The 60,948-nt window shown below is 41.2% G+C and overlaps 1 protein-coding gene across 1 annotated transcript; it reads left to right on the top strand.

Moving 5' to 3' along the window:
- The first annotated feature begins 538 nt into the window (after positions 1 to 538).
- Dipk2b (divergent protein kinase domain 2B) lies at positions 539 to 51,522 on the top strand. Its single transcript, XM_057760051.1, has 5 exons — positions 539 to 880; positions 19,850 to 20,114; positions 45,935 to 46,108; positions 49,156 to 49,444; positions 50,571 to 51,522. Exons 1-5 carry the CDS (start codon positions 645 to 647, stop codon positions 50,909 to 50,911), a joined length of 1,305 nt encoding a protein of 434 aa, XP_057616034.1. The 5' UTR covers positions 539 to 644; the 3' UTR covers positions 50,912 to 51,522.
- Positions 51,523 to 60,948: the final 9,426 nt, after the last annotated feature.

Raw genomic sequence — 60,948 nt, 5'->3', positions numbered from 1 at the left:
TGTGAGGTATTAAATGTGTGTGTGTGGAGTGCATATCTATGTGGTGTGAGGTATGTGTGTATTATGTGTGATGGAGTAGGATGGGATGAAGCAGATGTGTATATGCATATGTTGGTGGAGGTATGCAATGTGTGTAGTGTGTGTGTGTGTGTGTGTGTGTGTGTGTGTGTGTGTGTTTTCCACAGGGACAGATGTACCTAGAATAAAAACAGTGGAGGGTGGAGGCCTTCAGGATTCTTTGAAACTCCCAGGTGGAACCTAGGTCCTACACACATCCTGCATGGACTTTTCCTGCCCAGCTGGGATATCCTGTGTTTGTCAAAAGGACTACACAGGGAAGCCATAACCATTGTCCTTCCTGAAATCTGCCAGTGTGCCCCTCCCCAGACTGAGGCAGCCGCCCCATGCAGAGGAAGAATGACTTTGGAAATGCGTTATCAGCATCCTCCATGGATTTCCTCATCTCCTGCCCAACCCCATTAGCTGCTAGCTCCTTAGCATCCTCAGACAGAAACCTCAGAGGCTGGGATAGGGTCAGCATCCTGAGGCCAGTTGCTTTTGACAGTTTCCTTTCTGGTCAAGTCTGCTCTCTGTGCTGCTCTGAGTGTTCCGCTCACCACCGCAGCTGCAGCGCAGAAAGCGGGATGGAGCCCCTAGCTGAAGCTGACACTGCCGCCTTCCACCAGCGCTGGCCAGCCCGGCTGCTGCTGTGGGTCTCAACCCTGAGCTGTTCTTTCTCCTCACCAGCTTCTCTCCCTCCGTCCCTGGTACCCCAAGTCAGAAGCAGCTACACTCTGGGAAGGACGTTCCTCGGTCTTGATAAATGCAATGCCTGCATCGGGACATCCATTTGTAAGAAGTTCTTTAAAGAAGAAATAAGGTCAGAATCTCCATGAAATAACTCTGAGGAGCAAATTAAGCTTTTCTTAATGTGAAGAGATCTAATTTACAGGTGGGAGCTAGAGGAAGGCATTTAACAGTGGTAACAACTGTTTGACATAGAAGGGCAAGGGTGGAAGCCAAATTCTAGCCCTAAATGCTAAAATCTAAGGTTCCACTTGAAACTGAAGGCTGAAATTTCTTTTCTATGACTGGGGTGGCCTGAGACTGTTGAGTTTTCCTACTCATTCCTCATAATGGGAAGAATAAAATATATAGGAAGCTACTATGTGGCCGACATTTTAAACCATTCCAATCTCAGGTGTTGACAGTTTGCACCCATTATTCAGACATTAAGCAGACATGGCAGGATTAAGGGACTTGTACGAGGGAGACCTGGGATACAAAGACAGTTTGCTCCAACATTTCAGAGCCTGTCTTCTGCTGTGTGATAATGATCTGAGGAAAATCAGAGTTTAGTTCATTGTGAGATGTGTGTCTCTCATCAGAAAAAGGCATTCATGCTGATCAGTACACAGTCACAGGAAATTTAACAAGGCTAGAAACCAGCTGGGACTACGGGGGAGCAGCCACCATCACTTTGTTCCTTGTGTTCTAGGTGGGCAGGAGAAAGGACAATATTACAAATAATATTGACGTTTGGTCTGATGCAGGCCAGAGTACAGGAGTGCCAGACAGGGGACACTGATTACAGAGAGAGATTTTCTGGGGAGAGGACTTCTGAGCAAGGTCTTTCAGGGTGATTTTGCAAGGGGAAGGCAGAAGAATGATCATAAACATGAATGGAAGTGTGTGGGGAGAGATGAGAGGTGCTGGTGGCTGAAGCCCTGGGTATAGGTGGATACGGGCAGAGGAGAAGCCTGGAATGACACGTGAGGTACAGTCCCTTTAATGTTTAAAAATTTAATGTTAAAAATTTAATGTTTAAAAATTTCCAAGAAATGGAAAACTTAGCTTCCAGTTTTTTTCAGAATCAAAGACCTTTTGACCGACACCCTTTCTCCTCCTCTCACCTCACTGAAACCTAGCCTTCTGCCTGTAAGATGCTGTGACAAAACAAAAGGCATAAGGAATAATATACAACCTCTCCATTAGCCAGATATCTATGATTGTTACACTAAGTTACTAAAAAGAAACAATAGAAAAGTTCAATCAAAAATGTTAAATTTCTTCTTCTATTTTGCTTTTTTATTACTACATATTCATTCTACAAAATAATGGGCTTCCTTATGTCATTGCCATGCATGTGTATTATGTGCCTTTGTGGTGTTTACCCCATTACTTTTTCTTGAGCTCCTTTTCCTAATAACCTTCCTCTTCTCAAATCGTTCCTCTTTATTTTCATTTCATATAATTTTTTTAAAAAAATTAGGTCCATATGTGAGAAAAACGTGGTATTTGTTTTTCTGAATCTACCTTATTTCATTTACTATGATGATCTTCAATTTCATCCATTTTCCTAAAAATGACATAATTATGTTATTCTTTATGGTTGCATAAAACTCCATGTGTCTGTGTATGTGTGTATGTGTGTGTGAGAGAGAGAGAGACAGAGACAGTGACAGAGACAGAGACAGAGAGGCAGAGAGAGGAAGACAGAGCGAGAACATTAAACTTAAATTTTATTTTATTTCATGCTTGTGTGTGTTTTGCCTGCATGTGTATCTGTGCATCAAATGTATGGCTGGTATTTGAGGACGCCAAAACATGGGAATAGATCCCCTGGGATTGGAGTTACAGACAGTTGGCTGCTGGGACTCCAATCTGGTTCTGCTCCAAAAGTGCTTTCTTAACACCGAGCTATATCCCTAGATCTATTAAACTTCCTCTTATAATTTTAGATGTTTTAGAGAGTTTATGTGGACATTTGCTATTAAGAATTTTCGGTTTCTGTTTTCTTCTTCCTGGTGATGAAATGAAAACTCAGGGCCTTTCGAATGCAGCCAAGTGCTATCCAGCTGACTGAAGGCTTTGTGAAGGTTGCAAAGTTGAACGATCCCTAATAAGGACTGATCTGCTGCAGACAATGGGAAAGATGCTAAGCTGGGAGATAAAAATCCATGTTTCAGGGGGATCTTCAAGAAAGTCATAGGCAGGGTGGCCTGGGGTTGCTCTTAGGGACTGAAGAACCAGAAGAGAGATCACTTCAGAAAAAGAGGGCAGAAAAAAGCCATCTGGATTCAGCTCTCTGTTCATTTTGTTGACTGATGAATTGTGAAAGAAAATACAGAGATGTTGAATTTGAACTCAGAAATTCCCACCTAGGAAGTGGGGTGCAGAGAACCAAGAACATAGTGAAGTGTGCTGATTACTCTGAGAGAGCAGCAAATGAAGATAAAGATCCAGTTTAAACTGGGAGAGAAAGGGACTGCAGGATTCCAAAGAACAGCTCTAGGCTCCTACCCTCCTTCATCAAATTCTAGATGCTTTTTCATGTAACACTCTTTCTTTAGAATTTAAGACATTCCATATGTACCTAAAGAGGAAGTATGCAGATGGATACAGGAAAACATCAAACATGGCAGACTGGTGGAATTACAGCACTCTATGCTGAAAATGCTTAACCTCAACATAAAGAGACAAAGAATATATGGACTTGCTCATCCCCTGCTTCACTACCTTATAAATAATTTTCTTTTATTATAAGCACTGTAGTTACTTATTTTAGAAATGTTAAGAAAAATTCAAAATAAAAATCGTATAGAATTCATTCTCAAATGGGCTATAGAAATGGATCCATGGGTAAAGTGCTTGCTGTGAACTTGGATCCCCAGCATACACACAAATACTGGACATGGCTATATGGCCTTGTAACTCCGGAACTGGTAAGCGGTAACAGATAAATCCCCAGATACCCTGTTAAAAAATAAATAAAATTATGTCTCTCTTAGGGTCTTCTTTGTTGTTTGGATTCTCTGGAATTGTGAGTCGTAGCTGTTTTTTCTTTACTTTATGTCTAAAAGCCACTTAGTAGTGAGTATATATTTTAGATTCATTTGTTGAGAGTTCTCTGTTTAGGTTTGTACCTCATTTTTATTGGATTTTTTGTTCTTTTGATGACCAATTTCTTGAGTGTTTTGCATATTTTGGAGATCAGACCTCTGTGTGATGTGGGGTTGGTGAAGATCTTTTCCCATTCTGTAGGCTGCTGTTTTTGTCTTATTGACCGTGTCCTTTGCTTTACAGAAGCTTCTTAGTTTCAGGAAGTCCCATTTATTTATTGATGCTCTTATTGTCTGTGCTACTGGGGTTATATTTAGGAAGTGGTCTCCTGTGTCAATGTGTTCAAGTGTACTTCCCACTTTCTCTTCTAGAAGATTCAGTGTGGCTGGCTTTATGTTGAGGTCTTTGATCTATTTGGACTTGAGGTTTGTGCATGGCAATAGATATGGATCTATTTTTATTCTTCTACATGTTGATATCCAGTTATTCCAGCACCATTTGTAGAATATGCTTTCTTTTTTTCCATTTTACATTTTTAGCTTCTTTGTCAAAAATAAGCTGTTCATAGGTGTGTAGATTAATATTTGGGTCTTTGATTTTGTTCCTTTCATCCTCCTGTCTGTTTTTATGCCAATACCAGGCTGTTTTCAATACTGTAGCTCTGTAGTAGAGTTTGAAGTCAACGATTGTGATGCCTCTAGAAGTTCCCTTATTGTACAGGACTGTTTTAGCTATCCTTGGTTTTTTGTTTTTCCATATGAAGTTGAGTATTGTTCTTTCAAGGTCTGTAAAGAATTTTGCTGGGATTTTGATGGGAATTGCATTGAATCTGTAAATTGCTTTTGGTAAGATTGCCATTTTTACTATGTTAATTCTAAATTCTACCTACCCTAGACAAAAACGAAGATCCTAATAGAGACATGCTTGGATCTAATCTACATGGGAAGTAGAAAAAGACAAGATCTTCTGAGTAAATTTGGAGCATAGGGATTATGGGAAAGGTTAGAAGGGAAGGGGAGAGGAAGGGAGAGGAACAGAGAAAAATATATAGCTCAATAAAAACAATTAAAAAATAAATTCTATATTAAATATTTCCACTAAACTATAATGCCCTATATCAGAAAGCAGAAATATCCTATTATTAGTCAAAGTACATTTTCTATGTTTTTTTGTAGAATTTATAATTAAATCAAACAATTTGTCTTCACTAAAATAGAAAGGCAGCTTTCACAGTGTTAATGAAAGATTTGCCTCCAGAGATGATAACCCTGTTGCCATGGCTTCCAATATGGCAGGATGGATGCTGACTAATTCATTACCATCATCTCCTTATTGTTTGTTTTTTAAAACTTTAAGAATGTTTCAAATTAAAACAATAAAATTTTATTGATTTAAAAAATAAATAATTTTTTATTTATTAAAAATTTCCACCTCCTCCCATTTCCCTCCTACTCCCCCCACTCCCACTCCCCCTCCCTCTCCAGTCCTAAGAGCAGTCAGGGTTTCCTGCCCTGTGGGAAGTCCCAGATCCCCCACCCTCAATCCAGGTCTAGGAAGGTCAGCATCCAAACAGACTAGGCTCCCACAAGGCCAGCCCATGCAATAGAATCAAAACCCAGTGCCATTGTCCTTGGCTTCTCAGTCAGCCCTCATTGTCAGCCACAGTCACAGAGTCCAGTTTGATCACATGCTCCATTAGTCCCTCTCCAGCTGGCCTTGGTGAGCTCCCATTATATCAGTCCCACTGTCTCAGTGGGTGGACACACCCCTCACAGTCCTGACTTCCTTGCTCATGTTCTCCCTCCTTCTACTCTTCATTTGGACCTTGGGAGCTCAGTCCAGTGCTCCAATGTGGGTCTCTGTCTCTATCTCCATCCATCGCCAGATGAAGGTTCTATGGTGATATGCAAGATACTCATCAGTGTGGCTATAGGATAGGGTCAGTTCAGGCACCCTCTCCTCTGCTGCCCATGAAACTAGTTGGGGAAATCCCCTTGGACACCTGCGAACCCCTCTAGAGCCAAGACTCTAGCCAACCCTAAAATGGCTCGCTTCGTTAGGATAACTTCTTCCCTGTTCCCATATCCACCCTTCCTCCATCTCAATTATCCCATTACCCCAAGCTCTCCTCAATCCTCCCCTTCTCCCTTCTCTCTCCCCATCTCCCCTTCTCCCCTTACCCCCAATCCACCCCACCCCCCTACTCCCAACTTATGCCCGGCGATCTTGTCAACTTCCAATATCCAGGAGGATAACTATTGTTTTTCATTGGGTTCACCTTCTTTTTTTTTAATTTTTGTTTATTTATTTATTTATTAAAGATTTCTGCCTTCTCCCCGCCACCACCTCCCATTTCCCTCCCCCTCCCCCATCAAGTCCCCCTCCCTCATCATCCCTAAGAGTAATCCGTGTTCCCTGCCCTGTGGGAAGTCCAAGGACCACCCAGCTCCATCCAGGTCTAGTAAGGTGAGCATCACCTTCTTTTTTATTTTTATTTTTTTTATTTATTGATTGATTGATTTCTTAAAGATTTCTGCCTCTTCCCCACCACGGCCTCCCATTTCCCTCCCCCTTCCCCGATCAAGTCTCCCTCCCTCATCAGCCCAAAGAGCAATCAGGGTTCCCTGTCCTGTGGGAAGTCCAAGGACCACTCACCTCCATCCAGGTCTAGTAAGGTGAGCATCCAAACTGCCTAGGCTCCCACAAAGCCAGTACGTGCAGTGGGATCAAAAACCCATTGCCATTGTTCTTGAGTTCTCAGTAGTCCTCATTGTTCACTATGTTCAGTGAGTCTGGTTTTATCCCATGCTTTTTCAGACCCAGGCCACCTGGCCTTGGTGAGTTCCCAATAGAACATCCCCATTGTCTCAGTAATAAAAAACACCAATGATAGCCTCTGCTGGAGAGGTTGTGGAGAAAGGGGTACACTCATCCATTGCTGGTGGGAATGCAAACTTGTGCAACCACTTTGGAAAGCAGTATGGTGGTTTCTCAGAAAATTCGGGATCAACCTACCCCTGGACCCAGCAATACCACTCTTGGGAATATATCCAAGAGATGCCCTATCATACAACAAAAGTATATGCTCAACTATGTTCATAGCAGCATTGTTTGTAATAGCCAGAACCTGGAAACAACCTAGATGCCCTTCAATGGAAGAATGGATGAAGAAAGTATGGAATATATACATATTAGAGTTCTACTCAGCAGTAAAAAACAATGACTTCTTGAATTTTGCATACAAATGGATGGGTTCACCTTCTTATTTACCTTCTCTAGGATCTTGAACTATAGGTTCAATGTCTTTGTTTATGGCTAGAATCCGCTTATGAATGAGTACTTGCCATATTCCTCTTTTTGGGTCTGGGTTATCTCACTCAGTAAAGTGTTTTCTATTTCCATCCATTTGCATGAAAATTTCAAGATATCATTATTTTTTACCACTGAGTAGAATTCTAAAGTATATATGTGCCACACATTCTTTATCCATTCTTCTATTGAGGGGAACCTAGGTTGTTTCCAGGTTCTGGCTAATTACAAATAGTGCTGCTATGACCATTGTTGAACAAATGCTTTTGTAGTATGATTGGGCATCTCTTGGGTATATTCCCAAGAGTGGTATTGCTGAGTCCTGGGGTAGGTTGACTCCCTATTTCCTGAGAAACCACCACACTGATTTCAAAAGTGGTTGCACAAGTTTGCATTTCCACCAACAATGGAAGAGTGTACCCCTTACTCCACAACCTCTCCAGCATAGGTTATCATTGGTGTTTTTGATTTTATCCATTCTGACAGGTGTAAGATGGTATCTCAAAGTTGTTTTGATTTACATTTCCCTGATTGTTAAGGAGGTTGAGCATGACCTTAAGTGTCTTTTGGCTATTTGAACTTCTTCTGTTGAGAATTCTCTGTTCAGTTCAGTGCCCCATTTTTAATTGGGTTAATTAGAGTTTTAATGTCTAGTTTTTTGAGTTCTTTATATATTTTGGAGATCAGAACTTTGTCTGATGTGGGGTTGGTGAAGATCTTCTCCCATTCAGTAGGTCGCCTTTTTGTCTTAATGACAGTGTCCTTTGCATTACAGAAGCTTCTCAGTTTCAGGAGGTCCCATTTATTCATTTTTGCTCTTATTGTCTGTGCTGCTGGGTTTATACGTAGAAAGTAGTATCCTGTGCCCATGTGTTGCAGACTACTTTTCACTTTCTCTTCTATCAGGTTCAGCGTGGTCAGATTTATATTGAGGTCTTTAATCCATTTGGACTTGAGTTTAGTGCATGGTGACAGATATGGATCTATTTTCATTCTTCTACATTTTGAAATCCAGTTATGCCAGCACCATTTGTTAAAGATACTTTCTTTCTTCCATTGTATAATTTTAGCCCTTTTGTCGAAAATCGGTTGTTCATAGGTTTGTGGGTTAATATCCAGGTCTTTGATGCAATTCCATTGGTCAACATCTCTGTTTTTATGCCAATACCAAGCTGTTTTCATTACTGTGGCTCTGTAATAGAATTTGACAAAAGGGATGGTAATGCCTCCGGAAGTACTTTTATTGTATAGGATTGTTTTGGCTATCCTGGTATTTTTGTTTTTCCATATAAAGTTGATTATTGTTCTCTCAAGGTCTTTGAAGAATTTTGTTGGGATTTTGATGGGGATTGCATTGAATCTATAGATTGCTTTTGGTAGAATAGCCATTTTTACTATGTTGATCCTCCCAATCCACGAGCAAGTGAAATCCTTCCATTTTCTGGTATTCTCTTCAATTTCTTTCTTTAAAGATTTAAAGTTCTTGTCAAATAGATCTTTCACATGCTTGGTTAGAGTTACCCCAAATAATTTATGCTATTTGTGGCTATTGTGAAAGGTGATTCTTCTCTGATTTCCCTCTCTGCTTCTTTGTTCTTTGTGTATAGGAGGGCAACTGATTTTTTTGGAGTTGATCTTGTATCCTGCCATATTACTAAAGGTGTTTATCAGCTGTAGGAGTTCGTTGGTAGAGTTTTTGTGGTTGCTTATGTACACTATCATATCATCTGCAAATAATGAAAGTTTAACTTCTTCCTTTCCAATTCGAATCCACTTGATCTCCTTATGTTGTCTTATTGCTATTGCTAGAACTTCAAGCACTATATTGAAGAGATATGGAGAGAGTGGACAGCCTTGGCGTGTTCCTGATTTTAGTGGGATGGCTTTGAGTTTCTCTCCATTTAATTTGAGATTAGCTGTCGGCTTGCTGTATATAGCTTTTATTATTTTTAGGTATGAACCTTGTATACCTAATCTCTCCAAGACCTTTAACATAAAGTGGTGTTGAATTTTGTCAAATTCTTTTTCAACATCTAATAAAATGATCATGTGTTTTTTTTTCTTTCAGTTTATTTATATGATGGATTACATTGATAGATTTGCATATGTTGAACCAGCCCTGCATCTCTGGGATGAAGACTACTTGATCATAATGGATAATTTTTTAATTTGTTCTTGGATTCAGTTTGCCAGTATTTATTGAAAATTTTTGTGTCGATGTTCATGAGTGAGATAGGCCTGTAATTCTCTTTCTTGGTTGGGTCTTTGTGTGGCTTTGGTATCAGGGTAACTGTAGCTTCATAAAAGGAGTTTGGTAATGACTCTTCTGCTTCTATTTTTGAAATACATTAAGGAGTATAGGTATTAGCTCTTCTTGAAAGTTCTGGTAGAATTCTGCATTGAAACCATCTGGTCCTGGGCTTTTTTTGGTGGGGAGGTTTTTGATAACAGCTTCTAATTCTTCGCAACTTACAGGTCTATTAAAATTGTTCACCTGGTCTTGATTTAACTTTGGTATATGGTACTTATCTAAAAAAAATGTCCATTTCTTTTACATTTTCCAATTTTGTGGCATACAGGCTTTTGTAGTAAGATCTAATGATTCTCTGAATTTCCTCTGTGTCTGTGGTTATGTCCCCCTTTTCATTTCTGATCTTATTAAGTTGCATGTTCTCTTTCTGCTGTTTGATTAGTTTGGATAGGGTTTTGTCAATCTTGTTGATTTTCTCCAAGAACCAGCTTTTTGCTTCATTGATTCTTTGGATTGTTTTCCGTGTTTCTATTTTGATGATTCCAGCCCTCAGTTTGATTATTTCCAATATTCTACTCCTCCTGGGTGAGTCTGCTTCTTTTTTTCTATAGCTTTCCGATATGCTGTTAAGTCTCTAATGTGTGCTTTCTCCATTTTCTTTAAGTGGGCTATGAACATTCCTCTTAGCATTGCTTTCATAGTGTCCCATAGGTTTGAGTATGTTGTGTCTTTATTTTCATTAAATTCAAGAAAGACTTTAATTTCTTTCTTTATTTTCCTTGACCCAGGGGTGGTTCAGTAGTTGACTGTTCAGTTTCTATGAGTTTGTAGGCTTTCTGGGGGTAGAATTGTTGTTGAATTTTAACTTTATTCCATGGTGATCCAATAGTACACAGCAGGTTACTACAATTTCTTTGTATCTATGGATGTTTGCTTTGTTACCAACTATGTGATCAATTTTTGAGAAGGTTCCATGGGATGCTGAGAAGAAGGTATATTCTTTTGTGTTTGGGTGGAATGTTCTATAGATGTCTGTTAAGTCCATTTGGTTCATACATCTCTTAGTTCTCTTATTTCTCTGTTAAGTTTCTGTCTGATTGACCTGTCCATTGGTGAGAGAGGAGTGTTGAAGTCTCCTACTATTTGAGTGTGGGGTTTGATGTATGTTTTGAATTCTATTAATATTTCTTTTACATATGTGGGTGCTTTTATATTAGGGACATAGATATTCAGGATTGAGACTTCCTCCTGATGAATTTTTCCTGTTATGAGAATAAAGTGTCCATCTCCATCTCTTCTGATTGATTTTAGTTTAAAGTCAATTTTGTTAGATATTAGTATAGCCACACCCACTTGTTTCTTTGGACCATTTGATTGGAAAACCTTTTCCCAACCCTTTACTCTGAGGTAGTGTCTGTCTTTGTGGTTGAGGTGTATTTCTTGTAAACAGCAGAATGTTGGATCCTGACTTTGTATCCATTCTTTTAACCTGTGCCTTTTTATAAGTGAATTGAGTCCATTGATATTAAGTGATATTAATAACCAGTGGTTGCCAACTTCAGTTATTTTTCCTGGTGGTAGTGTTTGTGTGTTTCCCTTCTTTGAGTTGTGCTGGTGGAGGGTTGTTAGATACTTGGGTTATTATGGGTGTTGTTGGCTTCCTTGCTTTGTGGTTTTCTTTCTATTACTTTCTGTAAGGCTGGATTTGTGGCTACGTATTGTTTAAATTTGTTTTTATCCTGGAAAATTTTGTTTTCTCCATTTATAGTGAACGAAAGCTTGGCTGGGTTTAGTAGTCTGGGCTTGCATCCATGGTCTCTTAGTGTCTGCAGTACATTTATCCAAGACCTTCTGGCTTCATGGTTTCCATTGAGAAGTCAGGTGTAATTCTGATAGGTTTCCCTTTATATATTACATGACATTTTTCCCTTGCAGCTCTTAATATTCGCTCTTTATTCCATATGTTTTGTGTTTTGATTATTATATGGCGAGGGGATGCTTTTTTTGATCTGGTCTATTTGGTGTTCTGTATGCTTCTTGTACCTTCATAGGAATATCCTTCTTTAGGCTGGGAAAGTTTTCTTCTATAATTTTGTTAAATATATTTTCTGGGCCTTTGAGCTGTAATTCTTCTCCTTCTTCTATCCATATTATTCTTAGGTTTGGTCTTTTCATGGTGTCCCAGATTTTCTGGATGTTTTGTGTTAAATATTTGTTGAATTTGTTATTTTCTTTAATCAATGAGTTTATTTCCTCTATAGTATCTTCGGTGTCTGAGATTCTTTCTTCTATCTCTCATATTCTGTTGGTTATGCTTGTTTCTGATTGATTACTCAGATTTTCCATATCCAGCCTTCTCTCAGTTTGTGTTTTTTTCATTACCTCCATTTCATTTTTCAAGTCTTGAACGGTTTCCATTACCTTTTTGATTGCTTTATCATGGTTTTCTTGGGTATCTTTGAGACATTTATTAATTTCTTCTACCTTTTTGTTTGTCTTCTCCACTTCTTTACAGTAGTTTTTCACATCCTGTTTAAGGTCCTCTATCATTTTCATAATGTTACAATTAAGTCGATTTCTTCTACTTCTTCTGGAATAGGGTGTTCAAATCTTCTTGTTGTGTGATCCCTGGAATCTGGTGTTGTCATGTTGCCTTTCAGGTTGTTGGAGGAAATCTTGCATTATCACCTGCCCATCTCTACCTTCAAAAGCAGCCAGGTGAATCTTGGTGTCTTGGTCCAATCTATGCTTTGACTGACTCTGGGTGAATCTCCTCAGTGCAGGAGTAGAAACTGTTCCCCTTTTGGTGGATAGCCTCAGTGCAGGAGTAGGCCAAGGACTCACAGTCAATAGGGCAGGCTTCGGGGGGTGGGCAGGGATGTGTGGAACAAAAAAGCCCCTGCAGCAGGAGATGAAAGGGCCCAGTGCTCCTTTCCCGGACATTCTGCCCCGCCCCCGGATGGCACCCACTCACCGGTTTGAAAGGTTGTCCTCAGCACAGGGACAGGACTCTTGGAGGTTGAAGGACCCTGTAGACAAAAGGGCAAACTTTGGGGGGAGGGTAGAGTTGTGCAGAGCCAAGAAGCCCCTGCAGCAGGAGCTGAAGATACCATGCACTCCCCTCCAACCGGGTGGGTGCACACTCACCCCTCTGGGTGGGTAGCCTCAGTGCAGGAGCAGGAACTGTTCCTTGACCTAGGTCCTCGCAGACAATAGCTAAAAAAAAAATTTTTAAACATAATCTTAGTATTGGGAAGGCAGAGACAGACAAGATCCTCAAGCTCATTAACCAACCAGCCTAACTGAAACAGAGAGTTCTATGTTCTGTGAGAGAGGCTGTCTAAAAAAACAAAATGGGGAATGGTTAAGAAAGACACCTGACATCAACCTCTGACCTTCACACATACATACAAACAGTAGCATCTACATCCAAATACACATGTGCACACACACACACACACACACACACTTATGCATGCATGCACATGTCCACCCATATAAAGATCCAATACTCTCTAGGGAGTTTAATAGTATGTGAAGAATATTTATTTACATTATTCAATATTCTCCTCCATAATTTGATTTTAATGGCTTCATGATATTGGTACAGCAACCAACTATAATATATTTAACTAACCCACAAGCATGAGACAATAGAATTTTTTCACTTTTTCAATATTATAAACAATGATGTGTCAAGAATTACTGCAGCAAGAGTTTGTGCCTCTCATTAATTCCCTGTGACAAACTCTGAAAAATTGTATATATGAATAAAAAAACTAATTTTTAGGATTGTATGTATGTATACATAGTTGGACGCTGCTCGTTCATTTCCCAGCTACCCAAAATAATCACTCAAAAACTATATTAATTACAGCACTGCATGGCCTCCTAGCTTATGCATATTTCTAGCTCATGCTTACACATTAAGCAGCCACATGGCGTCTCACTGACTCCACTTCTTTCTTCCAGCATTAAGTTTGATTTTCCCATCTAGCTCTATTCTGCCCAATCATAGGCCAAAACAGCTTCTTTATTAACCAGTGGCATTCACAGCATAAAGAGGGGAACCCCACATCACCTCCCTTTTTTGTCTAAATAAAAAGGAAGGTTCTAACTTTAACACAGTAAAATTACTTATAACAAAACCAGTATCAAGCAAGAATTATAGTTACAATATTTATATCTACTTTATTTTTATCATAATTATGGAAAACTATAATTATAACTCTATTCTTTAACTCCATCAAAGACTCCAGAAAAATATAATATTACCTAAGTAAACATAAAGGGCATTGTAAGCAACTTCTAAAACTCTAGAATTGACAGAGACATCTCACTGCCTTGACAGTCATCTAAAGTTCTTTTGTAACAATGGCGCACCCATATTCAGCCTATAGGCCCATAGTGTCTGGCAGACTTTTCCAGGAAGCAGGAAATGTCAAAGATAGTTCCACCTATATTGGCAGTTTGTCAATCACTTTCTTCTGTTGTCCTGTAGAATGTCTGGCAGACTCGTTCATGAAACAGGAACCCCAAAGGACTGCTCACCTTCTTTAGGTAGCTTCAGCAGTCATTTGTCTGTGGGTCCTGCAAGTCCAGTCAAGCAGTTCAGGCAAGAGCAGTTTCTTGCCCAAATGGCTAACAAGCTCCATGAGAAGCCTCTTTGATGCCCATCATCCTCTTGAAGTAATTGGTACTGCCAGGACCAGATGTGTCTCATTGTCATGAAAAGTCCTAACTTTTTAAAACATTTTAAATACCATATTCTGAAGGTCTCTGAAAGATTTGAAGAATACCTAACTAAAATATATCTCTATATATTTAGAAAACCTAACTAGCATGGCTATAAGCTTGACTATTAACCTATATTTCTTAATTATACATTGTATTTTTAAATGAGCTGCACAAACATAATGCCTTAATCAAGACTAGAAATATATATAACAAAATTGATCTTAAATTTTTATCAATAAACCAAGATTCATACCAATGCAAAGTATTGATCTCTATAGCATATTCTCCTTTAAATGTAAAGAAACATTTATAAACAATATTTGGAAATCCTACACATATATACATGCATACATCTTTGAAAGAGTACTCCTATCTATAAGGCTCATTTCTTGCACATTCACAAATATTTGATTTGATATTAATACTAATAAATAATGTTATTACATATATTAATATTACAAATGTTAATTATTTTCTTAAACAAACTTCTCCACCAATCAGACCAAATCAAACTGAATTAAAATATACCCAGGTTTAATTGAGTGCCTTCACTCTTGGGTGGTCCTGGAAAAACACAAAGGGGAGGGAGAAAAGCTGAAATGACCACCAGAGATGAAAAGGGAAGACCACATGTTTATTTTCTAGAGGGTAGTTTAAATAGCCTGTGAGAGTGGTCTTGACCTTCCCTGAGGAGGGGTCACCATTTGGTGGGCTTCCTTGACCCTCCCTAGGGAGGGGTAGCCTTTTGGTGGACTTTTTCGGAGCTGGAGTTTGGACTGAGGCAACTCCCATGGGAGGGAACTTGGAACAGAGATTTGTGTCCAAGATTCCAAAAGTGGATGCCAGGGGGCTGGGGTGAAGCCCCCGACTAAATTTTCCAGACTATGTATAAAGGGGTGTCAGGGAACTGAGGTGATACTTCCAACCACTAGATCTATTAATATTTGTCCATACTGTGCATGCAAGGGTACTTAGTGGCAGTGTTTTAGAAATATTGACAGAGACCTAAAAGATGTGGTTTATTCAAGAGTCAACAGGGACTTCATAAGATCAAAGCAAGTTTATAAGGGGAACAGTAGATGGTGGGCCTAGAAAGGTCATAGTGAATTGTGCTAAGTAACATGACTATACCCTAAGTGCTTTGGAAAGATCCGGAATGTTTCAAGGGCTCAGTGTGATGCAGAGGCACACAAAAGAGAGAAGAGAAGAAAGAAATATTCTGGGAGGCATGTATGACCAGGATCCCTCCTAGGGAATCTTGGGCCTGCACCAGGGCTGATTCATTATCTCATCCTCCTGACTACATGTAATTGGGCTAACATCTCTAATTCTTACTCTCAAAACCTTAAAGAATGTTCATACACCTCTTACTGACTAGTGAAGGGCTTGCCAGGAAAAAAAGTTGGGTTTTGTTTGTTTTGCTTTTTGCCGACCCTTTCCTTTTTTTGTCCCCTGCAAGAAAGAGTTGGTAGTTACTTTTCTTTTCTCTGTAACCAAATACATGATTAAAAAAAAAAAACAGTATATTAATGGAGGGATGGTTTAATTGTGCCTTGTAGTTTGAGAGTAATCCAATTCATCATAGCAGGGAAGGTGTGTCAGGGAACACTTGGCAGCTCTGTAGCCACAGGAGGCATCAGCAGCTGACTGCATAGTATTGGCAGATGAGAAACAGAAATAGGTGTTTGCTGATGCTCAGTCAGCATCCTCCTTTTTACCCTTTGACTCTGTCGGGAGCCCTGGTACACGGGATGGTGCTACTACATTCAGAGTGCATCCTCCTACCTCAGTCCAACCTCTCTAGACACGCCCTCCAAGGCATACCCAGAGGTATGTCTCAGGTAATTTGAAATCCACTCAAGATGGTAGTAAAGATTGGCTCTTAACAAAGAGAACAGTAATTATTGCCTTAATTTATTTTCTGACCCCAATTCAGAAGTCTTGTCAGCTCTGGGACCTATACGATCCATTCATCCATTCATCCATGTGCCCATTTATTCACTGTCCAACTGGCTATTCATCCAGGAAGTCCTCCATACATTCTTCTCTACACCACCATCATTTTGTGCATTCTATGATTGTGTCCTTTGATCATCTCTCTCCTCTCATCCAAATAGCCACCATGGTCCATCTATACATCCAAACATTCATTCATCCAACTACAAGATATTGAGTAACAACTTGGTAGGAAGCATTCTATTAAACTCTTGAGTTATAAAGTTGAAATCTTTTTCTATGAGAATCTTGTTATTGAGAAAACAGACAAACAAAGTAATATTTAAAGCACAATATATAAAATGTCCAATGCAGAATGTCATGGGAAAATATAGAAAGAGAGCCATCTCAAATAGAAACAAAACAAATAAAGATCAGGAGTGGTACCTGTCAAGGATTTAAAAGGTTGAATAGGTGCCATCCAGAGAAGAAACAGGAGGAAAGTGTTTCAGACAAAGGGAAGGGCATGTCAGGAACCTGAAATGATGTAGTTAATGTGTAAGGAGAATGAAAACACAGCAGGTGATGAGCCTTGAAAGATCACTGTGGACTGTGCTAAAGATCATGACTGTATCCCAAGAGTTTTAGAAAGAAGATGGGTTTTTGGGGGTTCAGCATAAATCTGGGGCATGAAAAGAGGAGACAAGAAATATTTTAAAAGGTATGTGCAAATATAATAAAAGAGAATACTTCATTCCAATTCTAGTTCCGTCTTCCCTAGCACCACCACCACTAGTAACCACATGTCTGCCCTACTCACCTTGATTCTCTCCAGTTCTGAGGAAGTATGGCTCTGCTGATCTGCCCTTTTTGCAGCCAGCCTTACCTCAATCATGCCTTTGATCTCCATTCAAAAGAAAGAGTACAAAGGTGCCTGGATTTTATGCTGTTGTTTTGTTTTGTTTTCCAAACTCCAGAATAGTGGCATTTTGATGAATGAAGAGCAGGGCACGTTTTCACCAACACTCTTCTAGTCTGTGAAGTAGGCAGTTGATACTGTGAGATACATGCTTCCCCTTTGCAGCACTAAATGTCACACCATTTTGAATGGGAGAAAACCTGTCTGTTTTTCTTCAAATTCATTATGAAATCCCTTCAGCCATCACTGAACTTGCAGATCACCTACAAAGACACGTTGTCATCTCATCAAGCCTCCTCAGAAAATGAAAACAGAGAAAAAGAACAATAACCATGGCCCCATAGAGTAGGAAGTCTCTCTCCCCTCAACTCTACCAATTGGCTGAAGGAATCCCTAGGAGCTGCCTCCCTTTATGAGTAATTGTCTGTGATTCTTCAGAGAAGCCACATATATCTGTCTTCAGTTTTTCATCCTCAAAACAAGATGGAAATAGGGGGTAAGAATAGAATAAGCTTTCAGGACTCACTGGTTCTGGCTTTTAATAATATTATTGACCTGCTCCCATGAGCTAACTCATAAAATGGACTATATAGGAATAAACAATTACAACACAGTGAGGGCTGCAAACTTTGCAGGCTTGATGTTACTTCTTCCAAGTCCTGGTCAAATATCTTTGGAAACATTATATAGTCATCCCATGCCTCTGGGTCCTCGTCTGAACAATTTGTAATGATAACAACATCATAGGTATATTGAAAGGATTATGGTGATGTGGAATTTCCCTCTGTATGCTGTGAATGCCATCAGTTAAAAAAGAAACTGCTTGAGTCTGTGATCGGATAGAATAGAGTTAAGCAGGTAAAACCAAGCTGAATGCTGGGGGAAAAAAGATGGAGTCAGGGAGAAGCCATGGAGTTGCCAGAAGAGAAAGACACAAGCTGCCAGCAGGAACCTTGTCGGTAGGCCATGAGCCTCGTGGTAAAATATAAAATAATAAAAATGGGTTAATTTAATATGTAAGATCTAGCTAGAAATACTCTAGAGTCATTGGCCAAGCACTGTTTCGAATAATATAGTTTCTGTGTGGTTATTTTGGGAGTCTAGGTGACTGGGAAATGAACAAGCAGCCTCCTACAACAGATTATGTGTTAGGGATGTGGTTTAGTGGTAGAGCCTAGTATGTCTGATACCCTGGGTGTAATACCAAAAGATTAAATGAATTAATACACATAGTTTAGGAAAGAAGATGACATATTTAAAGGCTTCATAAATTTAAGTTGCTGTTTCTCATTGGAAATTCTAAGTTCCAGGACCTTTGTGGGGTTGGAACTTCATGAGCAGGAGAAACCAATGAAAGCAGGACTGTCTTCTGGGCCCTGAGCCCTTTCTAATCCTCCTTAGAGGGGAAAGTGGTTCTCCACAGTTGTCTTCAAACTTCCATTGTGATGACACTTTTCAAGTTCTTCTTCTTCAATATCCCTGTGGCAAGATTCTTAAACAGAACCTCTTGGGCCTGCATCCATTGCTGTTTGCATTGTTATACTGCAGAAGCAGATTGCTGGCAGCTCTTTCCCAACTATAAGAGACTGGCGCTCTAATACAGAAGGGACTCAGAAACCTGGGATCTCCGACTATTCTTTCTTGACCTTGACCTTTTGTCCTTAAACTTTTTCTGTGGTTTGCCTTCCTATCAAAATACTAGGAATGAACTGATAGTGTGGTTCAGTTGTAGCACATTTTGGTAGCAAACGCAAGGTCCTGAGATTCCTCCCCAGCATGGCAATTAACAAGCAATCAGTGGAAAACTTGTAATCTCTTTGAACAACAATGAATTATATGAGTAAGAAAATAAAACAATATACAGTTTTGGATTCATTGAAATGGTAATTCATTGAAAATATACTAGCTAAAACTCATTACCAATGACTGCCCGATAGTGCTCAATAACAAGAATGGAAAATGCCCTTTTAAGTTCAGTATTTGATATAGTCTGACTTTCACTTGCAATATGATCTTCAGTTAATAATAATGAATGCAAACTTTTTCTGAGTAATTTTTTCAGACATAAATCAAAAGCAGATTCAACATTCTTCCCTAATGGAAATGTCAGCGCACAGCTGGAGAGATGACTCTGCTAGAAAGTGTAACCATGGAGCCTAGAAAACCAGCAGATGACAGGAGTCCAGTGCCTCTCCCCTGAAAAGGGTTCAAAGCTGACTGCGCCACAGAGCACTGTCACACACCTGCTGGAGCCAGATGGCTTCAGACTTAATGGACATGAAGCTGCCATGGATGCCTGAAATTTGCTTGGTGCTGATGGCTTAAATCAATGTCGATGGGGTTCCTTGGTGTTGGATATGGGGGTGGAGTGGTCTCTCAAGTTCAGGCCCAAGAGCCTCTTGTAGAACTGTATTTCCAGAACCCAGGCATTGGTCAAAGAATGGGTGGTTTGGACAAGCAGAGTAGGTAAAGGATAGATTTGGTGCTTTATACCTCTGACTGTCAACATTTTATTCCATTTTGAGCAAGATACTTAGACTCTAACAGCCTCAATTTCTACATGTGTAAGGTGAGAGTGGGGCATTAAAAGAAACAGAAGTGTAAAGCTATTGTCTTTAAATGGGGTTGAAGTTCAAAGAGCCATAGTTGTCCCATCTGTACACTGGGGGAAGAGGGTAGTTTTTGTGTGACCTCTTTTGACATCACATGCCAACTTCTAAGCTTGGCCAAAACCAGATAATCCTCTTGGAAAAGGAGTTTGGAACACATCAAAGGGAAAGAAATGTTCCAACAGGTTGCTGCCCCGTCTCCCTGGCTCACCTCTGCCTCACAGGCTTATCCTATTCTTTCCACAGCTTTGACAACTTGATGACTTCCCACCTGAGACTGCCTCCTCAGGACTTGCCTTCTTATGCTGCAAATTACTCGGATGATTCGAAAACCTGGCGCCCTGTAGAGGTCTCTCGATTGGTCAGCAAGTACCAAAGCGAGATCTCTGACAGGAGAATATGTGCCTCTGCATCGGCTCCGAAAACCTGCAGCATTGAGCGCATCCTGCGAAAAACAAGGAGGTTCCAGAAATGGCTGCAGGCCAAGCGACTCACACCTGACCTAGTGCAGGTGAGTGTGGGCCTTGGTAGAATGAGGGGTGGCAGGAGATATTCATTCATAGCTCACAGCTCAGTAGTTCTCAACCTGTGGGCCGTGACCCCTTTGGGAATTGAATGGCCCTTTCACAGGAATCACCTAAGGCAATCAGAAAATCCAGATATTTATATTATAATTCATACAGTAGCAAAATTACAGTTATGAAGTAGCAATGAAAATAAAAATAATGTTATAGTTGGGGAATCACCACACATGGGAGTGTGTGCCCATAATCCCAGTACTCAGCCAGCAAAGGCAGGAGGACCATGACACAAGGTGGAGTCCAGTCCACGAGCAGCGTGGGCCTGGTCCTGCTGCCTGGCTAGCTTATGCCCAAAATAACTACACAGACACTGTATTCATTAAAATACTGCCTGACCCATTATCTATAGCCTCTTATTGACTAACTCTCACATCTTGCTTTAACCCATATCTAATAATCTGTGTAGAACCATGAGGCCATAGCTTGCCAGGGAAGATTCAGCATGTCTGACTCTGGCGACTTCATGACAGCTCTCTCTGACTCTGCCTTCTTCCTCCCAGAATTCTGTTCTGTCTACTCCACCCACCCAAGGGCTGCCCTATCAAAAAGGCCAAGGCAGCTTCTTTATTCAACCAATAAAATCAACACAAATACAGAAGGACCTCCTACACCATTCTTGTGTGTGCATGCGCACACACACACAACATGCTCTGCCCCTTTAGCAAATCTGACTGGTACATGTAGAGACTGTTTTGAAAGCAGGCATCAGGAAGAGTGCAGGGTTGGTCTCAAAGCCACCATCTGACACTGGACAAAGCTGAACTTCCCAAGGTTGTCCTTCTGCCCTACCTTCTTGTTTACAAGTCCATCCCGAGGTACACAGTCCCTCGAGGCAAGAACATTTCCATCTGGAAACTGGGAAACAGCAAAAGAAGGAAGTTTCTAGTGTTCAAGATAAATTCTAAAGTCTGTGGGGATCTCTACTACCACTACATCCACAGGCGAGCAATTCTGTTGTGGGGAAGCAAAGCAGTAGTTTGGTTCAGCATGACTAAGTAGCCAGTGTTGGTTCAAACTTTGGTAATATGAACACAAATAGTTTTTTCGGGCATTTGAGGGTTTTTTTTTTTTTTGAGTTTTTAAACACAGCAAAATTTGGTAAATAACTTCCTGTTGATAAATAACTCAATCCCGTGTGCACAAGAAAACTTAAGACATGACTACATTGATAATACTCCTTGTAAAGTATATGTGACATCTCCCAGAAAGACAGATCTGATTCATTGACGAGCTCATATCTTGACCACACAGATAGTACAAAATCATCAGTCATCTCTGCTCCCACTCTTATGGGTGAAAACGGGTTCTGTGTAACCCTGTAACATTCCTGGTTCCCCTAGGGCTTATCTGTGTGCACAACAACCACCACACCTCCCACAAAAGACATTATAATGTGGCTAGATGAGTCTTAGGCTCTAGACAAGTGTGGTTCTCAGACTCCCTGATGCCGAGACCCTTTAATACAGTTCCTCATATTGTGGTGGCCTCCAACTATAAAAGTATTTGATTGGTATTTCATAACTGTAATTTTGCTACTGTTATGAATAATAATGTACATAACCGATATGTGACCCCAGTGGGGTCACAACCCACAGGTTGAGAACCACTGCTCTAGACTCAGGTAAAGTCTTTTCCCTTTGAGTTCTAGACCCTTCCATATTAACAATAGATGTGAGTTATCCCTTGGGTCTTGACAAGTTCAAAGCACCCTTCTGATACATCTAGGGTCACCTGTGTTCATGTATGTAGACAACAAGGTATAGGCCAGAGCTCCATGGAATATAAAAACTGTGCTTGAATCTAGGATCTCCCACTAAAACTTGTGGCAGAATGAGAAGAAACAGAGTCCCAAGAAGAACTGGGTGCTTCTGGTTCTTATTCAAACATTCAACAAGTTCAACAACTGTGCTTCAGCTGTGGATTTGGAGATGAATCACACACAACCTCCTGCCCTTGTCTTTTGGCTCAGTGGTGGAGACAGATAAGACCACTTTTACTACCAACTCTTTTATGTTGCAATGATAGTCTCTATGGGGACAAGGACCAGAGTACTACTGATTTAAGTCTTTTATTCACTGACCAATGGCCTTGAATTTAAGCCTTAGATTTACCCTACTCTGTTTTGACATAAGACCCTCCAGGTTCTGACATTCTTTGACTTCTGTGGCTCTGCCACATTTACTTCACAGATGCACCTGACATTTACCATCACCAAGTACTGGGCTAGGCTTGGATTTTCTCATTTCTGGAGGCAGACATGCTACCGTTGTACTGCGAGATCCTGGATTCTCTCATTTCTAAAACAGCAGTACATGCTCCTTGTCTGCCTGATTCCTTCATCTTCATATTCTTAGAGATAGGAAATGCTTTAGAAAAGCCCCATCACTACAGAAATGCATGTAGAGTTTTGGTAACAATTGAGCCTCTTTGTTTTATTCATTATGCAAAATTCTTCTTTGTCTGCTTTTTTATTTTGTATTTGACATGTAGCTTGTGAGTTTCCCTTCTTCCTACCCAAACAACATCTCTTCCCAACACTCAATAAAACAGCCCAAACCAGACTATTTTCACTTTTCCTTGGCCCTCCCCACTGGACCTAAAAAACAGAAAAAATTTATTTAAAAAACAGAAAAAATATCACCAACCAGTTTATAAATTCAGGAAAAACTCCATTGTTTTTCTATTCATGAAGATCAAAGTTCTCAGTATTCTTTTCTGGCAGCATCTTTTCCCTTTCTTGTCATACTTTTCCCCAGAGACCTTTGCCCTTGGAATCTAAAAGCTATCTGCCCTTGAATTTTTGCTACTCCTAGGACTCATCTGACTATCACTCACAGGCCTCTTCTTAGCTTGAGAAAAATTTAGTTTCAAATAGATCCTTTTCTACTAACACTGAAGGGAAAAATCCCTCACCTAGCCTAACCCAGAAGAATTGAAAACCAGACTTTAAAACAGTGTTATAGTAAATATTCATATCAGTGCTACTTATCATAGCCAAATGGTGGGAACAGCCCCAATGTCCATCAACTGATGGATGGCTAAATAAAATGTGTTGTGTCCAAACCACAAACTATTTATTAGTCAGCCATAACAGGGGAAAAAATACTGATTCACATCCACACAGCTAAACCTTGAAAACATGGTCCATAAAATAAGCCAGACACCAGAGGGCAAGTGTGATTCTATTTATAGGAAATGGTTTCAGCAGGCAAATGAACAGAGACAAAAAGAAAATTAGTGGTTGACAAGATCTAAGAATAGGAGAGAATTCAGAGTGAGTATTGTTGGGATGAAGCTCGTTTGGGGATGACAGATTCTGAAATGAGGTATTTATGACATTTTCATAGCTATGTGAATGTACTTTAACCCATCGAATTGTATAGTTTTACAAGACTAAAGTGCCCAGACACTGTGGTGCGTACCTGTAGCTTTGGCACTTGGGAAGATGAGGCAGGACGCTGGCAAGTGTGAAACCATTCTGCCCTGCATAGTGAGACATTTTACAGAAAGAAACAATAGTTAAAGTGTTGAACTTCGTGCTATATATATGAACATTTTTCTATGTGCGTGTGGTTTTTCAAGACAGGGTTTTTCTGTGTAACAGCCTTGGCTGTCCTGAAATTTGCTTTGTAGACCAGGATGGCCTGGAACTCACAGAGATCTGCCTCCCAAGTGCTGAGAATAAAGTCATGCACCACCACACCTGACCGTGAACTTTTTTTTAAATGTTATGTGAACTTTAGCTAAGTAATAAGTGGAAGTATGATGGGGTGCATGTGATCAAAGAACATTGTGTCCAAGTATGAATATGTCCTTGTTAAACTCAGTGCTAGGTACAGTGAATGTTTGTCAATAAAAAAGGAAGAAAGAGTCATTAAAATACTTGCCTATCTTGTGACTCCATTCTTTTAGAGCCATGTGATGGACAGCTAACCTCCTAGGCCAAAATGTTGACAGTGAGAGCATTTCACTATCAGCTCTCCAAGAAACAATTTGAGTACAAAGCCAAGAGTGCAATTCTATGTCATAATAATAACAATAGTGTTTTGTTAACTGTCTCAGATGTTCCTAATACTGCCAACTTTCTATATTAATGAACTCCATATCTCTGGATTCTTCCAATCACAGATGCATAGTAATTTGTGGTTCTCACTTGTAGTCTTAGCTACTTTGGAGGTTGAGGCAGAAGCACCCCTGAAACTCAGGAATTCTAAATGAGTCTATGCAACATAGTGAGGAACTACCTAAAAACAATCTAAAAGTGTCTGTATTAACTGTAGGCATGCTTTTTTCCTTTTTGTCTTTCCCTAAGCAGTAAAGTATAGCTATTTGTATATGATTTAGGTTATTGTAAGTCATCTAGCCTAGACTCTACACAAGCACTCCAACATTGTCTACAAATGATCAAGTATTGTGGAAGATCATAAAACCAACCATATACCCAGCTATTCCTCTCCTGGAGGTCAAATATAGCTACAGAATCCTTATCAATAGCATTCCAAACAAGCAGCCTCCGTTCCTATTCTCATCCAGAAAAAACTGAGACCTCTGACACCATTCATCCTTGACTTGGCTGAACAGCTCTGCCCTGTTTTTCTGACAATCCATCAAACATGCGTCCTTATTTCTGGTTGGGAAATCCTGTTTTTATTTATGTGTGAGTTTTTTTTTTTTTTTTTTTTTTGGTTTTTCGAGACAGGGTTTCTCTGTGGCTTTGGAGCCTGTCCTGGAACTAGCTCTTGTAGACCAGGCTGGTCTCGAACTCACAGAGATCCGCCTGCCTCTGCCTCCCGAGTGCTGGGATTAAAGGCGTGCGCCACCACCGCCCGGCTGTGTGAGTTTTGTGAACAAAATGGGGAGCTATTATGGGATGGATTGAAAGGATATGTACCTCATCTTTCAATTTACACCAAATAGCCCAGAGCCAGCTCAACCTACCAGCCAAGCCAGCCCTGGCATCTGTCAATGTTTAACTTAAGCTGCCCACCCCAACTCTCATTTCCTCAAGTGCCACTTTGTAACAGTGATCTAAGCCAGATCCCTTGTGTGTGTGTGTGTGTGTGAGAAAGAGAGAGAGAGAGAGAGAGAGAGAGAGAGAGAGAGAGAGAACATTGTGTCTGTATATTGTGTGTGTGTTCATATATTTGGGGAAGGTAAAAAAAAAAGGCTACAATAAACTAGCAGGCCTTGTTCAGAGAACTGGAAAGGCAGAGGGGAGAGGAGGGGGAAAATTACAGAAATGGAAGTGAACTGAGCCAAGGAGCCATCCAGCTGTCCAGTGGACCTTAGATCTCTACACTGTGTCTTGTTTGGTAATAAAGTATGCATGGGTGAAAGGGCCAGTGGTCACCACTATTAGAGGCAGACTCTGGAGTCTGGGGCTCCCCTCCTACAGAGCCAAGTACAGCTCTGTCACAAGGACACTCCCTGGAACCACAAACTATTTACAGCGGGAGCTGCCAAAGATGGTGGCAGGATCAAGAATAAAGAGGAAGTTGAAAATTCAGGGCTTATGTGGCTGTGTGTTCCCAGCGCTTACAGTAATTAAACCGTGACTTTCCTGCATTGTTCTAATGGAAATATCCCACAGCCTAAATTGCTATTCCCCAAACAGCAGCGCAGCCAAGAACACCACACTGTTTTTCACGATATGCTTGTTTGTAAAATCACAAAGAAGGCCTCCTCTGTTGTTGTGCCAAGTGCAAAGAATCCCAGCCAGGCAGGTGTTGGAGAGGGAAAAACATACCCTCCATCGTGTCTGTCTTCCATTCCTTCAAGAACCCAGTCATCTTCCTGGGACTTGCAGGTCGGGGAAACCTCCAAGGAGATTGCGCTAGACGGACGAGGAGCTTTTTGACCACTAGATGGCATTACAGAGTCTTTCAACGTCTTTGCTTAAACCAGGACGCCTGGCAATTTTACTTCCTAGTTTCCTTTTTTTTTTTTTAATAGATAAAATTCACCATAACACAGTTTAATCATTCAATCAATAATATAGGCTAATCTGTAACTGCTGAACGAGGTGAATTCATTTTTGTTTAGATTTAGCTCAAAAATATCTAAAGGTCCCCGGCCAGCTGGCCTTGGTGAGTTCCCGATAGAACATCCCCATTGCCTCAGTGTGTGGGTGCACCCCTCGCAGTCCTGAGTTCCTTGCTCGTACTCACTCTCCTTCTGCTCCTCCTTTGGATCGTGAGACTTCAGTCCAGTGCTCCAATGTTGGTCTCTGTCTCTGTCTTCTTTCATCGCCTGATGAAGGTTAATATTCAGGGGGATGCTTATATGCATGGGACAAAACCGGTCTCGCTGAACATAATGGACAATGAGGACTACTGAGAACTGAAGAACAATGGCAATGGGTTCTTGATCCTATTGCACGTAATGGCTTTGTGGGAGCCCAGGTAGTTTGGATGCTCACCTTAATAGACCTGGATGGAGGTGGGTGGTCCTTGGACCTCCCACAGGGCAGAGAAACCTGCTTGCTCTTTGGGCTGAGGAGGAAGGAAGACTTGATTGGGGGAGGGGGAGGGAATGGGAGGTGGTGGCGGGGAAGAGGCAGAAATCTTTAATAATTAAATAAATTAATTAATAAAAAAAAACATTAGTCCTTAAAACTTGGAAAAAAAATATCTAAAGGGATGTTTACAGAACTGGAAGGACACTAGGAGGGAACCTAAACTCTAGAAGATGGCACTTCAAGTGTGGTGACAGACTGCACTATCTGTATTCTGATATCAGACATGAAATGACAAAGTGCTATCATGGATGCAATTTTATATGAGATTCACGACTACAAAATTAAGACACTTTACATACTAATTTCCAGACCGTCCTTTGCATTGTGGATTGGCAATAAAGGGGCAAGTAAGTCACCCACGCGGTCTGATAAAATAACTCCTAAATCATTCTTCATGAACCTCATGAATGAAAACAAAACAAAACATGCTGAAAGGCTTTTTCAGGCTCAACATGGCCAAGTTTAAGAAGAAAAAGGAGGCAAGAGAAGACTAAGTTAAAAGTAAGCATGAGACAGGTCCTAGGCCTGCCCATGTGTTACTCAAAAAAAGAAAAAGAGAAGCCCCCAGATGAAAGAGAACTGAAGTCTGGACAGTCAAGACAGACGATGAAAGGGGGCCGATCTACACAGGGCTTTAACCTTGCCTGGCATTTGCACAGTAGTGAGCCAAACCCCTCAAAAGACATCAAGCCTTCATTTTGCTATGAAATGCTTCGTTAGAGATCTCACTACCCCTCTTTTGATATGCAGTAGCCCTTCCTTTATTTGTAGTTCCATTTTCTAGTTCCCACGGTGATTCAAAAAATATCAAGCAGGAAATGCCAGAAGCAAATAGCTCATAGCTTTGAAATAAGTCTTATTATAGTACGTTGCTATAATTATTATATTTCATTTAATTGGCATCAGGATTTCCCTAAAGCGCATCTCTACGTTTTCTTTTCTGTGAGACATAGTTTCTTATTGAACCTAGAGCTGTCCCTAGGATCCTGTCTCTACTCACCAACTTTCAGGTTACAGATGTATGCTACCGTCCCCAGATTTTATATGGACACTGGGGATCCGAGCTCAGGCCCTTATGCTTTCACAGACAGCACTTTATGAACTCAACCAACTTCCTAGCGCCACAATTACTGTATTTTTGTATGAGTTATCATTAACATTTTACCATAAATAATTTGTAAATTAGACTTTTCCAGACTTCTTTGGATATAGGGAAAAATAGTTTATTTAGAACTACTTATTTAGAATAGGTACTCATATACAGAATAGCTTAGAGAAAAGTACCTGCAGTCATGAAGCCGATGTTTTTTTTGTAAATGTGATCTGGTTTAGAGGCCTCTGGACTGACTGTGTCTACAAATATCTTCACATAATACAAAGGAAGCAGAGACTAAACATTGTAATTACTGAATACTTTCTATATGCAAAGAAAGATATATGGAAGAAAAAATTACAGAACCAACTTATGCATCATGTTTTAAAAGTATTTATTAGGCCATAAAACCTCTTAATTTTTGGAACTATAAATATTAAAGACCACTTTCTCTAATCAAACTGCAGTAACGTCAGACACAAAAATAAAAAGATAAAGAAAAATGAGGGATTTAGCAGCAATCTTTAGATCACGAAGCAAGGTGTTGAAATTGTAATATGGAGAAAATAACAATGAAGAAAATTCCATATTACCACTATGTATATGATTTATTAGTCTTTACCAAACCACTGTTCAGCAGAAAATTAGAAATCAGTGCAGCGTTGTCTTGGGCAGCTGTCAAAAGAGTTTGATCCTTCATGTGGAAGAATAATACAAAAAGATACGAAATCAGGGCCACTTCTAATAGACATAATTTTTCCAACTGAGTCAACTCTCCTCTCTAAATATTATCTAGACTTCTGTGGAAGGCATGATTCCTAAACCTTTCCTGTCTGTTAGGAAGTAAATTTACTCTCAGTTTGTAAACAAGCTGAACAAGATAAAAATAAATGTCTGAGGCCAGTAAGGTGGATCAGTGGGTAAAAGTATCTGCCGCCGAGCCTAAGGACTTGAATTCAATCCTAGGAAGCCACACACTCCCACAAGGTGTCTTCTCACCTCCACGTGAGTGCCATATTATGTGCTCCCACCACACACACACTGATTCAATAATTAAGGTTTTTGCTTTGGTTTGATTTTTCGGTTTTTCAAGACAGAGTTTCTCTGTAGCTTTGGAGCCTGTTCTGAAACTAGCTCTTTTAGACCAGGCTGGACTTAATTCACTGCCTGCCTCTGCCTCCTAAGTGCTGAGATATACCGCCCGGCTATAATTAAGTTTTTTTGAGAGGGGAAGGAAGAGTTTATTTGGGGGGGCACAGTTTTAGGGGATACAGTCCATCACACTGGGGAAGGCAGAGCTGCAAGAGTCAGGAGCAGCTAGATTTCTGTCAAGTATATGTCATAGGTTCTTGAAATAAACTTAAAACATCACTATTTAAAGTAAGGGGAAAACAACAACAACAAAGGATTATCTACCTTACCATACAATGACAGAAAACTCATTCCTTCAGAAAAAAATAGGTTGTCTTGGGACAGAAGTCTCCTAAAAAATGCACTGTCAATCTATCTTCTTGTAACTTTCCTACATATAAATTATTTCTATTCATTTCCTCTAAGATTGTCCTCCTAAGTTGTTGTGTCTCTAGTCTAAAGATCCCTAGTCCTATTTCCCATCTGCCCATTGCGCTCATATTGAAGTGTATTCATCTTTATATCAACTATAAACTCTGTGGATAGATTTTAGTTCATAAGAACAGAACATTTAATTTAACCCACTAAATATTATCCTAGATTAAATCCATTACTCTAGTCTACCAGCTTGATCCTGATTTTTATAAAGAGTCATATTTATTTATTTTTATTTAATGTGTGTGTGTTGCATACATGTACATGTGTGCACTACATGCATGCTAGTGCCTGCAGAAACCAAAGGCAGTTTTAGATTCCCTGCAATCCATATAGTTATGAGCACTGGAAACCAAAACTTGGTTCTCTGGAAAGACAGCCAATGATCTTAATTGCTGAGCCAGCTCTCTAGCCTCCTGAGTCTGATTCTTTCTCATACTACTATCATCCCAAGTACACATCACCCTCAGTTTTAATTAACAGAACTTTAGTTTCCGTTGTTAATAAAATTTCTACATGGGACAGAGCCAAAAAGAAAACCTTATTGTTCCATGGAAATTTATCTATTAGTTTCCAGGCAAACCCAGTTAGCATTATCTTTGTTTTGTTGCAGTCAAGATGTTCAGTGTTATACTAAGAATCATTGTTGAATATCTCACTAAGTACATATATTCTAAGTCCATTTCACTTCTGAGATTTAAAAAGAAATAAAATCACCAGGTCAAAGAAGAAAGCCAGTTAGGAAATACTTGATTAACAGAATTCTCCATTGTTCCATGATATCAAGTATCCTCCCAGAAGTTTCTAAATCATCCCACTACAGCCTTACTTTAGGATATTTACCATGATCCAAGATGAGCTGATTTCTCTAATCCACCCTGTGCTCCTTTGGAATATCTAAAACGTGCTTTTAAGTCTTTTCTGATACCTGCATCTACTGCCCATGGCCCAGAGGTACTGTTTGCAAAGTCTCTGGGGGTCTGGTTCAGAAGAGTACAAGCTTGTTTGGTGCCGCTGGCTTTCTGCTGCTAGTCACCAGACCTTGTTCCACTCTTTTCAGATGGAAGTTTCATCATCTGGCAAAGAAGACAGTCAAACCTTAAAAAAAGCAGACCCTTCAGTTTGTTAGCCACCAAAATTCTTCCCATGACCTTATTCAACAAGCCTTTTTTAAATCTCTGTACAATGCCAAGTGTTGGGATTGTTTGGTTTTGGATTTGCTTTTTTGATTGTTTAGTTGGCTGGTTGATTGGTTTGGTTTGGTTTGGACAAGGTCTTGCTATTTATCTCAGGTGTAGTAGGAGCTGCGGGCCTGCTTTTCGTCCTGCCCGGCTCCTGCACGGCTAGCTTTACACCAGAAATAACAACACACAAACTGTATTCTTTTTTTTTTTTTTTTTTTTTTTTTGGTGTTTCGAGACAGGGTTTCTCTGTGGTTTTTTTTTGGAGCCTGTCCTGGAACTAGCTCTTGTAGACCAGGCTGGTCTCGAACTCACAGAGATCCGCCTGCCTCTGCCTCCCAAGTGCTGGGATTAAAGGCGTGCGCCACCACCGCCCGGCTCAAACTGTATTCTTTTAAACACTGCTTGGCCCATTAGCTCTAGCCCTTACTGGCTAATTTTCATATCCCAATCAACCCATCTCTAATAATCTGTGTAGCATCAGTCTTACCAGGAAAGATTCACCATGTCTGACCTGGCGGCTTGCTTCATTGCATCTGCCCGGGAACACACCGGCATGGCGTCTGCCACAGAGAGGAGAGGAAATGGCATCTGAGCTCACTTCCTCTTCCTCCCAGCATTCTGTTCTGTTTACTCCACCCACCTATGTTCTAACCTATCAGGGCCAAGCAGTTTCTTTATTATTTAACCAATGACCTTCCTCCATCATTTCCCCTTTTTCTGTTTAAACAATAAAAAAGGAAGGCTTTAACTTTAAGATAGCAAAATTACATATAGCAAAACAGTTATCAAGTAAAAATTACAGTTACAATATTTACATCTATTTTATCTTTATCATAACTAAGGAAAACTATAACTATCTATTCTTCAACTCCATCAAAGACTCCAGAAGGAGATAATATTACCTAAGTAAATGAGAAGTAAGCAACTTACAAAACTCTAGAAATCACAGAGACATCTCACTGCCTGAACAGTCACCCAAAGTTCCTCTGTACCTTTGGGGCATCCATCTTTGGCCTACAGGTCCATAGTATCTAAAGACATTTCCATGAAGCAGGAAATTTCAAAGGTAGTTCAGTCACTATCTGCTGTGTCCTGTAGAATGTCTCGCAGACTCTTTCATGAATCAGGAACCCCAAAAGATCATCTCACCTTTAGGCAAGTTCAGTAGTCCTCTCTCTGCAGGTTCTCTGTGTCCAGTTTATACAATAGTCCAGGCAAGAGCAGTTTCTTGCCCAAATAGCTATCAACCTCCATAAGGTGCCTCTTCGATGCCCATCTTCTGCTTGAAGTAGATTGGTGCTGCCAAGAGCAGAGTGTCTCATTGTCATGAAAAACCCTAAGTTATTAAAACATTTAAAATGCCATATTCTATAATCTTTGAAAGATATGAAGAATGCCTATCTAAAATATATCTATGTACATCTAGAAAATCTAACTAACATGACAACAAGCTTGACTATTATTGATAATTATCCATTAACAACCTATATACATTACATTTTTAAGTGAACTACACAATCACAATACCTTAATCAATATCAGAAATACATATACATATAATAAAATTGACCTTAAATTAATGTCAGTAAACCAAGATTCATATCAATGCAAATTATTCACATCTATATCATCTCCCCCTTTAAATGTAAAAGAACATTTATAAACAATATATGGGAACATGGGCGCAGTTTTTTCTCTCCAAACTGCTTCCTGCTGAATGGGGGCACTGTTATTCGGGTCTTTTATTGGATAACCTGTCTGCTAGGTTCATCTCAGTTGGCAGTTGAGCGAAGCAATTTTTTAAGGGTATTCACAGCAACCCTTCAGGAGGGCGTGGTCTATCATACTATATTGGGATCGAAGAAGCAATCCATAGAGTCTCATTCTCTGTGAAAACAAAAGAAGAAACTCTTTTCCAAAGTATCATATCCTTAGATCCAAATTCTGAAGTCAAGGTATTTTGAAAATATCTATCTTGGATTAGTTCAGCAACATTTATAAACAAATATCTTTTAGCATCTGTTGCTCCTTCCTCAGCATTCAAACAATTCAAAGAGAGCATAATAGCATACAGTATCAAGATTCTCTGTGTATTTTCCATCTTTGTGCAGCTTTATTTTAACTCTATTTTGTTTATTTTTACTTTTATTTTATATTCTCTGTATATATTTGTCCTGGAATAACTCTGTAGACCAGACTGTCCTTGAACTCTCAGAGATCCTTCTGTCTCTGCCTTCCAGTCATTGGGATTAAAGGCGTGTGCTACCACACCTTGAAGTCACAGAGGTAAATCTCCCTCTGCCTCCCAAGTGTTGGGATTAAAGGTGTGTACTACCACACCCAACTACTCTCTTTCTTCCTTTTTTACTTTGAAGAACTTTAATTTTTAGCCTGCATATATTTTTAACACACTGTAAATCATTTAAACATTTTCTTTGACTTTGAATCTTTCTTTTACTGTATATCTCTCTTTTTCTGACCACACGAGCTTTGAAATTACTGAGCAATATGGGTAGGATTAAAGCCGTGGCTTTGCCAGCTAGATCCAGCCCATTCCTTAGCTTTCCAGCCTCATGGCGGAGGTACCGGCTGTAGCCATGTTTATCACCACAACTCTGTGGCGTTTCAAGGTCCTTGACAGCAAACAAGCTACAACACTCAAATGCTCTCTCTGTAGCTGACCTCCTGCCTCAAAGAATCAGAGTTTGCCCTGGCAGGATGGCCCACAAAGCCGGCATTTTTAAAACAGCACAACTTTTTTCCTGCTACGGCTGAAAACAAGCATGCAGTCAACTTTTATCAATACCATTTAAGTGTTTCATGGCAGGCCCTCTTAATGAGCTGCAGGATTTTGCAGCTAAAGCTGAGTCAGGAAGCCTCTCTTACATGAGAGTGCTTGCTTGGCTCTAGCAAGCAGAGCAGACCTGAGAAACTGCTGCTACCAAGAAAACATGCTTTACTCTAATCTTTCCCAAGCTTTCTCAGGCTTTCAGTGGATTCAGTCATCCACGTCTGGGTGCCATTCTGTAGTGGGAGCTGCGGGCTGTGTTCCTGCTGCCCCAGCTCCTGGTCGCCTGGCTAGCTTATGCCCCGAAATAACAACACACAAACTATATTCTTTTAAACACTGCTTGGCCCATTTCTATTCGTGTGTGTAGCACCCCAAAGTGCGCTTACCAGGAAGATTCTAGCCTACGTCCATCCTGGGTCGGAGCTTCATCGTGCCTGCTCTGGAACACACTGGCATGGCGTCTGCGCCAGAGAGGAGAGGAAATGGCGTCTGAGCTCACTTCCTCTTCCTCCCCGCATTCTGTTCTGTTTAATCCACCCACCTATGTTCTAACCTATGAGGGCCAAGCAGTTTCTTTATTATTTAACCAATGACCTTCCTCCATCACTCAGGCTAGCCTTAAACTCATGATCTTCCAACTTTGGCCTCCTGAGTGTTGGGATTTCAGGCATGTGTCACCACACTCAGCTCAAATAGCTATTTTTAAAGACTTCTAATTAAAGTATGAATTACATAATTACATAAATCTTAAGTATATTGGGTAAAATGTAACATGTGGGTTCACTCAGAAACACCATCTACAGGATCCTGGATGTTTCTGGCATCTCAGAAGACTTTTTTTTTTTGTCCCTTTCCAGTAAAAAGTCCCTTCCTAGAATGACAAATCATCCCAGTCTGCTCAGAACTACTTGATTTTAGCAATAAAAGTACAATATCCCAGGCAACTTCTCGATTCCAGTTCAACTAAAAGCTCACTCTATCTCCTTTTAAAAGTAGTCACCTTTCTGGGCTGAACCACCTTGGATGTTCTTTGCCTGTTTTGCTTTGCTTTGTTTTTTGTTTGTTTGTTTATGACAGGGTTTCTCTGTGAAGCCCTGTCTGTCCTGGAACTCACTCTGTAGACCAGGATGGCCTCAAACTCAAAAAGACCCACCTGCGTCTACCTCCCGATTTTTGCCTGTTTTTGAATTTCATTTAAATGAAATAACACAGTATTATAATGTTAGAATTTCATCAAGTCATGGTATATATCCATGTTATTGAATCAATAGTTAATTTTCTTTTTTTCTAAAAAATATGATAGTTTACTTTGGATGATACAAGTTACATATTCCGCCATTGATGAACATTTGAGTTGCATTTACTTTGGGTTATTGTCAATTGAAATTTATGTCAACATTCTCTCATTTGTTTGTTTGTTTGTTTTATAGCCTGGCTGCAGTTTCCCCTCCCTCCTCTCCTCCCAGTCCCTCTCCTCCATCCTTTCACAGTTCCCACTACTCGTTCCACTCTTCCTGTTTCTGTTTATGAAAGGGCAGGTCTCCCATAAGTATTAATAAAACAGGGTATAGCAAGTTGCAGTAATACTAAGTACCCTCCTCTTCCATGTATTAAGGCTGAACAAGGCAACCCAGTATGAGGAGCAGGGTCCCAAGAACCTGTAAAGAGTCAGAGAGAGCCTCTGTTCTCCCTGTTAGCAGTCCCACAAAAGGATCAAACCATACAACTGTAACAAATATGCCGAGTGGCTAGGTCAGTCCCATGCAGGTTGTTGGTTCAATTTCTGTGAGTCCCTATGAGCCCAGTTTAGTTAATATTGTGAGTTTTCTTGTGATGTCCTTGACCCCTCTGGCTCCTCCAATCCTTCCTCCCCCTTTTCTGTAGGATTCCTAGAACTCTGCCTAATGCTTGGCTGTGGGTCAGCATCTGTTTCCACCAGTTGCTGGATGAAGCCTCTATGATGAAAATTGCTCGTCACAGGAGATTGTCAGTTCAGGCTACTTATCCACTATTGCTAAGTTGGGGGTCTTCCTTGTGGATTCCTGGGAGATTCTCTTGCACCAGATTTTTATCTGACCCCAAATGCACCCCTTTCCAGTAGTCTGTTTCAGTACTCTCTCCCACAGTTCCGCACCCCCCAAGCTGATCACTCATGTTCCCATCCCGACCAGTCCTCAATTCACTCAAGAAATCTCTTTTATTCCACTTCCCAGGAAGATCTGGGTACCCCACCACCATGAACCCTCCTTGTTTTCTAGCCTCTCTAGGTCTGTGGATTGTAGCATTGCTGTCCTTTATTTTACAGTTAATATCCATTTGTGAGTGAGAACATACCATGTTTGTATTTCTCGGTCTGGGTTATCTCACTCAGAATGATTGATGTCAACTTTCTTTGTGCCTACAGTTGAACTTAAACATGTCAAAGTGAACTTCCATGGTCATAACATTACATATGGACAGAGCCTGAAGGGACTTTCCACTGGTTTTCCTATATGCAATATGCAATATATGCTTCTTCTATATGCAATGGAAGAGAGGGTACTGACTGCTCTTTTCTATCTGTGTTCGCTCATTCTTATTAATTTTGAACTTCAGGTATTTTAGTGGGTGTCCAGCAGTATTTCACATGGTCTCACTTGTATTTTCTGATAACATAATATAGGGCCTGTTTTCATGTATTTATTGGCTTCTTTGATCTTTGATAAGGTACTTGTCCATTTTGTAAAGTTTTCTGTGTTTATTATTGATTTTCACAACTTACACAAATTATATTTACATCCCAAACACGATTTCTTTATCACATATGTATATTATAAGTAGATTCTTATAGATCTCTTTGTTTCTGCATGGACCTGCCAGTATGAGGAAGGCTCTCCTTCCAACAAGGTAACCCTCCTATATAGCACCCTTAGTCTCTGTTCCCTGGGAGGTAGAAAGACAGTACAGGAAGTACGCAGTCTGATACTGGAACCGGGAAACACACTATAGCCTTCAATGATCTACCCTAGCCAACTACCAGCTAGGTCTCACCTATTAAAAGTGTCACAGTCCCCCAATATAGTACCACCACCTGGGAAACCAATGTTCAAAACATGAGCCTGTGGGGAACATTTTCAGTTTAAACCAATAACAGTATTAAAAATGATTTAGAGATTGTTTGGCATATACAGACAGATGTAAGACTATGTTTTATGTAAATGCTTTACCATTTTACACAAGGGACTTTTAGCACTTATAGGGTACCCATGGATACTGAGAAAAAAACTACTTATTATAAAAATTCATAGTCTCATCCAGCATGGTGGTGCATGCCTTCAATCCCAGTACTTGGGAGGCAGAGGTACGTGGTTCTCTGAGTTTGAGGCCAACCTGGTCTACAGAGCTAATTCCAGGACAGCCAGGGCTGTTACACAAAGAAACCCTGTCTTGGAAAAAAATTTATAGTCTCTATGTATTTATAAAAATAAAGTTTGGAGATGTAGATCAGTCACAGAGTGCTTGCTTTGTATGTACAAAGCCCTGAATTTTATACCCAAGTCCATAAAACAATGGAACAAAACATTAGGAAGTTAAGAAGGTGAAAATCACCTATAACAGAGGCAACAACTTGAACACACTGCAGTTCTTCCTTCTAGACCTTTTCTAGTCGTGTTTAATTTAACTTGGCTGCAGATGAGTTCTATGTGTAATGTTTCCCTATGTCTTAATTGCATATCCCATACTAGTCCCCTTGCTATTGGAATGATAAACATTATTTCATCATGTTGATACACAGAGTTTAATTTACTATTGTTGAATGTTGTTATTGCTTGATTTTTCACTTATCAAAATATACTTTGAAGAACATGTTAGTGCAAAGGCTTTGTCTGAATCTTATTATGTCCTTGAGATAAATTTCCTTTTCAAAGCTACCACAAACTGACCAAGCACACTTCATACACATTGGTGATAGTTGATCTTTGAAGCCTGAAACATTTTTGTCCCCATTAGATAGGGAATCTAAAACATGTGTTCAAAGCTTACACTGCTAGTAAATTTTGGAACTTGGATTTGAACACAGGCCTTTCTCCTGACTCTAGAAATTACAACCATAAACACTGCTTACTCTCTGTTGTTTTATTATGTTATTATAGTAGAACGAGTAACCACAAGGATGTGAGTATTTTGCACTAGAGGTGTGTGTGTGTGTGTGTGTGTGTGTGTGAGAGAGAGAGAGAGAGAGAGAGAGAGAGAGAGAGAGAGAGAGAGCATGCCATATCCTGTTTGGAAATCAGAAGGCAGTTTGTAGGTGCTAATGTTCTCCTTCTACCGTGTGGATCCCGGGCATCCAACTCGGCAAGTGCCGAACCGTCTTGCCATCCTCCCACTCACTAAAAGTTTTAAAGTATGCTCATAGCATCTTCATGAACCATAACCTTTGCCTCTAAGATTATGTACATTATGTGATCAACATTCAAATGGCTAATTTTTCAGCTTTCTTTTCCAGTCTTCTCCATGTCTGTATGTTCCAGGCCAGAGATAGATTTTAACTCTATTCCTTATATGCCTCTATTCTTTGTCAATTTTGACCTTGAGGCCTGAAGAGCAGTGACTTGAAATATCCACTGACCCAAATCCAACTCAGCCTCAAAGCCAGGCACATATGGCCACTTATGTGGCGCATATCCAGATTCCCCTGCTGTTCTGCTTTCCACAATGCCTGATTTACACTTCCTGGAGCATTTGTTGTATTCTATCCCACAGTGAACTTTGTGACTTTTTATTCTGGCTCATAATAGTACCAATTCCTTAGAGGTAGGGACCTTCTTTTATTTATCTCTATGACCCCTTCTTTATATAAGACACTTTGCATAAATTTTGACAAAAGCTTTGTTTAACATATGTGCATGACTGGAGTGGTCTATTTTTCCAATTCTTTCTGATTTTATCTGAAATGCAATGGCTGGATCTGAGCTTAGAGACAATCACAGTGAATTAGGACTGCGAACACTTCCTTCTGAGGACCAGGGGTGCTTAACTGAGACTGATCCCAGCTCTAGACCTCTCTCCCCATTGCTTCAGAGACTACTATCTCATGCCCAGGAAGCTACTTACTTTTTTCTGCCCGCAGCCCTTCTTTCCACCATAAAAAAGGCACAGTAGATGGTACTCTGTGAAGCCACTCTGGGTGTACAGGAGTGGGGATACTAACAAGAGGAAACATAGGGTTAAAACAGAAAATGAAACAAAGATACAATGGCTGGGGCTATAGCTCAGAAACAGAACACAGGCTTAGTAGGTGCAAGGCCCTGAGATCTATTCCCAGCACAAAAAGGAAAAGTCCCATGAATCTTCCTCTCTGTTTGAATCCTGCCTAATACATGTGATAAAATATCACCTGAAAGACTCAAGGAGGGGTAGAGAAAAAAACCTAGCAATGCCCACTGCCCCCATTCTTAGGCCAACAGGAGTGCTTTTCTGACAGTCAGAATTCTCAGAACCTCCTGGACCAGACCTTTCAGACATGCTTAGCTTCCTATTTTTGTTTTATTAAAAAAAGAAGAAGAAAAGAGAAAATCAGTAGCCCATAAAAAGAAATGGCCCAGTGGAGAATTAGGATCCACCTTAGCATGCCTGAATCCAAATGACAGATCATTGAATAACATTTTACTCTGTATTAGCTGCCCTGCCTGCCCCAGCTGTCAGCTACTTTGCCTGCCACAGTGATGATTTCATCTGGCACAGTGAAAATCTTTGAGCAACCCACAAATGCTTCAGTGGCAAAGCTCCAGGGGCACTGGGAGAGAGGAAGGTGCAGGACAGAACAAGAAGCAGGAGAAAAGAAAGAAGAGTCACCAGCAGGAGAGGAAAGCCAGCTAAGATTTTCATCTGCCAGGTAGTTCAGGATGTCGACAACCCTGTGAGCAAAACCAGGTGAGATTCTGAATACCAATGGTTCACCAACAAGAGACATGGAAACACAAGAGACATGGAAACACAAAGGGGAAGGAGCCTGATGAGGGCTATGGCTACACAGACACAAAGCTTGACAGTACAGGATGTTGAGCTAAGATGATCCTCTACTTCTACATGACAAGGCAAACCTGCTAAACAATTGTTTGGTGGTGGTGGTGGTGGTGGTGTTTGTTTGTTTGTTTGTTTTTTTAAACAGGCCTCGCTCTGAAGTCCAGGCTGCCCAGAACTTGGTGTTCTTGCTTTAGTATCCTCCATTCTGGGACTGAAGGACAGTGACACTACTTTCAACTTTTCGTCTGTGTCTTAATCATGGTTAAGGTTAGGGTGAACTTAGTTACAAGGATCAAAAAGTATGTTCAAACCAATTAAAGTCAAAAAGGAAGCTGGGCAGTGGTGGCACATGCCTTTAATCCCAGCACTCTGGAGGTAGAGGCAAGTGGTTCTCTGAGTTCAAGGCCAACCTGGTCTACAAAAGGTAGCTCCAGTACAAGCTCCAAAGCTACAGAAAAGCCTTGACTCGAAAATTTAAAAAATGAATAAATAAAATCAAGAAGAAGTTAGTACAATCATTAGTCTTGATTGTTAATTTGACTGAATTTAGAATCATCTAAGAGACACACCTCTGGTGATGACTGGAAGGGTGATTCCAGAGAAGTTAAACAGAGGACAGAAGATTCACCCTGGATATGGTAGCACTGTCCCATGAGCTGGAGACCCAGACTAAATAGAAAGAAGAAAAGAAGAAAGTGAGCCAAGTACCAGCATTCATCTGTCTCTGCTTCCTGTCTGCAGATGCACTATAGCCAAGTGTCTCATGACCCTGCTGCCATGCCTTCACTGCTATGATGAACTGTACCTTCAAGCTCTGAGGTGAAAAAAAAAAAAACTCCTCATTTAGTTGCCTCTGTCAAGTAATGAGAAAAGTAACTAAATACAATTAATGTGTTGGAAATGCATCTACCTCTGCCTCCTCCAGGGAACTAGGAAGCTGCAAGACATTTCGCTCAGTCCACTTATGTCTGTTTCATGGCCCATTCATTTCTTGTATATATCTATTTCTGGAAGTCCATGCTGTGACCTGTGGGGTCAACTGGATCCTTCCATGTTATTCATGCTTTCTACTCCCCCAACATCACCAGAAGTCAGAGTTCCTGGACCAAATACCAGCTGCCTTACTAAGCTTCTCAGGATTTGAAGACTAGGACACATACCCCAAGAAAGTACATAATTACATACTACACTATATCAGTCTGTGAACAAGAATTTATTTCTTAAAATTTCAAAGCTGCCCACACACTACTAGGTTACAGAAGTGTGAAATTTCAAAGTCCTGGCCACAAGGGACCAGATGACTAAAGAGACGTGTGATGAGCATATAGCCTAAGACCTATGAGGCACAGGCAACAAGAGAAAAACAAAAATGAGTGTTGCAAGATCCAGGAAGCTGCTTGGAGGAGGTGTGACCTGAAGAGGAAGGATGTGGTAGAGAAAAGGTTATGTATCCTCTGTCGGCAGCACAAAGAGAATGGAAAATAAGGTGTGATTATGGGAAGTTGGAAGTGTCATGACCTATTGTCACTGTGTTGAACTTACAAACACTGTGATGACCAGGCTGGAGCTGGGAGCACGTAGCTAAACATCACTTGTTGGAAATGGTGCTCAGCCGCCAACATGCATCAGGAATCCTGAAGAGCTTCTTACCACATATATCACTGGGTTCTGGCCCCCGCGGTGCTTCTTCAGAAGGTCTAAACAGGTTCTGAGAATTTGTATTTGTAGAGAAAAGCAACTGAGGACACTGGGGTCTTTCCATAAGGAAGTTTAAATGTGGTATACAGGTTAGACAGGAAGGGATTCAGAAAAGAATTAGAGACTTCATGGCAAAAGTAGGTCAGGATACACCTACATAGAGTGGGGTTAACACGAACTGATGGAGAAAGTAGGGAAGGGAGAGAAGAGCCGATTGGTATGGCACATACCATAGGCCATACAATAACTAGAAGGGAATTTGTGGAGAAATGAGGGCATGTGAGATCCAGTTCCTTCATCTGGACTCCCTGCCAGTACTGGAGAGAAAAAGCCCAACAGAGACTGGAGAGTCAATACAAAGAGGGAATATGGACTGGCACTCAGACAAACCTGAGTTAGAATCCTGGCTCCATCACTGACTCCATCACTGTATACAAAATTATGAATCTGTCTTTCAACTCCCTGGCAAACAAATCTCCACTGTGAGTTACCACCAAGTCTGTTCCCCTAAAAGTATAAAAATTAATACAACATTTACCCAGCACAGAACAGGCTTTCAATAATATTAGCTGCTACTTTTATTCTCACAAAGTCAACAGACATAATACCTATTAGATTTCTACATAGTTTAATCCTTTCAACCCACTCATGAGCACGTATAATTAATAGGTTGTTCAGATTTCTTTCAAGTGGCCTCATTGCATGCCTACTGTACTGATTTCATTGTTAAAATCACATTTTTGAATGGGGTGATGATGTGGGATTGCCCTCTGTATGCTTTGATTGCCATTGATTAATAAAGAACTGCTTTGAGCTTATGGCAGGGCAGAACAGAACTATGTGGGGAAAGCTAGGCTGAATGCTAGGAGAAAGAGGGGAGAGTCAATTGACACCATAGAGCCGCCAGAGGGGAAAGATGTGAGCTGTCAGCTGGAACCTTGCCGGTAGGCCAATGGAAATGGGTTAAATTAAGATGTAGGAGCTAGCCAATAAGAACCTAGAGCTAATAGGCCAAGCAGTGATTTAATTAATACAGTTTCTATGTGGTTATTTCGGGGCTGAGCAACCAGGAACAAACAAGTGGTCTCCTACTACAGGGTGAGAGGAAGACGCCTAAAAGAGAAGAAAATAACATGTGGAAGAAAAAGGGGAGAATCCTGGAGTAGAAAATATTTAAAGGAAAGAGGAAGGAGGCAGATAAAAGAAAGGTTGGTGTTGGGGAGATGGTCAACCAAACTAAGAATATATGGAAAAGCCACAAAGAAACTTACTGCTTTATGAGCTCACTGTGGTGTGGTCTGAATGAGAAATATATAAGCTCATGTATTCAACACTTGGTCCCCAGTTGGTGGCAATATTTGGAGAGGCTATGGGACCTTTCTAGGTGAAGCACTTCTGGAGAAAGCTTGTCACTTGGACTTTGTGGATTTATAGCCTAGCTTCACTTCCTGCTTGCCTTCTCTGCTGCTTGTGTGTTTCAATTACAAGGATCAAAAAGTGTGTTCAAACCAACTAAAGTCTAAAAGGAAGCTGGGCAGTGGTGACACATGCCTTTAATCCCAGCTCTCTGGAGGTAGAGGCAAGTGGTTCTCTGAATTCTCAGATTCGGTCAGTGCTGTGAGATGATATTTCTGTATGCTGTGAATATGTATTCTATTGATTGAGCATTAATAATTAATATAAGCCTCTGAATGATTATTTGGAAGCAGCTATGGGACAGGGTAGGACAGAGAACGTATCGCTTACAGATCAGAGAAGCTTCTTTTGGTAGTAGATAATGGTCAAAGCAGGAACCCATAACTGATCAAAGTGCTGAGAATAAGTAACTGCTGAGTGCTTGGATTAATAAGGGTCACCTATGTAACACTTCCCCCTTTAAAATACAGGGATCATTGAGGAAGAGTGGGTGGAAGAACTGTGGGAAGTAACCAGGAAGAGTGCAGTGAAGTATGTCTTCTGGATATGGCACAACTATGGAATCACGAACACACAGAAACTGTGACTGCCTGTCTAGGCAGGGGAAGAAGGAAAGGAAGGACACGAGGGTAGGAGGGAGACTGATTGTAAAGAGGAGGTCAATAGAAGTAGAGGAGGGATTAGAGAAGGTAGTAGAGGTGAATGTAATACAAGTATGTTTATCTTTTTTTAATCAAATTCTTGAAATCACCTCTTTCACTCTCAAAAAAGCTCCTGGTTCAGAAGATAAGACAAATGATCCCTTTAACAATTATCCCTAAATTACATATAAGATAAAGAACTCCCAGAACATGCAGTTGTTAAGTGACAGATGTGGGATTCGAACCTGCCAGCTTTCCTATAATGGATGTGCTTGAAACTATTTCATCACACTGCATTCTGAAGGTCTCTGAAATCCAAGCTTGGTTGTGAATGTTGTCTACCCATCCAAGCAGAAATCCCTTTTTAGGTCAGAAGAGTACAAGATTGAATAAAGGGAAATACACAGTCAGTTTGGAGAGGTAAGACAGAAATGTGTTGGAAGACTCTGGTAGAGGCAGGACAAAGGATAAAGCCAATAAAACTTCACACACTCATTACTCCTCTCCTGGGAACTTTCCCCAGCAACCAAAATGGGACATAATCATAACTGCTCTGCTCCTCAGAGAACAACTTAAAGTCTCTGCAAAGAACCAAGAATCTAAACAAACAGAAACCCTGCCTAAGGAAAGATGTCATCAGAAGTGAGAGGACCTGTCTTATATAAAAACTTGGTCTTTGAGAGACTGTACCTTCCATATTGTTTACCCTTCCTAAAAAGTCATTCGGCTAATTGAATATGGCTTTAATGTCTACTCAACTGTCCTGAGTATGCTATTCACTCTAACATGATCTAAGACAAACTCCAAATTCAGCACTCCCCCTGGGCTCATTTCCTTCTCTACCTCTACCCTTTTAGGGTGACTTTGTACCAATGCCTTAATATCAGAGACTCTGGGTTGATCAGCCTAGGTAGCAGAGAGCAACTTCCTAAGGGGAAAGAGACCTATCATAAGCCTGCCCTAACTTAAGGATTTCAAATACAAATTGAAATTATTTAGGGACCATCTACTTAAATCTTCCCCTCCCTCCTCTAGTAACAGTGAGCTTAACTATCCATAACAATTGAGACAATTATTAAATTTCATTGTCTTAATAGTAGCCCATTGATTAACTGTGATGCATGGTTAACCTTAGCTCTGTTTTACAAGCATACTTAAGTGCACAGTCATGTAAAAGGTGTTCAGGTGTATAACTGGAAGTAAGTTTATTCAAATTCACGTTTTCTCCTAGAGGCTAGAAGAGGTTGAGAACAGCAAATTTCCTCAAAGTAAAACTTCCTTTGCTGGACATTTCTTTCAGCATTCTAAAGTCAGTTTTTGGAGGCAACCTTACTGAGAAGAGCCTACTTCCAGTTTTAGGGTGAAAAGCCATATTTCTGGTCATAGATTTTCTTTCTCAGAATAACTGGTGTTCTTTTCCTTCATACATTTATATTTCCATCAGAACAGATATTCAGATTGTTCAGCAGTGGTAAATCGTCACCTTTCGAGCAGTATTTGCTTTTGAAAACATCAAGTCAGTCAGAACAACCTTGAGTGATTAATATACACTTTAGCTTAACCATAATGTGGTTTTCTGAAACCCAGGATGCTGAGTGTTTAAAAAGAACTTTTTGAAGGGTCATTCCTGTGAGGTGAGAGAAAGGGTTAAGGTTAAGTTTCCTGAGGCTAAGGTTAAGTTTCAATAGATTCAGGACTTCCTATCCTAACCACTGCCTTTCCTTCAGTGCTCAATAAAGCCGCATTTCCCTGAATTGCTAAAGCTGTTTGGCTTCCTTGGGACAAGGAACAAAGACTCAGTGAAGCCACTCTCTGGAAAAGGAATTTGTGGTGCTGCTGTCTTCATCTGTTTCCTATTGGCATGTGTGAACACCATCCCCAAGTTTTAAAAAATAGCTGTTTGTCTCACTAATGGTTTTTGAGGCTGAAAAGTCCAAGAATTTGACACTAGCATCTGGTGTGGGCTCTATTATGACCCAGCAGAGGCATTATGTGAGATACAGAGCAAGCATTGTAGCTTAGGTCTCGCTTTCTTTTCTTAAAAAGCCACTAATGCTTTTATTGGGACTACCCTCTTGACTATCCAATCCTAATTACCACTCAAGGATTCCACCTCCAAATACCATTAACATATGACTGGGATTTAAAGTTCCAATTTGAGGGACAAACAAAACATAGCACCATCTCCGACTTAGCTTTTAGTATAGCAGTTTATAGGCCTTGTGCTCTAGAATGAAACAACGTTGTATTTTTTGTTCTAAATTTTCTTTCGTAAGTTTCCAATCACTTTGGTTCACGGTATCTCTTGCTTTCTTCACAGCTCTCTCATAGACCCTCTGTCTCAGATGGATCTCCAAATCTAAATCCTCAAGGGGATTGAGCTAACTTTACCGTCTGTCCCATTAGGAAGAGTCCTTACATCGGAAATTCTGGATCCATCCAAGACAGCCTTATTCTTATCCTACTTCTCTAAGCACGCAGTTATGGGAAAGGAGCTTCCACTAGAAGCACATGGACAGCAGTACGACTTGTACTGTTAATTCTCTTTTGATTTTGATTTTTTTCTGTATGGGAGCAAAAAAAAAAAAAAAGCAAAACTTCAAACTTTCAAAGAGGCAGAGCTGGCCTCCATACTCCCAGTGCCCCAATTCCTGCACAGCCTTCTATGCTCTCTCCCATTCTCTATGTTCCGACCAGGGGTCTCTACCCTCTTGCTCAGCATCTTCCTCAACCACCCATGGATCTCTCCTCTACTATTTATCTAGACTCCCAATCCGATATCTGTGTCCCTTACAAGAGTCTAGTAACTCATCCTGGGTCTCTCTCATGTGTCTCCAGGGCCTGCCCAGTCCCTTCCTGCGCTGCCCTTCCCAAAGACTCTTGGATCGTGTGGTTCGACGCTATGCTGAAGTGGTTGACGCTGGCAGCATCTTCATGGACCACTTCACCGACCGTGACAAGCTGCGTCTCCTCTACACACTGGCTGTCAATGCACACCCCATCATTCTGCAGGTACTTGGTGACCCCCACAAGCTCTCCAGGTTATGTTACCACCTTGGAATTTCAGAGGCCATCCCATGGGTTGATTTTTCTCCCCTTCTTGCTTCATGTTTTGGGGCCACAAATCTGGGCTCATATATTTGCAACATCAGGTAAGTGTTTGACAGCCTTGGCAGCTAGTGAGGAAAGAGGTATGGGAGTGCAGGGCTGGGAATGTAGGTGACAGGGAACAGCAGTCAAATTTACAAGTTGAGGCAGACAGGAAGGCCTTCGTGAAGGGAGGTGAATTTAATCTCTGCCACTAACAAAAACATGATCTGAGCAAGTTTCATGGATTAGTGAGACAGCTACCCAGAGATATACCTTGAACCTGTGTTTGGAAAGGAGAAAAAAAACCTGAAAGTGAAATTATTGAAAAGTGGTCAAATAAGTGAGGACATATTGGGCCTGAAACACACTTAGTCAAAAAGATAGAGACACCATGTTAACAGTTATCCATAGAATTCATAGAGCGAAATTCCCCCAGAACAAGGGTCAGGACATGGACATATAAGTCACATCATGGACAGAAAAGATACCAGAAGTCACAGGAGAAGGGGTGAAAGAAGAGTAAAGGGTGAAGGAATGGGATGGGAGGAGTAAGGAGAGAGAGAATAGTAGGAGGAGGGAGAAAAGGAAAAGAGGAGAGAAAGCTTGGCATGGTGACACAGGCTGTATAATAAGACCATCTTCTTTTTCTTTTCTTTCTTTCTTTGTTTTTTGGGGGGGGGCGGGTTTCTCTGTGTAACCCTGACTGTCCTAGAACTCACTCTGTAGACCAGTCTGGCCTTGAACTCACAGAGATTTGCCTGTCTCTGTCTCCTGAGTTCTGGGATTAAAGGTGTACACCACCACCTGGCATGAGACCATCTTTTAAAATAACATAATATAAAAATACAGGTAGGGAAGAAAGGAGCCACAACACAGATAGTTCCTAAATATTTGCCAAAAAACTAATGGAAGACTACACAATGAAGACTGTTGGTTATTAGGTTCTTGCTGCGTGCCAGGTGTGATGAATAATGGCTATCATTGTCAATTATTTCTCACTACAGGCCTCCAGAATGATATTGTCATCCCCATTGAGAATAAGACAGGAGAAGTGCCTTAGCCACTATCTCCTAAACTCAAAGATGTCTGCCATCAGAGACAACAGAAGCTATACTCTACCCATTAAACCTGCCTAGAGTCTTTGACATGCTAGTGGCAGAGAAGGAGCTGCTCTTTGCCCTACATGCTCAGGGGTCTTCTTGGAGGCCTTTTACTCACAATTCTAACTTTTGTTGTCATCTTGGTTACCCGAAGGTCTGGTTCCTGAGAGACCTGACCTGGAACCATGGGGCTGAGACACCCCACTCAACCCTGGGCATTACCAAGAAAGAGTGTGGTAGGGGACCAAAGAGTGGTTTTGCACATTTAAACAAGATCAGTAGGTCCAGGTTGTCCCTTGGAGGCACATAGTGTATAAGGTACTCCAGTTAGGGAAGCTCAAAGACCATGACTCTTTATAACGTGACTTAAAAGAGGTAGAAGTTACAGGAAAGAGAGAGAGACAGACAGACAGACACAGAGAGAGAACTTTGAAGTCTACTTTCTGTTTTATTTTTTGTAGTGCTGGGGATGGGACCCAGGGCCTTGTGTATGTCAGATAAGCGGTCTGCTACTAAGATGCATCACTCAGACTTACTTTGTTTTCTTAAGGTAAACAAAGGGGAAAGTGGTGTTTATAGTTTTGGTTGTCAGTTCTAGACACAGATTCCTTGAGAAAATGATCAACAGTTGAGGCTCTAACACAGACAGGGAATATTCCTTATGGCCCTACCAATAGATGAATACAAGTGGCCCATGGCTACTGAGAGAAGGAAAATCAGTCGTCTTTCTCCATGGACAAATTCCCACATAGATTGTCCAATTCCAATGGTCAGCTCTGGTCACATGTACATATGAGTGACACTAAATGGACTCAGTAGGTTGTATATATACATGTCTATAAATATATATGTCTATAAATATATGTATCTATGTGTAGCAATAATAAAGAATAGATCATGAATTTTGGAGAAAGAAAGGGGACACAGGAGTTAAGAGGAGGAAGGGAGGGATGGGAATGATGGAGATACAGGGTTCATTTATGATATACAAAAAACAGACAAAAACAAATAAAAAAAATTAAAAATGGCCAAGAAAAAACAGCTAGGATTCCTTCCTAACTTTATATCACCCAAATCCACAAGTTGAGAGCTTTTACAAGGACAGAGGCTGGGCTACGCTTCCCCAGACCAATGTTAGTCTATCTGGAAGCTTCCCACCAGTGGAGAAGAATCTTTAAGTGTGTACTTACCTGAACCATGCAGGATTGTCCAGTCTAGCAGCGGGAACAGCCACCGGAATTATTCTTGTCCCATCCTAGAACCAGGTAGTTGTATTTATTCATGAGCTCTGTTGACCAAGCTGACCTCAACCCTCCTGCCTCATCCTCCTGAGCAGCTGGAAGAAACCAGTTCACATGATACCTTATTTGTAATATATTTATTTATTTATTTATTTATTTATTTATTATTATTTGTCTTTCAGTTGCCCTGAAGTTGCTCTTTTATTTTTTTTTCCATGGCCTCTTCCTAAGTAATGATATCTTGGAAAGTACAGACTAGTCATATTTTTTAAATGGCACAACTTAAAAGAAAAATACCCTGAATCCTGGATACCACTGAAAATCACTGAAGGTTGGTTAGCATTCTCAGGTTCCACTTGGAGAAACTCGTAAAATCTGATCCACTGCATAAATGAGAGCAGCCTCCTTCCTGATTCCTTCCATTAGCAACACACTCCCAAAGTAGGGGGAGGGCAGGGCCTTACTATGTTCCAAAAGGTATGAAAAGATGGGGAAATGTTTTGCCAGCATGTTTTGAGATCCAGGGTGGCAGTAAGACTTACTTGTGTGGGCTGTGGGTGAGAGGTAGAAAACAAACTGCTCTGTGAGATCTCTCTGTGTCTAATGCCTGCTCCTTCTGGCTTGGCAGATCTTCCCGGGGGCAGAGGGCTGGCCACTGCCCAAGTACCTGGGTTCCTGTGGTAGATTCCTGATCAGTACCAGCACCAGACCACTGCAAGAATTTTATGATGCACCCCCAGAGCAAGCTTCTGACCTTGCCTACCAACTCCTTGGGGTCCTGGAGTCCCTGAGGAGCAATGATTTGAACTATTTCTTCTACTTCACCCATGTTGATGCAAACATGTTTGGCATCTTTGACAATGGGCATCTGTTCATCCGGGATGCCAGTGCACTAGGTGTCATCGACAAGGAGGAAGGTACTCAGCATGGGCTTGGTTGAGCAGCTGTCAAAGGGGATGTTAGGGTGACCAAGGCTAAGGAGGGGTGACCTGGGCCTTTGTACTCTCTGTATGTCACAGAGTAATCCAAGTTGGGAAATGTTATTGGTCATAGCACAATATCTCCTCACCCTCACTTGAATTTCGGTTTTATCTTTATTTTCAAAGGGAAAATAAACTTGGTCTTGCCTGTAAGGGGCATTGTCTGTGGTGGTATGGACCCCCAGTGAGCCCTCCCAGGGTAATTCTGGATCTCACTCACATACAAGTCACAGGCCCCTCTCCCCCTCAGACCCTTTCTCCTCAGATGCTATTAGCCTTGATCTAAGATACAACTGCTGGCCTGATGCACTAGTTCACTTTGCAGTTAGTTTTGACATATTGACCCTGTAAGGTTTGAAAATTACACAAACAGGGAACTGAACGAGGTGTGTGAGCAAGTCACAGTTCTCATTGTTCACAGCGGCTCAGCCAAGTGTTCTAGAGACCATTAAGCCCCAGTTTCTCAAGGTGACCAAATTTGTTGAGCCCAATAACAGGGCAAAAGATTTTTTTCCCATTTCTGACACTTTTTTTTAACAAACTCTGCAAAGATAGAGGGAAAAAAAAAACCTTTCCTCACTTCCTGATTTGCCTTTATTAAAAAGAATCAAATTAAAAGAGAGATTGATCCCAGCTATGCAAACATCAGTTCCATTGTAACCTGCTGAACACATATTTTGGATGACATGTTTTCCTCCCTGACTTTTTATCCTAATTGTACAGTAAAACCAATCCTAATACCATCCTCACTTCCTTAATTCAGTAATAACAGGAAAGTAACAATGTGGTTATAATTTTTATAATTATAGCCCAGCTTCTGGTAGGGACAAGTGGATTTTCCATGCTTGGGCTTTAGCCTAATTGTAGGACAGTATTACTCAATGCTGTTCTCCAAAGGGGCTGTTGTGTTCTTGAGCCCTACATCTTCTGATGACAGGGAAATGCTTGGATACTAAAGCACTTCACTCCGCAATTGTAATTGGCAGTCCCCCTTCACCCTCCCCCACCCCCACCCCCACAAGAATAGGTTTACAATATCTGATATTTTCCACTTCTCTTCTAGGCAGCCAAGCAGCTTCCGGGACTGGAGAGAACGAAGACATTTTTAGCTGCCTGGTGTCTGACTGCACGGTCCAGCTGTCCTCCTGTGACACTGTCCCTGAGAAGCAAAACCTGGTGCTGGTGTGTCAACAATTGCTGCCTCGACTTCTCCAGGGAAAGTTTCCTTCCCCTGTGCAAGAGAAAATAGACTCTGCTCTCAGTCTATGTAGCAAGAATGCCAGCACAGACATGGAAGTTTTAGGGGCCACCAACCTACTGAAGGACATCTTGAGACCACTGAGAACCTGTGACCCTAGATTTGCCTACCGCTACCCAGACTGCAAGTACAACGACAAGTTCTGAGTGACTGGGGCCTAACTAGCTTGAAGGGACAATCCAAAGCTCTTCCATGTCCATGGATGAGTTGACACCAAATTAGAAGAAGCAATTCCAGTTTAAATATTTAAGTACATTCCTTTCCTAAGAAACACTCAAAACTAGTGAAAGAAACTCGTCTAATGTTCTTGCATTCAAGTCCTCTAAAAGACAAGTGTCAAAACACAATTACATGAGCTTTCTTAGAGAGGACGTGCTATGGGGAAGGTAAACAGGCAAAGGCTGACAGGAAAACTCATGCTGCACTCTGAACCGCCAGAAAAAAAAAAAAAAAAGTCAATGCAAGAAAGATTGTCTGCATATCTACAAGACCAATATGGAGCCATACACCAAGAGAGCCCCATGTCTCCCACGAACAGATTTGCTGTATTAGCCCTGTGTGTTCAGGGCTATGCAGAACAGGCTGTCCAAGTGTGACTACAGCTTAGCTACAAAGACAGATTTCAGAGCACAGCAGCCTGAGGGTACCAGACAGGTTCCATTGTTCATTGTAGCTGCAGCCTGGGACCAGGGCCTGGTCTCTTCCGCACCACGTGCTCCAGTACAAGACTCAAAGGAGTCCTAAAATTTTCATCCAAATGTGGCCTTACAAGTTATTATTTAAAACAAAAAAAAAAAAAAAAAAAAAAAAAACATTTTTTTTAAAGGTCAACCAATGGAATCCTCTGCTGTACCTTTAAAATATTTAACTACATGGCTTATGGGCCTCTGTGCATGCCTCCTTAATAATCATAAAGGGCTCTTAGACCTTTGCCTAGCCTCCCTACTAGACTTCTACTCCTGGGAATTGATCAGTCTACCTCCTTTCTTCTACCTCTAAATCAGCACCTTGGAGGTCAGAACACTCAGTCAACAAGCCTTGCTGTACCCATGGGGAAACAGAGGCCCAGGGAGGATGTGATTTGCTTGGATAATGCTAAACCCTCCCTACCAGTTCATTCCCCTGTTGCCTTCCCCATCAGTCTCAGACTCCCATCTTGGACAATTCAGTTCTAATTTCATTCACATTTAAACATAAATCCCTATCTTGTGGTATACTGGGGAACCTTTCAGTGTTGCCTTTTGACTACTCCAGACACTCTCTGTCCCCTGGAAACCACAACAGTGAGGATGGCAGGCCAAGCTGCTGCAAGGACTGGCTTGTCATGCCTGAGACTGATGTCTTCTGGTTGACTGTTGAGAATGAAGTCCGACCACATCTCCTTACTGACTTGCTTGGGGTATGTGCTCCCAGACAGCCTCCTGACCAGAACCCAGGGAAGGGGCTACAGTCTCAGACTCCCCAAAGGTGCACATGAACATAAGACTGTCCTCAAGACTCTCCAGTACACATGCCAGGCCTGGCCTCTCTCAACAGAACCATTGTTTTTCTACTACAGACTGTAAGTGACTTTGAGTGACGCCCCAGGGGGAGTTGAAAAATGGAACTTACTGTAACCCTCTTCTTATTCCTCTATCACATATCTGTGGGGAAGGCAAGAAGGGGGACAAATGAAGACCTCTCCTCTGGACCAGTGGCCTGGGACTCTAAAGAGTGGAGCTGCTGAGTCTTAGAAGGGAACATAGCCCTAGACACTCTTTTTTTTTTTTTTTTTTTTTTTTAAGTTTGTAATTTTTTTTTTTTTTAAATTTTTTTTTTTATTATATATTTTTTTTTATTCTTTTTTAATTAAAATTTCCAACTGCTCCCCGTTTCCCATTTCCCTCCCCTCCTCCCACACATTGCCCCCTCCCCCCTCTCCCCTCCCCTATCCCCACTCCTCTTCTCCTCCCCCCAGTCCATTCCCCCTCCCTCTCGCTACTGAAGAGCAGTCCAAATTCCCTGCCCTACAGGAAGACCAAGGTCCTCCCACTTCCATCCAGGCCCAGGAAGGTGAGCATCAAAACAGGCTAAGCTCCCACAAAGCCAGTTCATGTATTAGGATCGAAACCTAGTGCCATTGTCCTTGGCTTCTCATCAGCCTTCATTGTCCGCCATGTTCAGAGAGTCCAGTTTCAACCCATGCTTATTCAGTCCCAGTCCAGCTGGCCTTGGAGAGCTCCCAATAGATCAGTTCCACTCCCTTCCAAAAAAAGTCCAGGACCAGATGGTTTCAATGCAGAATTCTACCAGAACTTCCAAGAAGACCTAATACCTATTCTCCTTAATGTATTTCACAATATAGAAACAGAAGAGTCATTGCCAAATTCCTTTTATGAAGCTACAGTAACTCTGATACCAAAACCACACAAAGACACAACCAAGAAAGAGAATTACAGGCCAATCTCACTCATGAACATCGACGCAAAAATCCTCAACAAAATTCTGGCAAACCGAATCCAAGAACACATTAGAAAAATTATCCATTATGATCAAGTAGGCTTCATACCAGAGATGCAGGGCTGGTTTAACATACGCAAATCTATCAATGTAATCCATCATATAAATAAACTGAAAGAAAAAAACCATATGATCGTTTCATTAGATGCTGAAAAAGCATTTGACAAAATTCAACATCCCTTTATGATAAAAGTCTTGGAGAGATTAGGGATACAAGGGTCATACCTAAATATAATTAAAGCTATATACAGCAAGCCGACAGCTAATATCAAATTAAATGGAGAGAAACTTAAAGCCATCCCACTAAAATCAGGAACACGCCAAGGCTGTCCACTCTCTCCATACCTCTTCAATATAGTTCTCGAAGTTTTAGCAATAGCAATAAGACAACATAAGGGGATAAAGGGGATTCAAATTGGAAAGGAAGAAGTTAAACTTGCATTATTTGCAGATGATATGATAGTGTACATGAGCGACCCCAAAAACTCCTCCAAAGAACTCCTACAGCTGATAAACGCCTTTAGTAATGTGGCAGGATACAAGATCAACTCCAAAAAATCAGTCGCCCTCTTATACACAAAGGATCTGGAAGCAGAGAGAGAAATAAGAGAATCATCACCTTTCACGATAGCCACAAACAGCATAAAATATCTTGGGGTAACTCTAACCAAGGAAGTGAAAGATCTATTTGACAAAAACTTTAAGGCATTGAAGAAAGAAATTGAAGAGGATACCAGAAAATGGAAGGATCTCCCTTGCTCTTGGATTGGGAGAATCAACATAGTAAAAATGGCAATTCTACCAAGGGCAATTTATAGATTCAATGCAATCCCCATTAAAATCCCATCAAAATTCTTCACAGATCTTGAAAGGACAATAATCAACTTTATATGGAGAAACAAAAAACCCAGGATAGCCAAAACAATCTTATACAATAAAGGAACTTCTGGAGGCATTACCATCCCTGACTTCAAACTCTATTACAGAGCTACAGTAATGAAAACAGCGTGGTACTGGCATAAAAACAGAGAAGTCGACCTAGACACTCTTGAATCTAGACAAAGACGTCTTATGTCCTCCTTGATCACATCCCAGGAGAGAGCAAAGAACAAAACTATCTGAGTACCCCCTGGAGAATAGTGGGATATTTGTATTTAGTACAAGCTAAAGCAAACTATGTGTTTTTGCAGCTGTGTGCAGATCCGCAGGGCGGGCCAAAGAAGGACAAACAACTCTTAGGCAGGGCCTAACACTTTGGAGTAGCCTAGAAATAGCTCCTCAGCTAGTGACCTTGTGCAAGATCAGGAGGTTGAGAAGTCCCTCTTCTCATGCCTTTTGAGAACAAAGCGGACTTGCTGTTGTCATCGTGATTAAAGATCCAGGCCCCCTCCTAGGTGTTATCTCCAAGGGATATACTCCCCACTACCTGCCATCTGTTTATTCTCTGCCGCTCCTTCTACAAAGGGCACCTCTCTCCAACGCAGGTTTGTAGTAGGCAGACAGCACTGACTGCCAGCCCTTTGGGCTCTGCCTTGGTCACTCTGTGGCTTCACTCCAGGCCACACCCATCCTAAGGCTTATCCATACCTAGTCACTGGGCTTGGCAAGATGTGATGTCTCAGGCAATCTGGCCCACTTAGCTACAACTCTGATGGGTAGCTTTTATTCCAAAACTCTCCATGAATCAGACCAAGAATTTACTGGCCCTTCATCACAGTCCAACTTCCCCCACTCCTCCTTTCCCTCTAAATTCTTTTCACAGGTGTTGTGCCCATTTTGTGCCAAAATGGTAGCTCCAGAAAAATATGTTCACATCTTAATCCTCAGGAACTGTGACAATTGCCTTATATGGGATATGGTTAAGGATGCTGGGACTTTCCAGGATTATCTAAGTGGGTCCTAAATGGCAGCCCATGTGTCTTCATTATGAGGGAGGCCAGGGGACTTTTAAGAGAGAAGAACCAGTGATGTGAAAGCAGAGGCTAAGATTGGAATGAGGGCAACTATAAGCCTCCAGCAGTCACCAGAATCTGGAAGAAGCAAGCAGCGAACCTTCTGCCATATCCCCCAGAGGAAATATGGCTCTAATGCTACCCTAACTTTAACCCAGTGAGCCCCAAGAACTGTGAGAGGATATAAATCTATTGGTATACACCACCACCTGTATAGTGATTTGTTTAAATACCTTCAAGAATCCAATACATACTCCAAAGTCTACTGGATATCAGCTTCCAGAGAGCTCCAACTGCAATACTTGTCCACAATCTACCGTGAGCAAATGGAAAGTAGTCCTTGGGCTGATGGTGTAGTGCACTGGTAAAGCCCTTGCTTAGCATGCTCACGGCCCTAGTTTCGGTCCCAGTACAACAGAAGCATGTCTTGGCATGGGAAGCATGAGCTGTAGCCCCGGTGCAAGGCTAAGGGCTTCCTTCCTCCAAAGCTCTAAACACCACTGAAGAGCCTGCTCAGTCCTCCATTTATGCAGAGCCTTTAAAATAGGCCAGCCACTATAGAACACTTTCTGAACCTTGTCCCTGAAATTCTGGTCCACATGTTTGTGCCTCATTTGAGTATGATTTCAGGAAGACCTGTGTCCTGCTTCCTCATCTGTCTGGGAGCTTCCTGAGTCTGGGAGTGATGTGGAAAACTTTGTGTTTCCCTCAGCAAAGGAGGGCTGGACCCAGAACAGAGGCTGAGAACAATGAGTGCCTTCTTTAGCCCTTCCCTACATTGTTCATACACCATACTGGCTACCCATCAGATGGAAGACTTCTCAACAGGCAAGAGACAGTTGAGTCAGCACTCAAGAGCCTTCAACCAGAATAAAATTATCACCAGCTTGTCTCTACTCCCTGGGATTTGAGTGGAGGCATTATTTCGCCAGTATTTTGTCAGCTATGCCTTTTAGCCTCTAGGACTGGCTATGTGACTTGTGGGCCCAAAGACAAATGAAAATTTGAGATGGACCTGTACAGAAACAACTAATAGTTGCAAACTGAACCAGCAAAGCTAAGCTGAGGCCCTCTGCTCTATAGGTTACCGGCTCACCAAGCTGGCCCAGGGGACAGACTGCAGATACGGATTCCCCTTACACTTGACATTGAGTCCTGCTGGCATTGGCTGAGGGCTCATTTAACCTTCACACCAAAGGGAGCAAGTGTAGGACAGAGATGAAATGTAATATATGCCCAAGGCTTATAAGATCAGACTCCACCAACTGCAGTTATCAGGAAGGTATAATGCCAGCTCACCCACAAGTCTGACTTAGCACAGGAGAATGCTGGCTTCAGTGTTAAGTGTGATTGTTTTTACGTTTCCTGCCTGTGGTCTTGCATCATCTGATTTCTGCCTATAAGTGATTCCCTAAGTCTGAACATTTTTCTCTTGTGTTAACAGAAATATTTTTTTTAAAAACTGAGGTCTTTGGGGGAAAGAACTGATCTCTGGAAACAGACTGACTTGTTATCAAATCATGACTATCCTGTTACTGTATAACTTTCTCCATGTTATTTATCTTTTCCAGAACTCACTCTTTTTGTGTATAAAATATGGAGGAAGAGATTTACTCTTGCAGAAATATTGTCCCCTGTAAGTGATGTGGCTCTCTCTTTGAAAGAAAAGAACAGAGGCATTCTTTATAGAGAACATAATGACATTTTGAAGGAAATTCTGACTCCTACCCAGGAGACCACTGGCCCTCTGGCTGCTGACAGTCTGACTGTGGTCATTTTTGGTGCTTCTCCCATTCAGACCCTTGGTCAATCATGAAAGGCAGCTGGGCAGCTTCTGTCCCCACCTCCCTCCCTAGCCTGGCCTTCCAGCAGGCTCAGAAGGGAATCTTCCAGTGAACATGGTACAGGGAGGCTTACCAAGTCCATCTGTGCTCATTATGTGAAGAGAAATAAGGACATAATGTCCCAGTGAGCACCAGTCTCCTAGCTAGCTCGTGGTGCTGTGGCTCCCCTATCCACCTTACCCCTGCTTTTCACACACATTGGCCCAACTGAGCTCATAAGAACATAGGATATTCTCTGATCAGCTTGCAGGTCTTGAAGGAATTTCAAATGATAGGAAAAGCTTGACACCCAAGCAGGGGACAATAGCATTTGCTGGTTTGCTTGAGTATTTGCATGAGTAAAGAATGGCTTCAGGCCTGTACTGTGAGCATGGCAATCCCAAGGGAGCAGACATGTATCCTTTTGGATCCTGCCGCAGTCAGCATAGCAAAAATCAATATATCCGTTACTGTTTGCAGGAATGTTAGTCTTTGCAATTAAGCAATAAGCACTTCATTTGTGATGAAATAAACAGGTATGCACTATAATAGCAAAATGTTGGAAATACATTTCTACAGAATAACCTCCAGGGCATCCATACAACCGAGTGCCACCTTGTACAGAAGGACGATGAGTGACTCTGAACTCACATGAGGAAACGCACCATGAGCACTTAAAACAGGCTGATTTGTGTGCAGGAAGAAGAGCTATAAAATCCCATTTATGTGCCTGCTCACTTGAAATATTCTAAACTGGATACTATGAGGAATTGGAAGAAATTACATGATTGTATATCAGAATACATCCACAGTACAGGCTAGAAAAGATGAAGCATGTCTGGAGCTCCATTGGGAAAACAGCAGCCTTCGTTTAGCTGTTGGTTAAGGTCAGGGTGAGAGATGCTTGGTCATTCTGTCTGTACAATGTTAATGTTGTTGTTTGTGTTAAGACATGAGTACAGAGCAGCCTTGTTTTGTCTTGATCCCTCTTAGTCAAAGAAGGGCCTTGTTTGATGTTGGCAATCTGAGAAATTGTTTGTGTCTAAGGAGAACACAAGGGCTGTGCTGTGCTGGCCAAGCCAGCTGTGGGTAACACCAAGGCTAAGGCTTAAATGACCATGCCAATCCAACTCCACCCCTCTAGGGTGCGCATGTCCTTCTCTGTAGGACAATTGGTAAATGTCAAATATGGTCTATAGGTCAATAAATGGTGCTGTTATGAATATTAATTTCTGAGTATCAGTAAAGATTTTGGTTGAGTGATGTGTTAACATATGAGGAACCTGAATGAAGATAATAAATGGATCCTACATTCTATTTTGTAGCTTTGTAATTTTAAAACTTTTTTTATATTGTGTGATGTGCTCTGTGTACATGTATCTGTGTGTGTGTGTGTGTGTGTGTGTGTGTATACCACAACATTCATGTTGTTGTCTGGCATGTCAGGGTTGTACTGCACAAAACAAAATGCACATATCAAAATACCAAAGCATTATCTATGTGACACGATAGCCCTAACTATGAGAAGCACATGGAAACTGAAGTAGCATCACAAAAGGATTCAGGTCACCCATAGGAGGTATAGTCGAGGGCAGTGTTAGTTGGGTAGATGCAGCGAACTCCCTGACCAGCAGGAAAGGACGACCACCAGACGAGGATTCTTCCCAAATCACGCTTTATTGGAGCCTCTTGGTTGAAGGGAGAGTGGAAGCGAGGGGCCCCGAGCGCCAAACGGCAGCTGCTTATATAGGGGGTAAGGGAACGAGTCGTGCCTGGATTGGCCGATGCGCGCCTGCCGATGCTCCTGGCCACGGGATTGGCCCTAAGCACATCATCGTCACTGCACATACGAGAGGCACGGTTCCACTGCATTGCCTAATATGAAGCTGTCCAGCAAGCGAGGCCGGGGCCAAGCGCCATCTTGTAATGGCAACCACTCAATTGGCTCCCAGCAGGTAGAAGCATTACTGTTCCATTTCCATTGTTACTGTCGTTTATCTCCATCTCTTTGATCCAATCTGTTTATGTGAATGTGTCCATCATGGAACCAGGGCTACTTGTATCACAGCTGAAGAAAACAGAGACTCAGGGCCCAGATTCTTTCCCTGTTCTTTGGAGAGCAGCTACCAAACACAATCTAACCCACCTCCCCACCCTGCCATTCCACTGTCATCCTTTAGCCAAATCCATTTGCATCTTGCCTGTACCTGTAACAACTATCTGAAGAGAAAATCACTCATTAAGGGGAATTGTGCCAAAAGAAAGTCAGTAGTATTTGGCTTGTTGAAAATACAAATATTTTAACATGTTATTTTTTAAAGATCCTACCCAGGGAAGGCAAAATTTCAGGAAAGAAGCAAGTCATGGAAACTATTGAAAAGCAGTTTGGTAAAGTTCATCAAGAGCCTTAAAAGTGGAGTAGTGGGGAGAGGAAGGGAAAGGAGCCTAAAAAGGGATGGCACACTCTACCTAGTAATTCCACTTCTGGGATGCTGTCCAGAGGAAGTCATCAAGAATGCAGAGATGTGTGTACAGACCAACTGCAAAATAATCATGGGTTGAACATTCATGACCTTCACTGAATGAGAGTAAGTAGTATTTTTAATAGGTATAAATTACAAGACAGAGTAACATGGGAGAGGAGAAAACAGAATCACAACTTTGAAAGCCCAAAAGCAAACAATTTAGAAGCAAAAGAACAGGATTCTAAATTGGCAGCAAAGAATGTGAGAACCAGGTCGATTCATACCACAAAACCCTTCCCTCCAAAAGCTTGAGACTGACATCAGATCACACCAGAAACGAGGACCGAAAGGTGGCTGTGGTTTGTATAAGGCTTCTTTTTAAAAGCAATTGGATGTCTGCCCGATTCCTCAGCTTTCAGATCCAATGTCAAGGCCCTCAAAGATCAACAAAGAATAAGACACTCTATTATGCACTGGACAGTGCATGTGCAGAGAGGGCCTGAAAGTTTGTGTGCATGAAGACTCAAAATTCCCAACCCTCTCCCATACCTCCAGGCTAGAGAATAGATAGTGATCCCTAATCCCAGAACCTCATGGAAGAGACTGACATGAGAAACTCTTGGAATAACCCCCTCATCATGTCCCGACCACGTCACATCCAACAACCCCAATGTACTTTCCAGAGCACTCAGTCATCTTTTTCAGTTCCCTGCTCTTTTTGTTTTCCTTCTGGTTTTGAGTCCCAACATTATTTTGAAATGACCTCAAGCCTTCAGAAAAGGTGATAGAAAAGTCCAAATGCCTCCTGTGTATGCTGTATCTGCATTGATCTTTATTTGCTTTCTTCCTCATGCCTGCTTTATCGTACCACCCCTCCCTCTTCACCCATCTCTCTCCCTGGATGGCTCTGATGCCTCGCGCTCCACCTTTTATATTCCTACTGTTTTCTGGGCTATTTTGGGAAGATCGCACGTGTGTACCTATATACTTGAGTCCATATCCTAAAAGCAAAGACTTCTATAATCATAATTTGAGGACCCAGACCAGAATAGTATCACTAAAAACTGGTAGCCAACTACAGCACTTCTTCCAATTTTGCTAATTTCCCTCAAACTGTTCTTTAAACAAATACGTTTTTTTTTTCCTGTCCCAGAACCTAATCCTGGACCACACATTGCACATAGCTGTTGTATGACTCCGGTCTCATTTAACTTGAAATGATTGTTTCACCTACATATGTGTGTTTCATCACTTTGATGCCTTTAAAGTGGAAAGGCTGTTTGTTTTGTAGAATGTCATCCAATTGGGTTTCTTTGATTCAGTGTGTTTTTTTTTTCCACTTGGAGTAAGAATGTCTCAGAAATGACCCTGCGATTTCTCAACTGTTTCCTATCAGATACTATATGAGGTCAATTTATCCTATTGCAGCTGATGCTGGTTTGGT

This window comes from Chionomys nivalis, chromosome X (genome assembly GCF_950005125.1).
Source record: "Chionomys nivalis chromosome X, mChiNiv1.1, whole genome shotgun sequence".
Taxonomy (NCBI): domain Eukaryota; kingdom Metazoa; phylum Chordata; class Mammalia; order Rodentia; family Cricetidae; genus Chionomys; species Chionomys nivalis.
This window is presented reverse-complemented; position numbering and strand designations above follow the sequence as displayed.

What these genes read in the sequence shown, in the direction of transcription:
- Dipk2b (XM_057760051.1), top strand. Translation starts at nt 645, where the DNA reads ATGGAGCCCCTAGCTGAAGCTGACACTGCCGCCTTCCACCAGCGCTGG. An exon ending in TTCTTTAAAGAAGAAATAAG is followed by an intron (nt 881 to 19,849) that starts GTCAGAATCTCC and finishes TTCTTTCCACAG; the next exon opens with CTTTGACAACTTGATGACTT. An exon ending in CACACCCCATCATTCTGCAG is followed by an intron (nt 46,109 to 49,155) that starts GTACTTGGTGAC and finishes CTGGCTTGGCAG; the next exon opens with ATCTTCCCGGGGGCAGAGGG.